We start from the raw sequence: 64,681 nt of genomic DNA, 5'->3' as shown, positions 1-64,681 counted from the left end.
TGGATGCATGCAAACTTTGTCCTGCTCTCCTCTTGCTCTCTGGTAACCCTGCAATAAAAGGCTTATTTTGGCCAGCATTGCTTTCACTTCAAAGGAGGGAAAATACTTAGCTGCCTTGTAACAAACTGGTTTAAATAAAACAAGGTTTTAAACCTGTTGGTCACTGCATAAATCATGTGTCACATGGAAGATGTTTCCTCCTCCTAGAAAGTAGTGGGCAGCAGCTGTTTCAGCCATGGGAAATGCTGAACTAATTGTAAAGGATAAGGTATCACTCTACCCAGGGCCAACAGAGAGCTCTGCATGAAACTGTTCTTATTTTCTGTTTTGTTTGAGTTTTTAGCTGATGTGTACTCAGCAGCATGCCAGCTCTGCCCAGGTGTGAGGTCTGGCTGTCAGCTGTTGCTTCAAGAGTGAGAACACTAATAAAAAATACAGCAGCTCTTGGGGGAGAGCAGAAGGTAGCTTTTCCTTGGGGCCACTGGTGGACAAGAAGCTCAACATTGTCTTGGCAATGTGCACTGCAGCCCAGAAAAGCAATGAAAGCCCATGTCCTGGGCTGCATCCAAAGCCCTGTGGGCAGCCCGTCAAGGGAGGGGGCTCTGTTCCTCTGCTCCCCTCTGGTGAGACCCACCCAGAGTGCTGCATCCAGCCCTGGGGTCCCCAGCATCAGAAGGATGTGGACCTGCTGGAGTGAATCCAGAGGAGGCCACGATGATCACCATGGAGCACTTCTCCCATGAACACAGACTGAAAGAGTCAGACCTGCTCAGCCTGGAGAAGAGAAGGCTCCAGGGAGACCCAGCAGCTTTCCAGTACCTAAAGGGAAAAGCTAGAGAGGGACTTTTCACAGGGTCAAGAGGGCTTTAAGCTGTAGGAGGACAGGTTTAGACTAGCTAGTAAGAAGAAATTTTTACTGTGAGGGTGGTGAGGCACTGGAATGGGTTTCTAGAGTTGTGGATGTCTCATCCCTGGAAGCATTCAAGGCCAGGCTGGATTTGAGCAACCTGGTCTTGTGGGTGACATCCCTGACCATGGAAGAGCTTGGAAGGAGATGGCCTGTGAGGTCCCTTCCAACCCAAACCATTCTATGGTTCTGTGATATGGTTCCAGTGCTTATCTGGACTAACTCCAGCTGGACTGAGAATGGAATCTGTCACAAAAATTACCTTGACTGAGCAGGTCAGGTTCTGCATAAGAAACATCCCTTTCCAGGACTGCCCCAGTCTGTGCAGCACCTCAGCTGCTGTGGCAGCATTCATACCACACACAGCAGCCTGAGGCTCAATCCCACTCCTACCCAAAGGGAGAGGAAATCTGTGTTTCTTGCTTGGCCAAAGATTAAATGCCAGGCTACAAACTTCCCTACCCTTGCTGAGCCTGTTCTTTTCTGGAATTCAGTAGGCCAAAAGAAGTGAGAACAAGCATAGCCAAGGAACCAGCCCAAGAGCTGGTGATGGAGGCAGAATGGGAAAGAGGAGATGGTCTCCAGCAGTTCTCACTGAGCATCAGGCTGTTGTATCTTCTCCTTGGTGGAGATGCAGTAACTTCACTGGTTAGTCTGTGAGCTACATTAACCCCATCTCATCTCCTGCATCTCATACCTGCTGCATCTCAGTCCTAGTGCAATATGTTTTGAAGTTATTTTAAGCTTGTGCTTCTGGCTCCATTTATCAGACCAGAAGGGGATTGGTAGTAGAATAGTTTAAGAGTGGTTTTATTTTGAAATTAACAGTTCATTAGATATCTAGGGCAGGCCTGCTTAAATCTCAGGCCCCAGACTTCTGGAGCACAATAAAGCTATCAAAGCTGCATGACTGAATGGAACCAGCTAACTAATTAGGCATCATAATTAGAAAAGTAAGCAGCTTAGTTAAATTTTCAATCAATTTTAAATTGTTTATCATATCTTGTTCGTTTCTAAATGAATTCTGATGGAATGGATTCTCAGGCAGTCACAGAAAACAAGTGAGGCAGTGCTAAATGAGAAGACCTTTTCTAGCCAGTAGGGATAAATTTAAACATTCACGTTGTGAAAGGAAATACAAGGACCAACCTTTCAGATATGACTTTTGCTGAGATCCTACTAAGAGGCAGAACCAGCAGAAGTATTCTCACAGTTTTGGTAAGAGTCTCCAACAGTGATGTGGTAATGCCGTGGGTCAACAACAGACCAATTTTAAATTCCCACAATAACTTTTCCTCAAGCTACGGGAGGACCAAAGTGCTTCTGGAACTACAACTGAGACATACAGCAGAGTGTTTTCTGTGGCTTTAGGTGCTGGAGAAACCTCACCTGGTGTGACTTTCCTCGGTTCCAGGACCACAACCACACCGCCAAGCTGAGAGCCACCCGTGGCGGGGGCTGAGCCACACCAGCTGGCTCTGAGCTGTCGCTGGTGTCCCAGCCGTGGCAGCAGAGGCACAGGGCTGCCGTGTGCCCTGCAGGGCGGGCAGCGCTGCGCTGCTCCCCGGCTGCAGCGAGCCTGCCTCGGGGAGAGTTAGGGAGCGAGCATAACCAGCGCTGATAACATCTCCGGGCAGCCGAGGCGCAGAGCTCCTCCTCGCTCTCCCTCTCAAACTCATGCCCCGGGAAGTTCTCCTCACGCTGAGCCAGCCAGCGGAACGTTTCGCAATGGCAGAGTTTCCACATTCCCATCGGGCGGGGACAGAAGGGCGGCCTTGGACAGACTTAGGGCCGGAGGATGCGTCAGGCCCGTGCCGAGGGAGCGCCGGGCTCGCCGCCCCCTCTCCGCTTGGCCTTTTCCTGTTCACAGGCTCCGGCACAATGATCCAGCCGTAGCCATAGCGACGACGTGGAAGGAGGCTTTTTTTTTTTTTGTCTACATAAGTTAAAACAAAATACATGTGAGAAAAACAACCCTTCCCCCTCCCCTCTTCTTGTAAATAGCATTCGATGTCGATGTAATTCAAAAAGCCAGTGCAAACTTTTCCTCCGAAAAATCAAATGGGGGTTTTACTGCATTCCTGCTCGGTGTCTTGGGAGAGCCTGGCCCGGGGGAGCCGAGGAGTCAGCTCAGGGCAAGCACCAGCTCCGTACGGAGCGGGACTCCGGAAAGCTCGGCCTAATTCCCCGCCAGGCAGCGCTGCCTCGGGCTGGAGGCCAGCCCAAGGGTGTGTGTCGTGCCTCCTTTTCTTTGAGTTGACCAGAAGCTTTCTTTCCTGCGGCTCGCTCAAGCTTCCTCCCCACAGCGCTCGCTCCCCGCGCTCTCCCTCATGAGCTCGGGCCCTCACACGGACGGACGGATGGCAGCGCCGAGGGGCCAAACCTGCGCCTTTAAATTATTCCCCTCACGCAACGGACTCGGCCGTGCCCGCTTGTTTTGCTTGCCTGGGCAGGATTGCTTAATTTTTTTTATTTTATTTCTCTGTCAGAGAAGTGGCTTCAGTTTAAAGGAAGGCCTCAGCTGCTGTCTGAAACCAAGCATCTAAGCAGCACCAAGCCTGCTGCTAGTATTTAATCTTGCTGCAAACTCAAAGCAGGCTCTAACTTCGCCATCCAGGCAAGATTCTTTCCCAGGACTCTTCTTTCTCTCACCAAGTCCTGGCTAAAAACTTTTTTTGCTGTCCAGATTTCTTTTTGGGAAATACAACCTCGGGAAATACAACCTTGATGGAGGGCTCCAGAGCCCATCAGGAGCTCAGACTTGGCCCCAGAGGGAGCTTGTGGAGGAGCAGGGTGTGAGGCTGAGGGCGGTGGATGCGGGCTCTGGGCAGGAGCACAGCCCAACACGGTTCAACACTCCCAGCACCGGGAGATGCCTCTCCCCACCCTCAGGCCTTGCCCTGCTGAGCTCTGACTTTTTTCTGCTATCAGAAACACTCTGTAACAGAATAAAGCGCAGGCAAACATCTCAACTGAAAATAGTAAGGTGGAAGAAATTTCATCTTCAAACCAATTTCGGTTTCGTTTCATAGAATTACTCCGGGCTAAAGCAAGAGACAAAAAGTCCCAGGGGATAATTAGCTTGTGAGGATGGAAAATAAACACCCTGTTCAGAAACTGCTCTTAGCTAAATAGTTCTGTTTATTTTGTTCTGAACTTTGCGTATTTCGATTGTTGATGTAGCAGCTGTCAGATGGTCACATCCACTCAAAGGAAAATCAAACCTCCGTTTTCTTGAACTATTTTCCTTCGCCACTAAAACAGACTAAAAATAACATGCTTTGGTAAGACAAAACCAGGCGCCCGTCCTCTCCTAAAAGTTTGTTGTACATTATGATAAGGTTTACATCTTCAGAATCACCTCCCAGGAACCCATGTTGCAGGGATGAGACATGAATCCCTGGAATTCCTACCAGAAACTTCTCCACACAGAAAAAAACGTGAGAGACACGGTAGCTTTCCACATGAAAGCCCATCAGTGTTTCCAAGTAACTGGATATTGCAGTGTTATTTTCAAAACACACTGATAAAACTGCAGGGTGAGACTTTGGAAAGCTGGTTACTATAATTGGACACCCAGATACCACTGTGGAGGTACCTTTGAACAGACTTTCTTTATTGCTTTCCTGGTGAGCAAACTCCAGTCGGGGCTCTCTGTGACCTCCCTGAACTTCCAGATTTGGCCCACTTGAGTCACCGACACACAAACAGCACCACACACCTTGTGCAGGAGGAAACAAGTTTTGGTCTGTAGTCTCATGCCTTTTGTAATCAGCTCACATGATAGGATTTGGGTTTCTCCCCCAGCCAGCTTCCTGCCACGGTCCAGCACAAATGTACCTGAACATTGCCAACCACTGCCTCAGTGTCTTTTAGCTACAGTTGCAGGTACATGGGCCTTTTCCAGAGTTAACATAGAGAGATGGGTCAAACTCTGCACTCACCAACTCCTAGAGGTCATAACCTCCATACAGAGGTTAGCTTTGCCACTGGGGCAGAAAGTGTAAATTAAAAAGGAGGCAGGGGAAGAGATCTGCAACACTGAAGGAGGCCAGGTGCCAGAGCTGACCACAGCCTGCCACAGGAAGTCACACACCCTGCAGAGGAAGCAGCATCAAGGGAAACAGTTTAGGCTTTTTTCTTTCCAGATAATGTAAGCAGAACAAACTGTAAGACTTATTTCACAAAATGTAAAGTCTGAGAGGCATATTCTTGGAATACATTAATAATGACTGGATTATTTTTACCTCCCATTGATGTCATTAGCCTTAACAATGGATTAGCAAGTACTAATTTCGGATTTGGTGGTATAGGAGCAGGAATTATGTGTTGCTGAAGAGCAACAGGCAGAACTGGCAGATGGAGGCAGCAACAAGTGCTAGGATCAAAGAAATAATACCTTATTAATCCAGTTTTAAACAAAACCAAAACTAGCTGAAATTTTGAGGAATGGTGGCTATTCTTTAGCTAGGCAAGAAAGCACACCCATTTTATGTAACTACATATCTCTGAAAGCTGTAAAGCTGCCAGACTGTAAAACAGGGTGATAAACTAAAGTCCACTGCATTACAAAGTACAGCTGGTCCAAATGACAATGAAGTCAGGACAAGGCTAAAGAATCCCAAAGGAAAACAAAAATAAATTACGTAAGCAAATACTCAGGATTTATAGGCATGCGTTGATTAACTTCTCAGCACAAAGTAATAAAATTATTCTGTATTTGCATGCTGGGTTTGCCATCACCACAATTTGAATTTGATTACAGGAGTCCTGCAGAGACTCAGAACCCCAGAGCTCCTTTACTTGCCATTTGGGCTTGGTGTCAGCAAGCTATTTTCTGCTGTTAAAAGCCAAAGCACTTTTCACCCCCACAGCTCAATATTATCAGGCATCCTTGCTTCACTCCCAGGCAGGGCCAGGTTTGCTTTGACAGCCATGTGCCTCTCCAGCAGTTTGGGCAGCTGGGGGTTTCCCTTACACTGGCTTGCATCTGGTTTCTCAGCTGGGGTATTTTCTGCAATAAGCACAGAACTGCAAAAGTGAAAGGTCCTTTTACACAGGTCTAAAAGCGAGTAGAGGTGTAGAGGAGGATCTGACATTATCTCCCGTTTGCTCTTAAGGAAACTGTTGAGCCTTTTGGATCCAAGCAGTGACAGTCCTTTCATTTAAGTTCTAAAGCATCAGATGCTCCTGTTTACAGAAGTAAAGAATATAAATAAAATAAAAATGCACCTCAGGCTCTTGCAGCTTGCAATGAAAGGTTTAGAAGCATCAGCATGCTGTGGGCTGTGCTGGGCCAGCCTTCTCCCCTTGCCAGAGTGCAGACACAGCCCCTCAGCTGGCTGGGCTGCCCTGCACGTGCAAAGCCCCAGCACCATGGGGACAGTGACACTTGCAGCTGGTCCTTTTCTTTCATTATCTTTTCCAAGCTCAGCCATGATGGCCTTACACAGCTCTAAATAGCACCAAGCTCATCACAGGTGCTGCAGGATGTTTCACAGGAGTTTCTGTGGGAGCTGGCACAGAACAGAGGGGCATGGAGCTGCTGGAAGCTCTCAACCCCCTGGTGCCCAAGCACTTGCTCTGCACTGAAGGTCGCACTGAGTACTCCACAGGAGATGCCTAGGGAAACAGCCACAGACAGCTCCAAGTGTCAAATCCTCCCAGTGCTGTTTCTGGTGAGACTGCAGCCAGCTAAACCTGCCTGGCTGCAGCGTGGGGGACACCTGCAGGCTCAGCACCTGCCAACACACACACACGGGCACACCATGCCAGCCAATGCCAAGACTGCGCCCTTTTCCAGGAAGGCTGAGCCCCAGCAGTCTCATGACATGGCAAACAGTGTTTGAGGAGAACCTGGCTTTGCCTGAGGCTGCTTCTCTGCAGCGGGGCTGAGCTGGGGCAGTCAGGATTTAGTGCCTGCTGGGACACCACAGCCAGAGTCACAGCTGTGTGGCCTCAGTGGCCACGATGGAGGAGAAACCTTCTGAGGCAAACGCAGGCAGACGTGGGGGCAAGTGTGGGTTTGTCCTTCCCCAGGCTTTTGGGCATGCCAAGGGCAGAGCAGGGCTGGCAATGGCTCTGCTCTGCTGCTGGGCCCCCTCAGCAGCTACTCTGCATCACAGGGAAAGGGAGCTCAAACTTCTCCTTCAGACAGGGAAGTGCCTTGTCTGAAGAGGCTTTCAGACTGGAACGTGAAGGCCGAGGGTGTGTTACAGTGCTGTGGATGGCAGCACACTTGGCTGCCTGTCTCACACTGAGTTTTGTAAGTGAAGAAATGCAGCACCCTGCAGTGAAGCAGCAAGTCTTCCCAAAAGCAGCTTTCTGCAATTCAGCTGGCACGGAACATCAATATTTTTTCCAGAGAGTCTCTTTTACCAAAACATTGCAAACTCAGCCACCACCCCAGGCCAGACAAGTACAGCCAGGATGTCCAGGGCCGACTTTAAATCAGCTCTCCCTGTGACACCTGAGAACAACCTCCATGGGCATCCAGCAGAGCTGACACCATTGACCAAATCCCCTTTTTTCAGGGTAGTTTATTTAATCACAGTCTCAGAGTTATGTGTGACTCACATCACGTGTGAGTGAGCACACATACGTGAGTTCCTCTTGTTCTGCCCCGTTAAAGCCATAGTTAAGACTTTTCCCACAGACATAGAGTGGAGTTTGACTTCATTCACAGCAAATACAGTTACTACCTGAGTGATAATGTGCATAAATAGTACATGAGTTGCACCTGATCATAAGTTTAGTTTTTTGAGTAGTTTCCATTAAGGGTGTAGCAGTGAACTTGTAATGCTCGGTTCAGCTGTGGGATGAGTGGGATTACAGTGGGCTGGGTGAAACCTGGCTGAAGGGCAGGGCTCAGAGGGTTGTAGTGAATGGGGCTACATGTAGTTGGTCATCAGTGGTGCTCCTCAGGGCTCAGTTCTAGGGCCAGTTCTGTTCAATGTTTGGACAAAAGGAGGCTGAGGGGCAATCTCATTGCTCTCTACAGCTTCCTGGAGAGGAGAAGTGGAGAGGGAGGTGATGATCCCTTCTCCCTGGGATCCAGTGATGGGATGTGTGGGAATGGTTCAAAGCTGCATCATCAGGGGAGGTTTAGACTGTACATTAGGAATCTCTTTGGCAGGAGTGTGATTAAACACTGGAACCAGCTTCCTAGAGAGGTGGTCAATGGCCTGAGACTGTCAGTGTTTAAGAGGCATTTGGACAATGCCCTTAACAATCTGCTTTGACTTTTCATCACCCTGAAGTGGTCAGGCTGTTGGACTAGATCTTTGTAGGTTCTTTCAACTGCAATAGTTCTGTTCTTTATCACAGGGAAGTCAACAGAAAGTGTGTTGAAGACACTAAACACTGCATTTTTATATAAAATAATTTATTGTGTTTTATTCTTGAGACAACTGTATTACTAGAGAATTAAAAAGGAGACTGTTACAACCACCAATAGGAAGTGTGTACTACACCCTCTCTTTTGGAAATTGCTGCCCATTGCAGCCAAGTGCCATGTTTTGTGTCCTTTGTCCAGCCAAAAAATACATGCTCCACTGGGACCCCAATGTGTCCCTGACTGTGTCCCAGCAGGGTGAGGACCTGGTCCCCACAGCAAGGACTGGCAGCCCAGATGGTACCTGCTGCTGCCTCCCTGGAGGTGTTACAGGGGGTTTGGCATGGCAGGAGAGCCCACATCCCACAGAGTCCTGAGGTGGGAATGACTAATGGCCGAGCCACATCTCCAGTGCAGTGAGCCTGTCTCCTCTCTTTTCCTGGAGGGCAGTGGCTGGGTGCCATTTGGGCTTTTTCCCATGCCTTTTATTTTGTGAAAAAGGCAGGAGGTCCTGTGGTCCTCTGGGCTGCCCATGTCACCTGATGTGTGGGTGTGGGGGTTCAGCATCATCTTGAGACCAGCCTGCTGACCTTGGGCCATCTCCTTCCAAGGCTTCCTGACCCTGTGAGCTCACACCAGCACTGCTGGCAGCACCTCCTGCAAATGAGCCCTGAAAATTCTGGTCAGGCACCCAACACCTGCCAGTTTCTTTTTAGTCAGAGGCTCTGCAACACTTGGTTTTATCTGTCCTTCCCTGCCCTGTGACAACCCCTCATCCCACTGACTCATCTGAAGGTAAACAGTGCCCAGGGAACTTGGCAGGAAAGCCTCACCTCTGCTGATTCTGATCAAAGGTAACCTTCAAGAATGCCCCAGGAGAAACATTGGGTGCACTTCTCCAGCAAAGTGTTTAATAATATTTGTCAATCCAAAACCATCACTGCAGTGGGATTATCATATAACATATTGGTTGTGTCTACTTATGTTTTCAGTAAGATAATGGTGGCTCAGGCTTCTTAATCTATAAAGAGAATTAGGGCACTGTAGTGGCACAGGCATGCTTGGAAAGGCACTGATAACGTCTTTCTTATAAATACATTTTTGCTTGTCTCTTTCCTTCCTTTTTTTTTAGGACAAATGAAATAGATCAAGTGAATAAATCAGTGCCTAAATCTCCATCCCAGAAGCAAGGACCCCTTTTGATTGCCTTGCTACAAGTTGTTCTCTATGAAATTTATTTAAAATCTCAGATTAATTTCGTTTTCCTGAAGTTTAAATGTTTAAACATCAAAATGTTTAAAGAATATATCACTAGTCAAAACAAAACTCATTATGAAATACAATAACAAGACTTTGGTGTTACTGTATCACCTTGAGTTAAATCAGGGCTTGGAGGGCGGCTGTGCTACTGGGTGTTTTCCCACCTCCAGATTTGTGTATCCTGGAGAAACAGATTTTCCTCTTACACAGCTGCAAGTTCTCCACAAAAATGTCCCTTAAGCTTTAACCTGGGGAGAAGTGAGTGGCCCCCTCCAACTGTACTGCTGAGCTGGGAGTAGGACAGGGGAGAAAGGAGAAAGGGATTGGTAAGAAACCAATCCTTTCCAGTACAGGGAGAAAATCAACAATGGAGAGGGTGCATAAAAAATCCACTGCACATTTTCACTGTGCCCTTTTCAAACCATAGTGAATATGTTTGCTCACTCTTGTTTTGATGTTTCTTTTCTTTTTTTCTTGTCCCCATCCCGCACTCACTGTGGAGGGAAGGTCAGGTTTGAGGAGCTCACCTGGCCAAGGGTACCACAGTGTTCCCCAGTCAGGACAGCTGTCTCCTGCAGCTGCCTTCACGTGAGCAGGAAACTGAATGTTAGAAAAACAAACACGGTGCCAACCTCTTCATAAATAAACACTGATAACCTTGAATGGGTCTCTGTTATGCAAGGCACACCAACACCCTTTCAGCGTGCAGGGTGCCAGAAGTGCTGCAAAGCTGCTGTTTCCAGGATTTTAGGGACAGACATCTGGATCTGCAGCCTCTCCCAGAAGTGGGGAGAGGCTGCTGCTGTGCCAGAGTGGGGAGACAACCTGCAGGCCCCTGTGCCAGCACTGGGTGATTTGGGACATCACCCATGGCCCCACACACCCTCTGTGTAGGAATAAGGGCTGCAGGAGCACCAGGAGTGCTCCAGACATGCTGGTGCAGAGCTCTGGTCCCCTGCACTGGGTCAGATGTGGCCACGGGGTCAGCACGGCCATCATCACTAAAAATTAACCTGGCTCACAACCTTGATGTTTAAAATAAATTACATTTTTTAAAAGAACTAGCCTATTGTTTTCCAGCTCTCAAAATATTAATTGACCAGGTTTTAAGGAAACACTGTTCCAAAATTCCACAGTGATAAAAGCTGCTAGTGATAGTCATATATGAGAAGCTTGGGCATCTGTATATGAGAAACCTTGAAAGCAGGGATGATGTGGTGCCAGAATTCCTCAGGAAAATTACTGAGGTGAGAGAAGAAATGTAAGAAAGACCTCAGTAGGACCCTCAGGCCAGGGAGGTGCTCTGGGCAAAGCCAGGAAAGTCTAGTGGAGACAGGAATCACAAACACAGCAACACAAAAAAACTGAGAGAAAACAAGTTGTTGCAGAGAATTAAGGCAACGATCAAGTATGAAAACATTACAGAATCTTCTGCCTTGGAACCCTGCCACTGAGATCCTGCTTGAATTAGAAAGAGTCCCACGTTTCCAGTCAGGAAGGATGCTGCAGACCTCTCCTGTTCTCCAGGAGCATCCCTCTGGAGCAGTCAGGTGAATCAGACGGGTCTCACAATGCTCCTGAGCCTTCCTGCAGGCAGAGCAGTCTTTCAGCTACAGGCAGAGAGTGGAGAATCCAGTGCAAATAAAACTGCTCCTTTTGTGCATTTCACTCAATAAGGAAAATACAAACATACAGGAAGTCCCACAGGACTACTGATTAAAATTACTGCCTCACACGTCCTTTGTGCTTGAGATTTTATTTATTGCAGTTTACTTACAAGTGGTGGCTATAGGTTTACTCGTGGTAGTAGCCTTCCAGGACAAAAATCAGGCTTTGATCACAGCACATCACAATCTTAGTTCAGAGACTTGTAGCCTGAGGTATGTAGAGTTATACCTGCACATCTGTGGTGCACTTTACTTCACCCACTGGGAGCCTAGAATAATTTAGGTTTTTTGCTCCCATAGTTCTGTTACTTTTGGGTGTGAGTCATCCTAGGCTGGCTAGCCCAGGGCAGAGAGTGCTTTTATACCACTGCTCCTCTAACATTCCTCAAACAAGAGACTCTCCTTAGCAGGCTAACCTCATTGCAAATAGGACAATACTGTAAAAGCAATAACGGTAAAAAGCGATTGGTGAATATCTGGCCTTTTTAATATTTCAAGAAGGGTTGTGGTAGTAAAAGAGGATGCACTCACATTTATGTTACCTCTTTTTTCCACAAGCTAAGCCTCCTTCCCCTTTACTGTTTTCTTCTTGGTCAAAACACAGTTGCTGATTTTAGCATCTGTGTATTTTGCTCTCTTGAACAGGGAGAGATCATACTGATCTTACTTCATCAAGGCAGAAGTACAGCCAAAGTTTGTTTGACCCCAGGGACGTGTCCTTGTACAGTTGGATGCTGTGCAAAAGCTGCTAAATGGCAGGAGACTCCAATATTATGTATGAATTGGCTCGCACTCCCTCTTGGCAGGGATAGAGAGAGGCGAGTGGTGCACATTTCTTTCTTCTTCCAGCCAGTAACAGCTCATCCCTTTCATTGTCAGATGAACCCGGAGGCGAGTACAGGAGAGATAAACACAACAGGCCGTGCCTCGCTGACCTCGCAGTGAACCACAGGCAGGAGAGCGAGTCCTTCTCTCTGGCAGAGCTTTTTCCCCAGCTCCTTCCCCGGGCTGGTGAGAGGCGCTGTGCCGAGCCCGCGCGGCGCCGCCGGGGCCGGCCTGACTCAGCGGCAGCTCCTGATGCCATTCCTCGTCTCTGGCAGGATATGAAAAATGTGTCAAGCCTGGCACACGACAGTAAACATAATCCTTTGGGCTGGCTTTGGTGCTTTCACCAGCCCGTTTTAGTGTGGGCAGTTTGTAAACGATGCTTTTTAGACAGAAGACCAAAACCCCCCTGGCGCGGCTCCTCAGTAAATGCAAAGATTACTTCAACGCGCGCTGCGCTGAATTACAAAACTCTTTTTTTTTTTCTTTTTTTTTTTTTTTTTTTTTCTTTTGGTCCCACGCCGAAGTATCAGTGCAGTGCTTTGAACTGAAGTTACCTTTATGATTCACAGCATGAATGAGCACTTAGTGTGCGCATACAAGAGCCCCGTACGAATCAGGAAATGGCTCTTTCAGGTCTCCTGACAAAAGGAAGTGAGTCTGAAGCTTGCTAAATTTACAAAGAGGAGGTTGGTGAATTTAATCTGGGGCAGGGGGTGGGGGGAAGGGAAGAATCTCTTTTCACTGAGGATTGATATACAAACTCCCCGTGTTTCTGTACACCGTTTTTAACAACAACATCAACAAAAAATAAATTAAAGGGGCTAAAACTGTGGTGGTGAGGGCCGTCTCCAGCTGGCTGCCTGCGATCGCTAGCTGGTACGTGCTTACAGCCACGGAGACATTTCTGGCTTCGTGCTTCAGCACTCCCCCTTTCGCTGGGGCACCGAGACCTTTCCTCCATCTCTGCGGTGAAGATGTGAGCTGGCAGAGGGGGCATCGCGGCGCACCCCGCTCGGGGCGTGCTTCCCTCCTCTGCCCGCGGAGCGGGGGCACAGCAGCGTCTGGGGCTCCTCCGGGGCTCCTCCGGGGCTCCTCCGCGCTCCCAGCCCAGCGCTCCATGTGCCTCGCTTTCCGTTCAAAGAAACCCACTGAACTTCCCCCAAGGCACGGGTGCTGCGCCCTGCAGCTGAACGAAGGTACTCCAGATCAAGACATGGAAGGTTCAGATGCAGTGGGACACAGAACAGCGGATTTTGGAAGATTTTCGTACGGGACGTGGTGGGTCCCGTGGCTTCACACTGTAAGGGCCAAAGCAGAGAGAATTAAGCTCTCCTTGCGAGGTTATTCTTTAATCTGGGCATGCAGGGGCTGAACTCACCACTCCCTTAAAATGCACATTGCACAAGCCCCTGGAAAAAGATGAGGTGCTCTCTGACAGCCCTCCAGTACTTGTCTACCCAGCCCCGGTGGGTAAAGGACTGCACCGACAGCCTTCCTGTCCCCTCAGCCAAAAAGCATGGAGCAAATGACCCATCCTGTTGCTTCATAGGCCATTTTACCAACTTCAGGTTAGCTTTGCTGAGGAAGAGCTGGACACACAGACTAAAGTGCATCCTTTAGCTTTAGTCTCAATCAAATTCTTGAGTCTTGTGAATGTTTATAATCACATAGAAACAAAAAGTTCCCTGACCAGGCTGTCCAGTTGTCCCCACTGCTCCTTCTACAGTGGGCACAAAGGCTCTGGGATCACGAGCACAGCTCAGGCTGTGCTGTGGCTATCTCCCAGGCACACTGTAAGCAAGTCAGCTGGGATCCTCCTCTCTCCAGAAGATCCAGCAAAGCTTATCCATTACAGGATCATGCCTCAGTAACTGAGGCTGGTGATGGAGCACTGCATTTTTACTTGCCACAGCAGGACATGGCACATGACTGACTGGCTTTGTGTGTTGGTTGGTAGTTTTAGACCTTTGAATGCACACACACAAAGAAAAAGAGTAAGGAGGAGTCAAGAAGCTCAGCCTAGTGCAGGCATTGTAGGTCCACTTCCAATGGAGCCGAGGGAGGGCGGAATCCTTTCAAGGGAGCAGACTTGTAACCAGCTGTGAGACATCCTCAGCCCACCTTTGATTTTGCCAGCTTTCAGCATCAGTGCAATGGCTACCAGAACACCAGCTTCAAAACGTGGCTGTGAGAGCAGCACTGGAGGAATCCATGAACTTCAAGTCCAGCTCAGACTTTCACCTTTAAGCAAAGATAGCCAGTTATGTATTTCACTGTCATGAAATAGGAGAAAACACTCCAACTGCATCGATACACCAATGAGAGGGACCCTAAGAAAGCTGCCAGCTCCAGTCAACTTAAGAACCATCTCCAGTCAAAAAACACCAGAATCAGCTAATGGTACAGACTTAAGAGGACAGAGGGTTGTTGCACAATTAGAAACATACTTTTTTCAACTAAAACAACTTCTGCTTTGTAGTTTAGATATTGTTATCAAATGTCTTCCTTGTAAACAAGAAGCTTTTGTACCTGTTAAAACCTCTCTGGAGGGGGGTTAACCTAGGCAGCTGCCAGGCCACCCAGGTGCAACAGCCAACAGTGCTGTGAGAGGCTGCAGCCAGGAAGGTCCAGTGGGAAGCCATGCAGGCCTTCCCAGCATGCCTGAACAGCCAAAATGCTCTCTGTCAACAGCAGTTTGTTGTGATGAAACTGGCTTTAGAAGTAGCTCAGAATTCAGAGGAAGGTACAGAAATAGTAATAACAAAACAAAACAAAGAAGGGAAAAAGAACCAAATGCAGCAGTCTGTATTTGTCCGGAAGCAAATGTGCTCACCCTGAGGTTTTTCTGCCAATAAACAGCAGTAACAAGTGCCTTCAACTCCCAGGGCACTGTTTCCTCAAGGGGTAAAATGCAATTCCCTCCACATCAATCTTGGTTTTAACTGCTCTCCTTGAAGGTGACAGATGCAATGACAAATGCTCCAAAACACTTTCATTATGACTGCTGTGAAGTCTGTTTCTGGGGTTTCCTGCAGAGGACTGAGTCTAAATAAGCCAGAGTTTTGCAATGAACACTTGTGGCAAAATCCTGTGTTTATTGAAGGCTGCAAGATTATGCACATTTACCTGGGCTAACTGGATTATTCCAGGCTGGTGATGTTCCTCCTAGCAAACAGAGAGGCTTTGCTGTCACTTTTAACACTTTTGAGACATGCTGCCTGCAAGAATCCCATCCCAACACAGAGCCATCCTGATGCCCTCCAGTTCTACAACCTTCACATGCTGCAGATTAAAGATGGTGTTTTAAAGAAAGAGCACTGCAACCTGGCCCCAACCTCTGCTGCAGCCAGTGCAGCCAGGGATGCTGAGATGAGAACACTCTTTCAGCCACACACAGTCCAGTTACCAAGCCAAAAAGCTTCAAGGGGAAGGATGACCAAACACACTTGGGTGGGGAATATGCCATTTTCAGCCTGCATTGTAATACCCACAGGCAAAGTCTGGCAGAAGATAACACAGACATGCACAATTTAGTTCCATGTGTGCACACATATATAGATCTGTATAGACATCAGCAGTGACCAGCATGACCAGCAGTGGTCAGCTCCTCTCCTGTTCCTCATTAGGATGTCTGGACCAATACAGCTGAATGTTTACAAACTCTTGGGCTCTTACCACATGACACTTTTATTTTATTTCCTGTAGTTATAAAAACCAGAAGACATAAGGAAAGGATTCCAGCTAAGGCTGTCTTGCTCACATTTTGGAACAATCTCCTTGTCATGTGTGTATGCAGGTGCTTGAAGGCAGTCATTTCCTGCTAGATAAAAGCGTTCCTGTTTGATGTCAATCACTTGGGACATTTTTAAAAAGCAGTGTAAATATGCTGAATTAAGACCTGATCAAGTGAATTTAAGTGATATTTATTTAACCCAGGCTATTAAACATGTATATGTGTATATGTAAACAAAAAACTGAATTACCAAGTAATCACGTCCTTAAACGCCAATGTGGCATATGCCAAATATTGAAATAATATGAAACTGAAAAAAACCCAGGCATCTAAAGCTGTATTCCTAATTCTCTGCTAGGATATGTAGATATTCTCTATGTGATATGAGAATGCATAAGTGAAGAACTATCTTAAGGGCAGAAACAAATCTATGCTTGTACCACAGGAGTGGTGTAACAGAACATTTACTGCTCTATTTCCTAAGTTTCCTTTCCACTACTGACAAAAACACTACTTTGATCCTCCCAAGCCTGCTTAAACTATCTTGGCAAGTTTAAAGTAAAAACAAAACCACACACACACACCTCCCAAACCCTATGCAAGAACTCTGCTCCCTATATCAACATACATCTTTACAGCCTAAAACAATCATAAAAACATGCACTGAACATGTTGGGAGATGTTGTTTTTCAGCCTAAGGCAACCACATGCCTTATTGCCTGTACCAAAAAAGAGCTGGCCTGTTTAACAGTGCCCACACAGACTGGCATTGGCACTGACAAGGTCTGTTTGTTTTCTCTAGAAGTCTGTGGAACATGCTCAGCTGGAATACCTGACCATGCAATAACAGGAATACCTAACCATGGAATAACAAAGATGTTTACAAGCATTTTGAATCTGGTTTACTTTGCATTTTCTTCCCTGCTCTTTTTAGAAAGTTAGCGTATCACACAAAGACGTATTTCATGTTATCCTTCCCCCATTCCTCATATTCACTGATTAATTAAGGAGCATTTACAGCTCACCAACACAGCTTTATATGCTCTGAGCTACTTGGATTACAGTAACTTGTAATGTATCAAGCCCCAAAAGAGAGACTCGTGGAAATTACAACAAATGATGAAAGGGTTTTATTGTGCAAAGATTTCAAAATGCTGGAAATCCTTTTGTATCTCCCTCTACATCACTTTTTCCTCCCCTCCCCTGGCTGGGAATAAGGAAACAGCCAAGTTATTCTATAGCTGGTTCCCACCAGGGTAACGTTCTGGTTCCCATTGTGCTGCGCATTCAAGAGGAACAAGGACAAGCATTAACAGCTCCATTCCCATCCATCCACCAGACAGGAACTCACAGATGCTTCATTACACACCTCCCGCTGGCACTGATGAGGCAGAGGGCTCGTATAGAAAGGAGGGGGGGACTCAGACAAAACACAAGAGTCATTGTAATTGTTCCCATTCCCAATTCTGTGAGCTCATGTTAGCCAAAACATCCTACTACTTTCAGCTTTCCTCTGGTAAAAAATACAGGCACTGTCAACACCACCTCAGAACCTCTCAGACTGTGCAAACATCACATCCGTGAGTTTAAAGAAGACAGGAGGAGGGGAAAAAATGGACCATTTTCTGTAACCGGAATTTTATTTTATATAAATAATAAAGAGACCGAGGGATTTTGAGACTTGCTACTTGCAATGTTGACCCTGCAATGGGACAAGCATGGGCAGCCTTGAGTCCCACTGCAGAAGAGAGGATGAAGTCTCAAGACTGTCCCAAAACACGTACTGTCCTTTCACAGGAGCCACGCCAGAAGCCCGAGCAGCAGATCATCAGACTGTCCTGAGGCAGAAGGCAGATTAGTCACATTCAGAATGGATTCAGATGGTTTTCATCTTTTTCTTGGGAAATTGTTGCTCATATCTATATTCTTATTCACCTATAACCAAAGAAAGGGGACAGAGGTTAAGGGGAGAGGAAAGGAGGGAGAAAGCAGGATTAAATTTATCACAGGCCTTTTCATTTTCATAGTGCAATCAAAACTTTTTTCTTTGAAGTGGCAAGTTGATCAAAATCTGTTTGAGGAACATTCTCAACACCAATATGCTTGCAGTAGAGATATTTAACTCTTCATATTAATGACATTAGAGCACTAATGATCATGTTTGTTCTAGAGGACTTGATTCCCACAGTTGAACTAAATGGAAAGACAAAAGACAACACTTCAAATCAAACACCAACTGGAATCTTGTATAATAAACCAAATTTCTCAAAAAGAATTCTTTTTAATCCCCATCAAATGCATGTTTTCTGAAACTTACTCTGGAGTAAGACTAGGGCAATTTAACTCAAAGAACTGGAATTACATAAATATAGATGTGGAACAGAATGAAAATGAGATAGGCCATCCTCATGAAAAAAACACAAAACCCTGTCACTTCCATGCAACTCCCAAATACAACAGCTGGATAAAATGAAAGCTTTTTTCGTCCACGGCGGGATGTGGTTTGAGCTGAAGTTTGCATATCATTTTTGATGACAAACTATAATAAAGGAGGTGCAATGCTGCTGGTTTTTGGAATAGAGAAATATGTTGTTGTCTTCAATCCAGTATGATTTTGTCCTTGGCTGACCATTCACAGTTCAGAGACCCATGCTGTGGCAAATCATTGAGGAAATGAGATTCTCTTTACTTTAGTAACCACATTCAACTAGGAATATTACCAACAGTTGAAAATGCAGTGAGGCTTTTGGGACTGATCTCATCCAGAATAAAAAAATGTGTCTTTTCAAAGATCACAGCAATGTTCTCCAACCTCTGGGATCACCCAAATCCAACAAAACATCTGGACTTGGGTATGGAGTTAAATGACAGGATTTGATTTCAAGCACAAGTAACAAACTGCCACCCCCGCAGAGCAGCTGAACTTGATACTGAATTGAACTTTCACCATCTGGTTGCCCTAGGTCAAAAATCCAGCAGTTCCCCTCATGTGCCTCCTCCAGAAACAACATGAGGTGAAGTATGTAGGTTTCAAAACCAGCAGCACTCAGGTACTTCAAGCTCCTAGGCAATTTATCTTCACTCTTTTAAAACCCTCCCCAAACAAAGAAAATGTGCCTGAAGCAAAAGGTTGACATTTCCAAAAGTGAATAAAGGCCTACGAGAAATTATTTTCATAGCAAGAAATTCTAAAAGAAAATAAAACCTATTTATGGATTTCTGTTTGAACCTTGATATTTGTCCAGTGTCACAAACAAAAGTTCCTTTTTCTTGGGTTTTTATCATCTAGTAGCTCTGTCCTAGTTGACAAGAAGCACAATATTTCAGTGAATTTTAGAGGGGCTTTTCTTCCTCTCAATTCTCTTGGGATTCTTTACACAAAAATTATTCAAAAATCCTCCTATTATTTTTTTAGTTTTTATTTTAAATGACTATCTTACAAACTACTTGGAAAACATGTATTCTTAAAGATTTCATATTCATAGCTCTAAAGGGAAAGCTGAAGTACTCAATACATCAGCCAGTCAACAAGCTCACATTGCTGTTGTGAGAATTAGCAATAGCAATTAAAAACACTTGAAGGGAGCCAACATTAAAGACTAGGCTTGCTTTTAAAGCTGCCCATGCAGCAGTGGAACCTGCTGCTCAGCAGATGGCTGATTCCACCACATCTGCAAACATATGTGACTGATGCTGCTGCATGGAAAAAAAAAAAGATGCAGTTTGTCAGAACTGGACTCTATTTACACAAGTTTGCAGCAAGGAAAAAAAAATTCTGGTAAATACAATACTGCATACAAAAATGATGAGGAGTCTCTATAATGCCAGCATCACTTTCTGATGAAAAGTAAGTTTTTAACACAATGCAAAAATAATACAGGGCAAAGAGAAGGAAGTAGAAAACATGTTCAGAAGAGGCATTCTTTATCAACTGATATACACAAGTTTGCAGCAAGGAAAAAAAAAAAATTCTGGTAAATACAATACTGCATACAAAAATGATGAGGAGTCTCTATAATGCCAGGATCACTTTCTGATGAAAAGTAAGTTTTTAACATGATGCAAAAATAATACAGGGCAAAGAGAAGCAAGTAGAAAACATGTTCAGAAGAGACAGGCAGACATCTGACATTTTGTGCTAAATTATGTCCAATTATGTTATAATTATTTGTAATAAGACTCAAATACAGAGCAATTGTTATCCTATGAAACCAAACCACCATAAAAGAAAGTGATGAGGATGTATCTGTTTTGCTTTTCTAGAAACTGTAACCATAGGACTTGCTTGAGTTTAGAACACAGCCCTGAGGCCAAGTCAGAGCTGGTATCTCAACAGCCTTGAGAGAGTTTCTGCCTTGGAGATCCTGGGAAATGCTGCCTTCATTTCCTCCATCTTTTGTTCCCAACAGGACTCATTTGGCATTAACATGAAAGGTCAGGCACATCATGGGCTTTTACAGGCTGTAAGGCAGTGCTGTACCCTGGCACTCACAAATCTTTAGAGAAAACTTATCAGCAGGGAAGAGGTTTCTTTCCCCACCCTAATACTTGCACAAGCATGACAAAAAAGGCAAAGAGGTTTTGGTATGGAAAGCAGAAATGGGAATAGGAAAAAGAAAATAAAAGGCAAAACCAATGCAGACCACAATCACAAGGCTTTCCTCAATTAATTCAGAACCCTTCAGACAGACATGTATTTACTTGCTCTAAAGATGAAGAACTAAGATTTCTTAACTTGAATAGTGTTAGGGAGTGCATATATTCTTGACAAATTTTAGGACAAATAAAATTATCTGTCTGCACTCTCCTAATCATTATGAAGAAAACTACAAGTTAAACTTGAAAATGTTCAGCTTTTCCCAATTACTCTGCTGCTTAGCCACAAACTATTACCAGCCTTTATCCTTTACCTGTTTGATGCCAGGTGATGTAGCATTCTACTTCTGGCTTTGCTCTTTATTTGAAGCAGCATGGACTTCCAGGGGCTTGTCACCCACTGCATCACCCTTGAGGAAGAAAAAAATGTGCACAACGTTTCAACTGAGGCAATCCATGATTATGTTTTTACCAGAACAGAGACCCTCTTCAAAAGCTGAAACAAAAATATCTCACAAAATCAAGTGCTTCATGGGACTAATTCAGTATAATACACTAAAATATGACCTTCTACCAAACACTTTCTAGATTTTAGTCTTCCTGTAGCTAGCCAAGCAATTAAAGGATTTGAAAGAACAAGTATTTTCAACAGAAGTGCTTTAATTGAATCATTTTGCCTGTATTAATAACAGAGGATGAATACCCATGGAGTAGTTGTTATTTTGCATTCTCTGAATTCTGTATGGATTTATACAATAGATCTCTTTTAGCACATTTCCTTTTAGAAGCTGTTCTCACACTTTCCCCAACATTAATGACAGAAACCAGAGAATGAAGAGAAGCTTGTTACAGGGTCTGGTCTATCTATTTGCCAAGATGCTATAACAAACACGCATTTGATTACAGCTTTAAATAGATATCCATTTAAAAATACTTAAAGGGCCACACACATGGCTTGGGGACTGAAGCACATAGAAGGATGAGCTGAAATGAGGATCTGTTCAGACTAGTGAGGACCAGACAAAGGGGGAACTTAATTCCTAGCCACAATTTCTTAATGGGTATTTACATATTTGGAAGAGCCATGTCCTTCTCAGAGGTTCACATCTAAAGGACAGGGAGAAAAGGTCAGAGGAGCATGGCAGATTTCTCTTAGATCAAAGGGCAAAAAATTATAAATGTATCACACCACTGATCATTGGAGCAGGTTTTCCTGACTACTTTCTAAAATTCCACCCCTGGAAATATTCAGCACATAACTACATAAGGCCTGAACCACCAAATCTAATTTTGAAATTGTCTCTGCTTTGAACAGGGGTTTGGGTGAAATAATCAGAGGTGCCAACCACCCCAAGTTGTGTAGTGGTCAAGATGCTGTGGGGAAGGGATGCCATCCAGAGGGACCATGGCAGGCTTGAGAGGAGGGCCCACGTGAACCTCATGAATTTCACCAAGGGCAAGTGCAAGATCCTGCACCTGGGTCAGGACAATCCCAAGCACAAACACAGGATGGGCAGAGAATGGCTCGAGAACAGCCTTGGGGAGAAGGACTTGGGGTTGTTGGTTGATGAAAAGCTCAGCATGACCCAGCAACGTGCCCTTGCAGCCCAGAAACCAACCATGTCCTGGGTTGCTCCAACAGTGTGGGCAGCAGGTCTGCCTTGCTCCTGGAAGCAACCCAGATGAAAAGCTCAGCATGACCCAGCAATGTGCCCTTGCAGCCCAGAAACCAAGCATGTCCTGGGCTGCTCCAACAGTGTGGGCAGGTCTGCTTTGCTCCTGGAAGCAACCCAGGAGTGCTGTGTCCACCTCTGGGGCCTGTGACATCAGAGGGATGTGGACTTGTTGGAGCAAGTCCACTGGAGGCCAGGGGATCACCAGAGGGCTGGAGCACCTCTTCTACAAAGGCTGAGAAAGTTGGGATTGTTCAGCCTGGAAAACAGCAGGCTTTGGGAAAACTTCTTGCAGCCTTCCAGTGCCTAAAGGAGGCTACACAAGAGCTGGAGAGGGACTTTTCAGAAGGGCCTGCAGTGACAGGACACGGGGGAATGGCTTCAAACTGGAAGAGGGCAGGTTTAGATTAGATATCAGGAGGAAATTCTTTGCTGTGAGCGTGGTGAGGCACTGGAACAGGTTGTCCAGAGAAGCTGCTGATGCCCCATCCCTGGAAGTGTTCAAGGCCAGGATGGATGGGGCTCTGAGCAACCTGATCTAGTGGAAGCTGCTCCTGCAGGGGGTTGGAACTAGATTATCTTTAAGATCCCTTCCACCCCAAATCATTCTGTGATTCTATAATACTAAATGTGATGGAAAATGTAACAAAAGAAGCTAGAAGAAACTGGAAAATGTTTCAAAGGATGGGTCAAATTTATATATTACCAGTTAAACATGACAAGGCACCAAGTCTGTGCAATCCTGCATATGCTGTGCTGGAGATATGGACTCAGTATATCAGGATTCAATTATGAAGATATTTCTTAAATGTTTTATTCAAAAAATGCCTAGCAAGACCTTTAAAAGGTAATTCTTTCTTTCAAAAATCCATTTTGTTTTGATTGCTACACTGGATATTTCATAGTAGAGGAAATCACATCCACAAACCACACCCATTTCAGAATAATAATCTACTCTGTAATTTGCCTGTGCAGGAACTTTTAAATTATGACATTTTACTAAAATTTACAATGAATAATCTGACTAACGACGCCTCATCTCAGAGTTTACTCAATCCTGAACAAATGAACTAAAAATAAGCTCCTCACAGAGAATCCTGTATTTTTCCAGTTTCTTGTTTTAACTTGTACAAAGTAATTATTGTCTATAATTACTGTCTAGGTAAGCTTTTTTTTTTAATATCCTGAAAGAGGAAAACAATCTAGAGCAACACACACATGTACAAGAGAATTGCCTTGCTAAATTCCTTTGTTTCTATGAGCTCAGGAGATCTCATCACAGGGCTTGCCTTCAGTATAACTATTAAGTCTGAGTTATTTAATTCAAGCCAATCCACTGCTGGACTATCACTCCTCACACAAAGTCATTTGCTGGATTAGTAATTAAGAAGTTTTTAACTCCATCCACTGTATATGCCCACAGTGTAAATAGTGAGCCTAAGTGAGACAGCTCAAGCAGTAATGTGAGCTAGCCAGAAAAGGACTTCCTGTGGCACAGGCACATCACTTTTTTCTAAAAGTGCCAAAGTCCTCTAGCACACTCAAAACCAGGTCAGAAGCAAAAAATGTGTTTAGATCAATGACTCAAAGACAGACTTCCTCTGTGCCAGGGTGCCCTCTCCTAATCAGAAGCAGGCACATATTCAAGACAATCCTTCTGCTTTCTGGCTCAACACAACCACTCCATAACAAATCTGGGTGGCCAGAAAAGTTCACACATCAGAGCTCTATTCCACAGCAGAAGAGGAAATATTTTGCATTCTTGGGTTTCTGACAGTTTCAAGGGAGAGGTGACTGATAAGAAATCTCCATAATACATTCATTATCAAATGTTCAATACATAGGGATTCCTTGGGATGAAAAAAAAATTTGAAACTAAAAATAAGACTGAAACAAAGAGGACTGTACAGTTTCACTACATGAGTGATTCAAAACCACCCCAACTTAGTTCACACAGTATCTAAGAGAGATACAAACTTTGCAAAAACCCCACCATAGGGTGAAAAATTTGATTCCCTGGGATGAAAAAAAAAAAAGAAATTATTTGAAACTAAAAATAACACTGGAACTAAGAGGACTGTACAGTTTCACTACATGAGTGATTCAAAACCCCCCCAACTTAGTTCACACAGTATCTAAGAGAGATACAAACTTTGCAAAAACCCCACCATAGGGTGAAAAATTTTCTGAAAATTTTCCTTCCATACAAACAAAACCCCCCAAAGCAAACCAGCTAAATGTCAAACCCCCAAACATGAGGTGCCTTTCCCTTACGTTACAGCTGAGCCAGGTGCAGAAGTTTCTGTTGCTACCTCAGAAGTCTTGCAGATGGCCAGACCCTTTTACACTAATCTTAGCAACTATAACTTCAAAAGTATGTAAGATAGGTGTGTATCTTTTATGCTTATGGAAACTCTTGAAAGGGAAAGTCTGGCCACCAGGAAAAAAAAAAAAAGAAAACACAGCTGCAAAAGAAAAATAAAGGCTCACCTGGGCTCAGAAATAATTTACCTTCTGTCCTCTTCTGCTTGCAATGTATTGCTTGGAATTAAGAGAACATCACTGTCTTAACTTATTGATCCTCCCTCAGTCAATCAGTAACTCCTTCTTCTTTTACTTAAGTTGACCTTGAACTTAATTCTCACAGAAGTATGAAGTACTTTCAAAAATGTTGCTCTAAGCTGCCCTTAGAGAGATCAGAGTCCATTCTTTCTGTCCATCCCACTTCCAGCACACCTAAATTCCCCACTGCCCATACTAAGGATCCACTCCAAAAGAAGTAATGTTTCTTACAAGTTTCAGACTGTTTTTATTCTTACTACCAACAATAAAAGGAGGACATGTGACAGGAAACAGCATTTTCTGCCAGAAGTAGATGTTTATCTTTTAGTTGAGATGACCAAACTTTTGCCTGCCTGTTCAGAACCTACCAAAGCCAAGCCTAACAAGCATTTTCTGAAGAAAGAAGCTCTCTCAGCTGCTTATGTTGTGTTTTAAAAGATGACCAAAATACATGTGACTTCAAAACTCTCTTAAAACACAATTCAAGGTTTGCTATGGTCTCAATCTGTGTCACTGACTGTGAGTCTCCCCAATCAAAACACTGGCACCACAATTTTCAACAGAGCTTTCAGGTGAGGAAGGTTCTGGTCCACAATTTCCTTGACACTTGCTCTAAGCAAGTACAGGAAATCAGCCAAAGCAGAGCCTGCTTTGTACCTGGAGACATTTTGTAACCATCTAGCACTTATACCCAGAGAAAAATACCCAGAGACTGCCATAGAGATAGATTTTAAATATATTTTTATATAAATATATATATTTTATATATTTTATATATATATTTAAATGTATAAAGCATAATATATAAAATATAAATAAATATTTAAATATAAATCTAATTTTTTACATGTGTAATAAAAACATATGGGTTTTAAAATTGTATGTATTGTATATTAGTATTGCTAAGTCACTGGTGGTGTTCATCAGCACACCAGACAGAAATTAAAACCAAATAATATGCCATAGAAGTTTCTCTTAGTCTCTGAAGCTGAGAGGGAAATTAGTTTTCTGTGAGATTACATTACTAGTTGGGTCAAAGTGGGAAAGAGCAAACACAAGAAGAAAGGAACAAGGGCTGAAAGAAGGGTGCACTCAGAGCTGTAGTGCTGTTCTGCTTTTACACAATTTGGCCACTTCACTAAAAACAGGGGGTGCCCAATTCAGTGCTGCTGGAAGAGAGAGAATCCAAAATTGTTACAAAATACAGCAAAAGTCTTTGAATGGTATAGAGACAAGACAAAGTGGAACTAAGAGAAGAAAATTATTTTTCTATGTGCTTCAGTTTTGGCAGAGATTTTATCCTGATATCCTGAAGAGCTCCAACCCTCAACAGCATATTAAAAACATTTATCTGACTGACTTGCTCTGTGGAGGGGCTGCAGCCACAGTGTTTTGAAATGTAGGCACAGAAGGTCCCAGAATTCATCTTTCTTGGCAGAACTCAGAATTCAGTTGATATGACCTCAATTTGGCACAGGATTTTGTTTCATAAAACCTTCAGAAAATTAACATACCACATTTATTTTAATGACATATGCTGCACAAACATGAAGTTGTGCACAGCTGTGGTACCTATGACTATCAAACAAATTATGAGCAACGTAACAAATTAACAGAAGCCAAGAAGAGCCACCCATATATTGCTTGACTATTTGCAAGAATCCTTTGTGTAGCAACAGGAAAACGCTGGAGTAAATGTCACAAAAACAAAAATAACGTCTTTTGCTCTGGCATAGTTTCATGAAATGGGTTACATCTGCTGCAACAACAACTCAAGAGTAACATTTAGACCTGTCTTCACTAGTTCAGGAATCTAGCTGCCTAGAACGACAACAAGAAATACATATACAAAAGCAACAAATTCTTCCACAAGGTTGTCAAATTAAGACAGAAATCACAGAATCTATCCTACAATGCTTTGCCCATTTTAGTATATGATAGTTAAAAGCATTTTCTTCCATGACACTTCTGTATGACTAAAAGCCTCCAAAAAAATGGAACTTAAACAGAAATTCTTCTGCTTGAAAAACTGATACTCATTGGGTGGTGCTAATAATCCAAATTATTATTTCCATCTGGAACAAACCTAAAACAAACCCATCCCTACCCACCCAGATTCTCAACTATCTATTTTGTAAGGTTTCACCAACCCAGGCCAAAGGAAGCTTCAGGGCAAAATTCTTCCATTAGAATCACTTCTCAGTCCCCATTCTAGACAGAAGCAGGTGACTCCTTACAGCTGCTGCTCAGCTCCTCTGCACAGCAGGGAGACAGGACCTCTCTTGAGGAACCTCAAGGACAAAGCGCCAGTCAGGCTGTGCCTCAGTGGTAAGAGATCTGAGAACCTGGGAAATGCCAGCAGCTTCATCAAGTGACCAGGTACTGTTTCCACATTTGAGTCACAGGGTTTTTGTACCTTGTCTAATCCATGAAGTTACACAGCAGCATTCACACTGACAGCATCTGAACAATAAGATGAACTTTTGGAGAACACTTGTCAATGAGCATTTTGCTCCTCTGTGCAAGTAACATGTTTTGGCAACTAAGGGGTGTGATTTAAAAATTCTGCAAGGAGGAAGAGAAGGAAGTGTGTTTACTTAGTGGTCTCTGCAATTCTGCAGGCTGTTTGTTTTTCTGCTGAGGTAGCAAGTGCTTGAATAGGCCTTATAGCAAAATGAAAGTGTCAAAAGTTTTTGCCTTCCAATAACAACCACGTGTTCCCTTTTGAAAGCCTGGGACAAAAGAAAAGAAAAACTTCAGCTATTTTTAACTAATGCTCCCAGTTTGCCTTTCTGAAATATTTTAACATTGCCTCTTTTTCTGAGTTTCTTTTTGACAGCCTAGGTTTTAGGAAAGGTACAGAACAATTAACCAACCTTTGTTTATTCAGGTTCCTTTACTCAAATGCCTTGGGCCAACACAGGATGAGTATCCACTGATGAAAGTCTTCACTCTCAGAAGACTCAGCAACTGCCAGGACATGTGAACACTTCCCCAGCCCAGCTTGTTGGGAACTACTCCAACACCCAGCCTCACCAAGGGAACTTGGTCCCATCCCCGAGGTCTATCCGAGTGCAATTTTGTCTCCAAAACACCTCTCTCCCAGTTACAGTGAGTTTAAAAGTGAATTTAAAACAACAGGAGATTTACATTACACACTTGAACTTTTCTTTCTTTAAGCAGCAGCTAAAAAAATCACCTAAAAACCTTACAGGGTTTCTCTGGCACACATTTAATAAACTTGCTCAGTTCTCCAGTCTCTCATACTATGCTTCACTAAGCCATGTACACATATTTCCTAGAATTCTGTTTGCTTATCTGTATCAGATTATACTAAAGGAAGCTTCCAAACAGGATTTCTGAAAGTTTAGCTTGAAGTAAGCCTAATGTTTTTCCACAGCTTAGAAAGAGAGAATGAAAAAATTATCTTCAGAAATGAAGGCCAAGTCACAGTGGAACACTGTTGCTCATTTTTTATTTTTTTTCTGAAAAGGCAGTGGTAAATTCAGAAATCAAGTTACTCAGACTTCTTACCTTATCACCTTTTTCCCCTGATTTCTTCTTCTTAGGATTATCCTTCCAAAGAGCTTCTACAGCAATATATCCTTGAAGACTCCAGTCATACAGCTGTGTGCCAGCAACCTTTGAAACAAAAATTTTTTGAAAGCATAAACTTAATAATCTGGGGAATATAGCCTTGCTTCTAATTTAAATGGAAAAAGTCTCATAACACAAGATGTTTAATTCTTCCTGCTCAAGCTTACAATGTACAGAATTAATAAACATCCTGGAAAACAATGTCCCATGAGGAATAAGACGAAATAATGTGCTAAAAACCTGTCTGAAGACTACCTGAATATATATTTGTACAAAGAGGAGTGGAATGGTTCTGTGTGGAAACAATTCCTGTTGTTTAGTATTTGACATTCAACATAATTAATATATGCGAAGTATTTCTTAATTTCTCATGAGGAATAAGACGAAATAATGTGCTAAAAACCTGTCTGAAGACTACCTGAATATATATTTGTACAAAGAGGAGTGGAATGGTTCTGTGTGGAAACAATTCCTGTTTTTTAGTATTTGACATTCAACATAATTAACATATGCGAAGTATTTCTTAATTTGACCATACCCATTTCAAAGACCCTACTAAGGGTTGTCACTCTTTTGCAATTTTAGATTGTCTTCTTACTTGTTTTTTAGAACTTACTGATAGATAAATGTTATGAATAGCCAGCTGTCAACTCCCAAAACAGTACATAGCTAGGAAAGACTGTTTGCTATATTACACCAACAAGTATTTTAAGGGAAAGGCCCTAAGTCTAATAAAACAGTACCCCTTGCCTCTTATGTGACATGGAATTGTAGTATTTATAGCACCCTTTAAAACTAAAGAGTGTTAGGTTTTTATTGCCAGGCTCAGGAGTTTCATATCACTGTCTGTTAGTATTTATAGCACCCTTTAAAACTAAAGAGTGTTAGGTTTTTTATTGCCAGGCTCAGGACTTTCATATCACTGTCTGTTTCTGTAAGAAGAACAGCAAAAAGGACAACTTGTCCAACTAAACAGCTATTAAACTAAAAAAGCTTATGAAATCAAGAACTAAGAAGGTATTTCCCTATCTTCTACAGCAGGCAAAGCCACAAAAGGCAAACTCTGAGAACAGGGCAAGTGTCAATGCTTCTGAAACAATTTTCTGATGATTCTGAAAAAGCTTCTGAACTACATTTTTCAAGTTTCTTCCCATCTCCATCAATTCACTGTTCAGAGATTTCCTGAGCCAGAGGTGATTTTTATGTGTGTAAAGAGGCCCAAGGAATTTCCCTTCTATGAACTTTTTGCATGGAGTTCAAGGGGAAGTGCAAATTTTTAGTATCCCTGTGCCAAGTGGTTCTGCTGGGTACACGTGGTGTGAAGAGCCACTTCCCCTTGTTTGTGTGATCTGCAATCAGCAAGACTGATTACAGCACTTACTGCACAATGGTACCAGGATGTGCTTCTGGGCAGACACCACGTGCTTGCTACCTTACAAAGGAGGCTATTGAATAACTAGAATTAAAGGAAAACAAACCCTAATCAGCCATCACACTTTCAAGTCACAACTAAATCCAAAATGTAGGCTGTCTTAAATACAAAGTATCCTTTTTGTCACCATATCTGAGCAATTATTTTGGTCTAAACAAGTCCATTGGATGCACTCCGTTTTCTCTACAGGAAAGTAGATAGTAGATACTTATCTCTGAAAGTGATAAGTATCACCAGAAAAAAGCACATCAAGAGAACAAGTTAAATCTCAAAAACTGCCCAATTTAAATATTACAGGTATAGACAGTTATTTTGTTTTTTAGCATTTTAAGTGTTCATTCTCTAGCATCCAGCACTTCAACAGACTAGCTGGATCATCTAAAAAGATGGTGGTCCCTTGTGCAAACAGCACAAACCTACCAGGACTGAAAAATAATCACAACAAACAAAGTGCTGGTCTTGTCTGCAATATCACTGAAGACACAGCTACCAACATAAAATGAGAAAATACAACTGTCCTGAAGCTATATTTTTGTTTCTGCTTAAAAATACTCCATTAAAATATTTAAAACCACTAAATGCCTAACAGTACAAACTTAAAAATATTCCTATAGTCATATAAGGTCATATGACCAAGTGCTTTATGAATTGCATTAGATGAGAAACTGGTCATTCACGTTGCTGGATTAAGTAGCTGCATCACAAGGTACAGCAACCCAGACAGTTTAGTGTGCCAAAACCAAGCAATGTTTCACCAGTGCACAAACCTCCCAAGAGCCAGGACTCACAGACACTTCCACAGCTGAAAAATACAGTTCTAGGCAGACTGGAAGGACAAGCTACAAGGTCAACATGCTAAAATACCATTGCTGTTGAATGCAGCACTGTAAGTGGGTTTGTATGCTAAAGTTTAAACACACAAATTCAAAAGTTAGATTAAATGGTTCTCAACAGGGATTCTGAAAGTTTGAGGTGCCCACACTGGGCACTACTGGGGTGGCACCAGTGGTCTCCAAGGTCCAATGTGCCACACAGCACCACGAGCATGCACCACTGACTACCCTGGATGTTACACTGAATCACACACATACAGAATACTGATTAGCAGTTCTTTATCCACATACTGAAACTATAAACTGAGAATCCACTGGTGTTCCTACATTTCCAAAGTGCCATTTCAGAGCATTCAGCAGCAAACAGGGATGAGGTGAGCCCAGGTCCTGCTTTCCAGCTCACAGTTCTGCACTCATGTCCTGCTCTCAGCTGTCCCAGCACAGCTGTTTATGCCTCATAGACTGAACCCAGCAAGGGACAAGGTACAGGTTCAAAAGACACAGAAATAATGTGGTTTGCTGTCAAAGAAACAAAACTCTATTGGGAAGCTTTTCTTTCTTTCAAGAAGAATGAAAGCATAACACAGAGCACTTTAGTAAATTTGAAAGGTTCTAATAACAAAGGACAAAATTTAATTCCAGTGACAGAGTTATTTAAATAACTGCATAATGGAAAGTTCTTTCCAGCTGGAATATAAGCCATAGTAAATACAAAGTATTTTGAGTATATTATGATTAGCTGGAAAGCAATACCACTGCAAAACACTAAGTAGAGTTCCACCAGAATAAAATAAGCTTTAGTATTAAATCCAGTTCCCCTACCACATACACAGTCTGACCTTTTGTTCAAAGTTATTAAAAGTATAGTAATACTGGCAGTGAGGAAATAAATCCTTTACAAATTTGTGATTTGTTAGAATTTATGATCTATTATCTATTAGATTATTTCCTAAAGCAGGGGGAAAATAATAGTCTATGAATTTCTTCCATCTTCAGTTAGATGATTAGTGTCTGAAAACTACCTGTTACCAATGATGAACTCTGTTGCTACAACTTTAATTAAGATGTATGAATTCCTAAGCAAAGAAAAATTTTTACTTAAGATGAATTAAGGGTTGGGCCTCAATTACAAATACATTTTGCTGTGTTTATTTCCAACTCTCCATTGGAAAGTCTTAAATAAAAGTGGGACAGAAACAAACCCCCACAAATTAAAAAAATAAAAACAACACAAAACCCAGTGAAGGGAATTATACAACTGTAAAAGAAAAAGCAGTGATGAAGTACTTAAGTGTGGAAGAAAAATTAAAAAAAAACACAATATAAAAAATAATTTAAATTTATGTTACAGAATATTTTCTATATTGTTTCATTAACTTGGCAAGTGAGCTTTGTCCTGCAGGCATTCCTTTGTAGGTTTACAGACATATTTTGAAAGGCTTATGAAACATTTAAAAATAATTAATAGACAGGAAAGTGCTTCCAATTTGAGATTAAAGCCTAAAAATTACGGATGGTAAGATACAATATGCTTAAAACTTTGCTTTTTTAAGAACAGAAAGCACAAGACAGATTAGAGGAACCAAAACAGTATCTAGGATATTACTCTCCCCACAGAAGTTTCTAAATTCATATGTCTACTGTCCTGACCAAGTCAACAAAGCTAAACCTATTCCAATCTCCTATCAGATTTTTCATTACAGTCAAACTAAGAACTGTGAATTAATCAAAGAGCAACCATGCACTTCAAAGTTCTCATAAAATAAACTAAGTATTGTGAAGCTGTTAGCACCAAATCCATAGTTAAGCCTGAACTGAGCTTCTTTAAAAACAGTAACATCAGTTTGAACAGCGTTCAATCGCTTCCCACTTCACTGTTCAGAAGGCAAGCAGAATTTTAATACACAGTTTCCAACAGAAATGTCTAAGCTTCTTAAATTTTGATGGGTCTTTTTCCTGCCACTTGCATAATTTTCACTCTCTGAGAATAAGCCAAGAGAATTATCTGTATTTAGAGCATCTGAAGCCTGGAAGCAGTAAAAAAAGATTCCATCAAAGATCAGAGTACCACCATGCTGGCAGAGTTCAAACTCAGCAGTTTGACTCTCCCTAAGTCAATGACCTTTCAGTTTTTAAAGAATATTGTATGTTCTTGAGAATATCATATTACCATTCTGACATCTCAGGGTTATTCACAACTGGCCAGTAACTAGACAGCAAATTTACCAAAGGCTGAAATATAAAGAATTTCTGAAAGATGCAAGTATGTGCACTGTGAGTGGTTAAAAGCTGGATATGAAACACGATGTGGTGGAGAACTAAGGAATCTGCCAGTACTAAGAGTGGACAGCAAGGCACATGGTCTAACATGGGGAAGGGCTGTAAGCAATTCTGTGGTCTCTTCAGTTCTTCCTCTCACAGGAAAATAATTTAAGCAACTGCAAGTTAACATGTTTCTTGAGTGCCTGAAACAACAAATCCATAAATAGGGAAGGCATCCGGTAAGTTTGCAGCAGAATCCTTACCCTGTTCCAGAATGTGCATGCTCTCTTTCTTAAAGCCCCAACAAAAAAACCCCAGAAAATGTCAATAACATTTATCTCAAAATGTTATGGTGACTTGTCTATAGAAACCCCTCTTTTTCCTTTCAAACACTGTTTTCATTTGCTCACAAGATATTTCATATTTCCTTAGTATTTTAAGTAAACACAAAAACTGTACTCACCTAGCATATTTATGTTAATTTAGTGTTACATGAGGTTAGAGATTTTAAAAGAAAATAACATTTCTGTAACTGAAGACACTACTGCAGATGTTAGAAAAAAAATATCACTAAAAGGAACATGTCAGATGATCTTTCAGCACAGACTGCATCTGCTTTGACAAAATAACTGTAATTTTGTTAATTGCCACTGACATGGCTTTTAAACATGGATGACCAGTAAATCTGAAGCTAGGCGGCAACAATCAAAGTAAGAGACTTCTGCAAAGAAAAGTATCACCACTGACCTTTGCAATAGCAACCGCCTGCTGAGGGTAATACATGGAGGTACCGATACCCATGAGAGCTGCAGGATACACCAGCTTCTTTATTTTTGAGCCTGTTTTGTAACAAAAAATCAAAAACCACAAACCATTGTTAGAGTATATGTTAGCCAAATCAGCTGAATGGCCCTAATATTTTATTTATAAACATTTTTCTTAAATACATTTTAGTGTATTTTCTCTTCCATCCTACCAGTTCCTTACGAAACAAAATCACTCTGATCAGTAGGGGCCCCCCTATTAGTTTGCTAAACTTTGTAAGCTTCACCAAGATCATATTTCAGATTGGTTGTGCACATAAAATCCTTTGGACATAAACTGCTGACCAAGTCTGGGACTAGGACTGGACACATCTAGGCTTCTCTGAGTAGGAATCTAGAAAGAAAGTCTCTGAATCCTGTGACTCAAGAGGAGGATCTCCCCAGACAGGTCTGTCTGACCCTGTCCTCTATGCAGTAACTGATCAAGTGTACCTTGCTTTGCATCAAATCCTTTCAAACCATTGCTTTATAGCAATAAACACATTACTGCTTCTCCCTTACAAGTGAACTGCATCACTCCATCTGCAACACGAGTTAAAATTAATTATCTCTAATGGCATTTTAAACCAAGCTGGATGACTACACAATATTCACATGATTAAACTTTGAATACCATATTCTCTACTTGGTGAACAGCTGTGCATATTCAAGTGTCATGATCAGACCTTGAGGATTTTATCTGTACCTTCCAAGAGGGCAATTTCTCCACAAAGACCAAGGGAGGGAAGAATAAAATAAAGAGGACTTGTGGTAGCATCAAAATAAAGGGGCACTTCCTTCTATGGTTTGAATACTTTCTGGAAATAACAGTCATATTTTAAACTACTACCAGAAAAAAAAAATGTTTTAAAATTATGTCTCTCATCCTAAAAGATTCACAAATTTAACATTTTTAGTATGAGGTATTTTAATTTTCATTAAACTTAGGATCCTCTAATCTTTCAATTCCAGTCCCAAGATTGCAGTCCCTCCTCTCCCCTCATAAATGATGGAAGCTGATCTCATTCAAGATCACACTACTTGAGAAGCAGGAATATGAAGAAAAAGAACTTCAAACAAGAAAATTACTTTGATTTCAATAGAAAAAAATAGACCAGCAAAAAAAGTGAAGTACTGCTTTCACCAGCATCACTGGAAAATTAAATATTTTGAGGTGCACTTCTAATTTCTACACAGCCAAGTACACACCTCCAGTTCAACACATTCAGGCCCCACAAAAGTTGATTTTTGTCCAACCATGTCCTCACTGGTACTAAAATTCTACAGCTTGAAAGTTCTGTTACCTACATTTCACTGCATTAAGAATATCTCAACGTTAGCACAAAATATTTCTTCACATTTAACATTTCTTAGACTAATGCTTCTATTTATGAAAGCATGAACATTTTTTCAGTAAGTGTGATGAGATAAATGGTATCATTTTTCTGTAGTGCAAAATGTGCAGGCATTTACAGTACTATCTGCAGCATCTCTGCACGTCAACACACAATACTTTGAAAAAGCTCAAATATACCCCTAATTTGACACATATAATAATTCAGGAACATCTGTATTTGACCAAAATTCACTCCTCTGTTGTTTTCTACAGTAACATATGTGATCAAGAACTTCAATAATTAAAAATATTTTTAGGCTAAAAGATACCAAACCAATCCTTTGCCATTTTTGTTATACTGAAATACTACTGGGAAATATGGAAGACTAGATTTTAGTAACAAATACAGCAATGATACAACAGTAAGTGTTGGTTATTAAACACCTTTTCCATCACAATACTTTGAAAAAGCTCAAATATACCCCTAATTTGACACATATAATAATTCAGGAACATCTGTATTTGACCAAAATTCACTCCTCTGTTGTTTTCTACAGTAACATATGTGATCAAGAACTTCAATAATTAAAAATATTTTTAGGCTAAAAGATACCAAACCAATCCTTTGCCATTTTTGTTATACTGAAATACTACTGGGAAATATGGAAGACTAGATTTTAGTAACAAATACAGCAATGATAAAACAGTAAGTGTTGGTTATTAAGCACCTTTTATAAGTTTCTTTATAAGGAAATTTCTTATAAGGAAGTTTCTTTATAAGGAACAGTGTAGAAATATGCTTGTAACAGTTAATTCAGATCTCCTTGTCACAACTAAAAATTAGTACCCTAAAACCCACAAAAAATTACTTATAAACGGTTCAAATGGTTCTCACTTACCTCTAGCAAGAAACAATCCAATAATTCCAGCAAAACTTATCACACCAAGCCTTGGATAAAATCCAGCAGGTGGTTTTTGGAGAAATTCATAGCCCTCTGAAAAGAAGCCAGAACAAAGTGCTTTAATGTAATGTGAAAGTGGTTTTGTGATAAGGAATCACCAATACACGCTGGCAATTGTTACAAAACACAAAGAGTTATCAAAACACATTTAACTATCATGTGCATTTTAGACATGCTGGCAAAAAATTCAAAGCCTTTGAATCTTCTCTAGTGACACATGAATGAAACTGAATGTTGTATTGTATTCACCAATTTTCATAGGAGCTTTGCCTTTGCTCCTGGGCCATCTATTTTGTTTTGCTCTTTGCATCTCAACTATATCTTTTTCAAATTAGTGATTAAAAACCTTTGCAAAATGGAATTTTACAGTTACATGTTAACAATAACTAGTTTCAGTAAAATATTGTAAAAAACCAAATCACAGAACAATGGAAAGACACAGCAAAAACAAAGTGCACTCTAAGATGGGAGTCTGGTGGAGGAATGGAAAATTATGGAAAATCTTCCATGCTAACAAGTTCAGAAGACTGAAACTGCTAAGTTTAAAGAAAAGAGGTGCAGTATCTGAAATGAACTCTACAAAGAATCCATGCTCAGCTCTGGAAAGCCCAAGTATGAAAGGATGCTCCCAAAACCAAAAACAAATTAAAATTCTTTTGGATTAATTCAAAATTCTTAGGAGATCCATGGAAGCAAACCAAAATGAAAAGGCTAAACATTACAAACAAAAGACCTAATGCTTGCAACAAGTAATAAACTTTACAGGAAGTTTCAGTTACTAAGCTGGGTCAAGTAAATACTGCTGGAGGCTGGGTCAAGGAAATACTGCTGGCTGGGAATAAATTGTGAGGGGCTTTCCCCTTCTCTTCCTGCATAACTAATTTTTAGTGACATTGATAAACATAAATCTGGGTCTCAGATTTTAATTGCTTAGAAATGTAGTGTCATAAGTGACCCACAAAGAAAATTCAAACAGATGTGCAGTGGAAATAAATTAGCCTTAAATGCATTAGAAATTATACATATAATGATGCTTAATGTAATTCCTTGTAAACTGAAGATATTGTACAGTCCTGCATTTTAAATTGCTAGTTAAGAAAACTAAGCTGATTTACCTCTACCATGCTCAACAGCTTTTTCTAACTGAGGCATAGCTTTGGCATAAAGATCCTAAAAAAAAAAAAAGAGAACAAGGGTAAATAGATACCAAGTAAGTAAAATATTAACTATAGACTGTAACTGAGCTGACAAAGAAAGGAGGAAAAAAAACCAAGAAAGAAAAAAGTGATGTCCCTACAATAATTTATTTTTATTCCCACTTCCACCCTTCACTTATAGGGCTGTGCTTGCTCAATGTTACATTTAGTATAACTTACAGATTTTTCTCAAAGGACTCTTTGGATAGAGACAAAATACAGTACTTTGAAACACAGATGTCAATCTCAGTATTTTATTGAGATCAGGCAACTGAAACTCAGAATTATCTTGGGTTTCTCAGTGTATGCAGGTATTGCAAAAATACTTGAGGTGATACAAAGAAAAGAAGTAAAACACTGCAATAAATTCCTTCCTCACACTTCAAAGAGGTATGTGACTCATTCTGCAAGGAGATAAACTCCACTTTCCAGGAGACTGTCTTAGGCTAACAAGACTGCATTTTGAAGTGAGTTGGAAAATTAGATTTTCACAGATGTCCGAAGCAAATCAAAGACACTGCATCAACCCCACAGACCAGTTCTACATTTTTTTCAGTCCGAGAATATTGAGGAAATAAAATAATGCAGGCTGGCTTTTATCAAAATAGAAAAAAAAAATCTCAATAAAAAGAACGTGCTAATTGTTATTTACACTAATAATGCTGCAGAGGAGCAGTGTAAGGCTGTATATAAATAAACATAAACATATATGCCCAAAGCTAAAGCAGAGAATAATCTTGCAATTCCACCTGAGCTGCATCTGTGCAGAAGTGAATGCATTTGTTTAGGATACTGTATGGGGACATCTTTAGAACTTTCATCTCCTCACTGCCAAGAGTGATGTAAAAAAGCCCACCTGGCATGAAAATAAAAAAGCATTAGCACGTGACACACAACATAACTTTAAATGGATGTTGGTCTTATTAAAAGTCAATTTAAGAAGAACTTGCTCTAAAGACCCCAGAGATGAAGCCTTATCTTCTGTTATAACTGAAATATAATTGGATTATTTATATATCTGAGTTTTGAGCTGCATTTCCACTACAGTTAAGTAATTTGGAAAATAAAATGGATATACAAACATACCCAATTTCGTTTGGATTATCCTGGGTTATCTGTTTGATTTTAAAGACAGCTGAGACACACCTAAATACTATTTTCTTCAACATAGCAGGAATGTGCAGGGGATGTAAAACCAAAGCTACCTCTGACTACAGTTAAGCAATATTGTCCCAAACCCATAAAGTTTACATGCCCACTTCATAAAATGAGTCAGTAAACCACTACCAGGAAATGGCTTCTTGTGTGTGAGCAGAAGAGCACAGCTTATGTCAATGATCACCAGACAGACAAAAAAAAACCAAAACAAATAGGATGACAACAGGTCAGCAAGACATCAAGCAAGGTTAAAGGATAAACTCCTCTCCAATTTCACTCCCCTGTTAGGGTCACCACAGGCACCAAGCAAAACCCATGTGTTCAGGAGGCCTGTGGAAAACTCCCCTTCCCCTGCCAAGCTGCAGCCAGTGCTCCTGTTGGGAGCACCTGAAACACCAGACTGAGGAACTCTGAGAAAATGTTTCAGTCAGTCCTGTTAAAGGCAGCAGCACACAGAACTTCCAGGCAGAAAGGACACCCCAATCTGAACAGCTTGGCTTTCAGTGGAGAGCTGGGCACACAGCTAGCAGCTCAAGGGGATTCACAACAGGCAGAGGGCAAAGCAGAGGATCACCTACAGCTGCCAAGAGACAACCACAGGGCAAGGATTCTCCCACCTCAAAAATAAACCTCAACATTTCCTGGGCAGGAAAGAGCAAGAAAGCTGTCCTGGGGCTTTGCAATCTAACACCAACAATTAAAGCCTTGATCACAAAAATATTGGTTTTCCTCTCTGCAACAGAGCCTATTTTTGTATTTAATGACTATTTACGCTAAACATACTACCTAATAAAATATATAAGAGAAAGGTCTGGGGATTAGGTTTACCAGTACTTAGTGGCCTGGGATTTTCTCTCTTCCAGAGAGCTGCATTCCTTCCCTCAACATTCCAGTTCAACAAATACTGATTTATTTTTTGCTAAGTTGTGTTTTGTCACAGTTGCAGCAAGGGCAACTTGGTTTTGCTGCTCCAAAACACACTGCTTGATAATTTAAGGCCTCCTCGAGCATGAAAACTGCAAATACCACACTCCAATCTCCCTCAGCCACAGAACCAGTGCCAAATCCAGATATCCCTAGGTATATTTAAGCCTAAAGTTCACTTCAGAAAACAATTCTATGCCTTAGTTAATTTTAATTCTTTAGAAGGAGAACTCCTAAACCCAGGGTTTAGTTCAGCAAATTAGTATAAAGACACAAATGGTTCTGTGTGACAAAGGGGTAAACATTACGACCTGAACTGTGGAAAATTTTAATCAATGCAGAAAACTTTCAGTGATGCCATATTTTTGAAAAATGCTGTTGCAGCTATCAGCTTTTACTTTGCTGCTACCTGTTAATTCCAACTCAGAAAAAACAAACCACAATCCCAGCTGGAACTTTATCCACAGCAGCTGCAATACAAACCATTATACCTGACACCAGGATGTATATGGCTCCATAACATGCCGTAAACGGGAAACCCCCTCCTCCAATTCAGTTCTGGGATTCTCCACATATTTAGTCTCACGAGCTGGGGAGGAGTACAGTGACAGCTGTGAATATTAGCAAACAAGATGTTAAAAACAAAGGTGCAATTGTGTAAGTAGGTCTTCAGGGCATGAACAGTCTAAGCAGAGAACACCTAACACCGTGCTTACTACATAAACAATGCATAATAAAAATTCACACAGCTCTGAGACAACCATTATGAGCAAAGTTTAATTATACAGCACGTAATTATGATGAAGATGACTTCTAACTGCTATACAATTCATTCATAGCTGCTATATGATCCAAGTCACAAGTTATAAATGAATATTAAACTAGTTTAATAAGAACACACAACATAATTGTGAAAAATGTTTCCCACCTTAATCAGCACTTCTGGTTCCCAGTTAACATACTGAATGTACTAGAAATCACAACTAATCATTTTCTATATATGCACAAGGCATCATTAAAGAGCCTAAGCAGCTTCTAACAAAGGTAACATCCAATACACATGTGCCTGTTTGTTACTGAGCAGGAAAAAGGTACAACATCCCAACCTTTGGTCATGACCCACATCAGCAATTGACAGCATTAATGGCACCCTGGCACTGAGCAAAGAGGAACTGCAGGGAGCAATGGGCACCTTCACATAATAAATGCTAAAACAGCCTGTTTAGGGTTTAGAATCACCACAACATTTACTACAATTATCTAAGCATATCTGAAACTGTATTCCATTAAAAACACCCTTGAGTTTGTACTCAGGGTACAAACAAGAAGATGAACAGCAAAGCTCAGAACAAAACAAAACCTATTAAAATTTCTAGCAGTTTATATACTACACAGATGTTTAGTATAAAGAGCTTATATTTTACATCATATTTATACTCCATTTAGTAGTTTATTATAATCTGATGATTACAAGTATTGCTGCATTAAAATGCAGCTAGCTCTCTTTTCAAGATCAGCTGGAAAAGAACTGCCTCTCTGTCATAATTTTAAAAGCTGCTAACCATAACATAAATTACAGCAAATTTATCCAATAATTGTGCAGCTGGATTTCCCATGACACTTTGAAAGACAAGGATTTTCAGCCTCACTTCCCTAGGAAACCTGGTCATCCCTGGCAATCACAGTCACAAGCTGAACTTTGATCCTGTTGGACAACCTAACAGCAATGCCTGGCACAAGGACAGAAGCCTCAGAGATAAGGAAATTCCCATATATTTTATGAAACTAGACAGCTGACACAGTAGAGATCCAAACTAGCAGCCTGTGAATGGCAAGAAAGGCAGCCAAAACTCCATGGCTTGCACATTCTGCTGTGCTGGAGCTGATGGCAAGCCCATTACTCAGCTCACATGAACTGCAGGCTGCTGCCTCACCAGTGACTCAGGCCAGCAGAGGCCGGGCACGCCATGGCCCAGGCTGAGGCTCCCAGCCAGGAGCCCCCTGCAACTGCAGCTCCTCTCCCTCTGTACAGGGAGCTGCCAGCCACACCAGTGTGCACAAACACCAGCCTGATCTACTCCCAGTGCTCAGGGTACAACACTTCAGCTTGCATGCTCTCAAGCATGCTCTCAAGCAGTTGTTTAAAAATAAAATATATAAAACTGGATTTAGTTATGAACTAATTATTTTGATTTTTTTAGTGTTCGAGGTTTTAAAAGCCTGTGCAACAATGCTGGTGAGTCTACAGTCTGACAGGATATTTTAAGGCTCTACTTATAACCAAAGCATGCTCTCAAGCAGTTGTTTAAAAATAAAATATATAAAACTGGATTTATTTATGAACCAATTATTTTGGTTTTTTTAGTGTTCGAGGTTTTAAAATGCTGGTGAGTCTACAGTTTGACAGGGTATTTTAAGGCTCTACTTATAACCATGACATTTGTAACATCTTAAAGAAATGAAAACATAATAGGTTATACCACTACTTATTGTATTTGTTGTTGATTAGGTCTAAATACTGTGGAGAAAGGAAAATTGATAAAATTCTGCAGGCTACTATGGTGGATTCAAAGTATTGCCAGACAAGAATTTTGATAATAAAAAAGAGAGTATTTTTAGAAATAAAACATTCTGATTCACTGTTTTAGTGGAGAACATAAATGAATTTTTATTAGAATTTACCAACACTACTTACAATAAAAAGTAAGTGATATTATCTGGATAAAAAGCAAAGAAAATATTCCTGTGGATTTGAAATATAACCATAAGTAAATCTACAAACATGAAAATGTAATTTCTGAATGAAGAATAACAGGCTTTAATGTAGGAAAAAGATCTTACACACAAACAAGCCTGACCCTATCAAGTGAAGGTCATCAAATGCCATGCCCAAGTAAAAGTAAAATTGTACATACATCTTTGTTGAGGAAAATTGAGAAGCAAATTTAAAGGCATGACTACAAAAGGTGACAAAGATGTACCTAAATGTTCTCATACATCAAAACACAATGTTTTCAGAATTCTTTAGATAGAAGAGCACTAAGACTCTAACCACACTTACCTCCTCAGTTTTCAGCAACTCCTTTTTGGAAGTCTTCTCTGAAGAAGCAGCATAGACCTGGACAGAGAGCAAGCTCAGGCTGACAGGGGCGGCCCCCAGCCGAATGACCTGCAAACATGACCGGAGGACAAGGACATCACGATGTGCAAACAAAACTGCAGCGTGTCTGAACATCCCAGGTGGACAATGTTTATGTCCCTCTACATGGTCAAATGTGATCTCAATAGATGCTTGGAAATTAGGAGAAAGGAGGGTCAGCAGTACACAATCTAATGCTCTCAGGCACTGATATGGTAACATCTAAATCACTCAGGTGGTGATTGGAAAAGCCTAACACTAAAGGAGGCAGTAGAAATAAATGTTAATCTCATCAGTTTTCATCTCACAAAAAAGATCTTGTTTTCTCTTGTTTAAAATAATTTTTGTATTAACTTTCTCAGTTTAAATAGAAAGATTATATTAATATTTTAAACAATTTTGTGAATGCCCATAGTACCTCCATTTTTCCATAGTTAGTACCAAGAAGTTCAGTGTTTTACTTCTACTTAATATCTGCGTATAGATTTAGGAAAACAAAGAGACAGCTATAAATACTAGAACAAAATCAATACTTTCTAAGAATTTTAGGAATGTCTCCTACTTTCTGTAAGAAACATGAATTACTTGACCGTTTTTTGAATACTTTAAATTCAATCCAATCACACAACACAACCACCACGAGTAAGGTGGATGTAGTTCTTCCAATATTCAGGACCTATGCTAAACTCAATTTCTTAATGGGAAAGTCTACTTCAACTTAAAAACAGAAGAAAAAAAATCTTAGCTGCACAGTAAATCAAGAATGCCCAGAGAGCATTTTCAGCAAGTGCACATCTTTGTCAATGGCAAAGTATAACTCCAGAAATGTCAGCTGAAATGGGAAAGCTTTCAGTGTCTCATACTCCTGCTACTGCTCAGGGAAAAGTGCAGAGTTACACCAGGCTGTGTGTTGCTGGATCAGGTTACAGCACAGTGGATCTAACACCAAACTGGAGGCGTCTGGCTCCTCTCCAGAAGTCCTGCTGCTCACCTTGCCCTAGCTTTGGTGGCCGGATGCTTCCACCGTGAGGCAATTCACCTCTCGCCAATTTGGCAAAAGATTAACCCTGAAAGAGAAGCGGAGAGCTTTGTGCGGGCTTAGCAAACGGAACCCTTCCACGAGCCAGCCTGACAAGCACCACAGGAACTGCGTGGGACAGGGGAGGAGAAAGGAGAAGGCAGCAAGGCCTCTTCCTTTCCACACACTGACCCAGCTGCTGTGACACTGGAGCCGTGGTGCAGCCATCCCCCTTCACGCTGTGACGGTGGCAACCAGCCCAGCCACAGCACAATTGCTCTGTCTGTTGCAGAACTGCTACAAAATAGCTTTAAAATTATCCACACCACATCAGCTTACTGCAGGCAGTCGAGCATTTGCAGCTTAAATTTCTTCCACTGCCTTGCAGGTGGAATGTTTATTAAATGTAACCAATAGACCTCCCACTATACAGCTGTCAAACTTCCTGAAAATGTTCACTTAAGTGTAGAGAAACAGCACACAAGAACTAGGTCACAGGATTGCTCTTCTGGAAGACATAAGGGATCTGATGGGTCAAAAGGTATGGAAAAAACTTGCTTAAAATGCAAGTTTTTCCTTGTCTGAATTTATGGACTCATTACTACATCACTATAAATGAAACACCACAATGACTGGTTCAGCTGTTTCACAGCCAAGGAAAGACAAGGATAATCTTTAATAGTGTTTGCTTAAACACTTTTCACATACTTCCCTTAGCCAGGACAAAAACAAATGCTACTAACCATCAATAGCTGTAGAGTTTATTTCCTCAATCTGTCCTTTTTTCACTGCAAAACTGTTCTGTCACTGAAAAGGCAAAAATCTAAATGCATTTTCTTTCTGAAATATGTTTTCAAACAGTGTAAAAGGTGCTAAGTGCCACCAGAAGAAACAGTAATACCAAATATTTGATATTTGAGATTTTTATATAAAGACACAAACAGCAGAGCAGAAGACTGGAAGCACCTGGGTTTCACAAAACAGTATCAGTGACCACAGAACTACTCAGACTGTTGTGTTAACATAACAGACTGAAATGTTAACTGTTTATATTATCAAGTACAGACATTTTCCATTGGTTTTAATTTTTAACAAAATGAAACTAACCTCTGAAAGTGCAAGTTGAATCTCTTCTTAAATGTGCTGTTCAAGTCATACTGCAATGGTCTCCTTATGGGACAGACAGAACTGCTGCTGAAATACTGCAAATTTGCATACACAGAAGTATTTGGGAGTATGAAAGATCAACTGCTGTACTTTTTGCTTCCAGAACTCCCTTTAGGATCTCATTTTTGAATTCCCTACTAACCACATATTACTAAACCAATTGCTTTAGTAAAACATTTGGACTGATTGAGCTGTGCCTTCACTCTGCCAGTCTTGCAGCCACTCAGTATCAGAAAAGCAGAGCCAACATTCTTTTCTATTGGCAATGCTCTGCAGTTATTTTAAGCAAAAATAGACACATTTACTCCTCTCTAGCTAAGAATTCAACTTTATCTTTAGACACCAGATAGGAAAAGCTTGAGCATACTTTTGAGAAGGCTGATACTGGTCCTGAAGAATGAAAACACTTCATTTTTCTCAGATTTTTCAAATCTTCCTCCTATTTCTCAACTCAAACTATAAAAACATAAAACCAAAATCCAAATTCTTGAACACTCCTGTCCCTGAAGCACAAATATCCTGGACAAAAGCCACCTTCCCTTTGGCTCTCAGAGGCACAACATCAGGTTGGCCTGAAGCACCTAAATCCTCACTGCTGTACAAAAGTACTAATACACTAATATACATAGTGCCCAAATGCACGTGCTCACATATAAACCCTCTAATGACAATTATGGAATTCCCAATGATTCTGAGCAAGAATTCCAACATTAAAGCGCAAAAAGAACAAGGAATCTGTGACAAGAGCAGAGCAAGCAAAGGCTCAGCACATCAGTACCACAGACTCACAGAACTGTCAGGGTTGGGTGGGACCTCTGGAGACCATCCAGTGCCACCCCCTGCCAAGGCAGGGTCACCTGGAGCAGGTGACACAGGAACATGTCCAGGTGGGTGGGCTTTGGATGCCACCAGAGACACTGCACGACCTGGGCAGCTGTTCCTGGGCTCTGCCACCCTCAACGTAAAGAAGTTCTCCCTCATGTTGAGATGGAACTTCTCGTGTTTCAATTACATATTAGTATTTGGTATACTCAGTATACTGAGATCTAGATATATTATCAGTATTTCACACAGAAAATGGTACCAAGGTTAAAGGAATAGCACGAATCGAGCATCACCAGGTTTTGGTGGGGTTTTTTTTAAGCAAGCAGCCGTAACCAGGTCCAGGCTGTCTCAGAGCTGGAGCGGTCCCCTCTGACGGGACCCGGGGCCGCTCCAGTCGGAGGCAAAGACCTTGGAGGCGGCGAGAGCGCAAAGATCTTCCCGCGGCTTCCACCGCCAGCCTTCACGCACCAGGAGGGAGCCTTTCCAAGACCGGACTGACACTTGGAAGCGACAGGAGCACAAAGCCGAGCTCCGCGGTGCCGCAGCCCCGCGCCGCCGGCAGCCGCTGCAGACAGCCGCGCTCCGGGCAGCTCCCCGCCAGCAATGCGCCTCTTTTCCTGCAGCGCCGGGGGCACGCGGCTCTGCAGCGCTACAGGGAGCGGCGAAGCGGCTGCAAGGAGAGCACTGCGAGCCTGCGGAGGGTTAAGAGGCAGAAAAGCGCGGGGAGCGCCGCGGGCCCGGCCCGGGACCCTTCCTCACCTTGAACATGGCGGCGCCGGGCGCGCGGCGACGGGGCGATGGCGTCACCGCGGCGTGACGTCAGGCGGGCGGCCCCGCCCGGGAAGCGGCGGGGCTGGAGCCGCCCTTGGGAATGGAGCGGCCCTTCGGGAACGGCGCCTCGGGGCTCGTGTGGGGCGAAAGTGGAGCCGGGGCGCCGAAAGCGCTTACACAGCAGCCCTCAGCCCCGCGGCATGGCTCGGGGTGTTGCCCCGCAGCCTTTATAGAGAAGGTCCGGCCGCTCAGGGGTCACAGAATGAGTCAGGTTGGAAAAGAGCTCTGAGGGCGTCGAGTCCAACCCGCTACCGAACACCAGCCCGCCAGCTAAGCGTGGCACTGAGCGCCACAGCCAGCCTTTGCCTGACCCCTCCAGGGACGGAGGCTCCAGCAGCAGTCCATTCCAATGCCAACTCGCCCTTTCTGCGAAGGAATTCTCGCTCAAGTCCCACCTAACCCTTCCCCGGCACAGCTGGAGCCCGCTGGTGCCGCGCAGGCTCCTGCGAAGGGCCCGAGCCGCAGCTGCCGCCCTCCTCGGGGGCTGCAGGGAGCGGTGAGGGCGCCCCGGGCCCCCTCAGCCCGCTGGGCACCCCGGCTCCCTCAGGCTGCCCGCAGCGCTCCTGCCCCGGCCCTGCAGCAGCGGCAGCGCTCTGCTGGCTCTGCACAGCAGCCTGCTGCTGCTTCTGCTTGGGGTACAGTTAATTCCCTTCACAGTGGCCGTGTATTGGATTAGTGCTGAACACAGGGCTGGTAATACAGAGATGTCTTTGTTACTCATGTTATAAATGAGAAGCTTGACTAGGCCAATATTCAAGCAGCAGCCAATTTATTAATTAATATGGTAAAGTATGAGCAATACAGCGCTGGGTACAGTGGGGGAAATTTTCCCTCCAACTGCACACCGATAGTTGGGGCTTACAGATATTTATAGGGGTACTCATAAGCTTTCTCAGCAGTTTCTATTCCCAATTTTTACATCACAATTCCATACACTATTGTGATTTAGTTTTTCTCAGGTTGTATCTCAGAAAGGAATATCCCCAGATGGTGGGGTCCAGCTTCCAAAAGAAGAAAGAAGTCTCCCAGCTGGTGAGGTCCAGATTCCAGATGCAGGTTCACTTTTAATTGCAAGGACTATAAATCTCATAACAGTGATGTCCAGCTTCCCTTGGTCAAAACTATCAATCCTTGAGTTGAAGTTCATCTTTCTCAAGCTGCTTTTCACTGTTTTGTTAAGGCGTTGAGATAAGCATGTTTCCTTTTTATATATTCTAAAGCTATAGTGTCAAAGATCCTTACTACAAGCAATATTCTAAAATTGTACTTCAAAAGGTTATTATTGCAAAACTCTTTTTAGCTAGAAGCAGAAAGAACCCGTCAAACAGCAACATCCTTAAAACTTTAATTTGAATGCTCCTAAATCAACTTAAGATTTATAAAGGTTAATTGCAAACAAAGGATAGGTTCTAAGGCCTTCAAATAAACTCAACTGAAGACCAAAAAGCAAGAGTCCAGACTCCTTCTTCAAAGCGCGGCCTGCCCAGAACCACCTTTTCTGGTGCTGGGGCAAAGACAAGTAACAGCCGTCCCCGGCAAGTTTCCACACATATCACAATCACAGACAGACACATTGCCTGTATGTACCTGGCACAAAACACAGCTTTGTATTTCACACTCATGTGTTGAGGACAGAACACCCCTTTCCTCAGCTGGGGTTACCTGTCCCAGATGTGTCCCAGCCCCTCACCAGCGTGGCCGTAGGAAAAGCAGAGAAAGCCTTGGCTCTGTGTAAGCTCTGCTCAGCAATAACAAAAACATCTCTGTATTATCAGCCCTGTGTTCAGCACTAATCCAACACACAGCCTCATTCCAGACACTGTGAAGAAAATTAACCCTACCCCAGCCAAAAGCAGCACAATGGGGCTAGTGTATGGATAAGGTTCTGTGCCTTTCTGTCTCATATTAGAAATAAAATAAAAATCAAGCACTCCTTTCTCAGTCTTTTTACTCTTTTGGTCTCTGCATCCCCTGGGGCATCTCCCAGCTCACCTGAGAGTTGGACAGGTGCAAGTTTTTTCTGCTCACATCTGCAGTGAGGGAGTGTCTTGTGTACATCCCAGTGACTGATTTATAACTCGGTGGGAGATGAATATCCGAAATGAGGAGTGATCAATTTCTGTCAGAAAATGGACTTGGAACAGGCTGCCCAGGGAGGTGGTGGAGTCACCATCCCTGGAGATGTTCAAGCAACATAGTTTCTTAAAAAAAGCTAATATTGATTTAGAATATGAATAGCACCATGTTAGTCCTAGAAAACGTTAGAATTTTAATGCAAAAGGTGAATCACCTGAAGAATATGGTAGCAAACACTTCATCAGGAACAGCACTGTGGAAAGACAGACAAGGTAGGCACCCTTGCACGATTTTCTTTGTGATGATAATTTTTGTTGTTCCCTCTTAAAATTCCTACATTTCTTTACTGCACATTCTTTACAGACCTAACAGAAGCAGCTACAGCAGGAAGAAGTTTAACCACTGCATTGCAGAACTGGGCAATGCTCCTTAACAGGCAAATTAATGGGACAGCAGAAATACCATGGACAAATGGTAGTAGATGACCTCCAGTACCCACAGAAAATACTGGTAGTTTATTGGGTTTAGTTAAAGATTTTAGCATGGAAAAGTTAAACCTAAAATGCACCCAAGTGACCAATGAACTTAGTGCTTATGTACCAAAGTTTGGTACATGAACAGTAAAGAAAATTCCAATTCTTTCTGGACATAAAATGGTGTAAATGTTACAAATATGTATTTTTGTCATCAATTTATATGTAGTGGCTACACAGCAATTATTAATACAATTATGTTACACAGATATAAATATCTGAAGAACAGATGGTTGTTTAAAAAAAAAAAATCTAATCCAAATAATTTTATTAGCTCCGGCATCTTCATTTCATTAATGTGGATATTAATCTTTAAAACTACTGATAGACTGATTAAAATAAATGGGAAAATATATTTGCTTTCATGTAGGTGTGTTCTTCTCTTCTACTGGAGGATGTTGTCCCTGCCAATTTCCCTGGGACAAGGACAATATATGCCATAATGGATTATGCACAGTCCGAACCAGGACAGGCTTACAAAGGAGCTGCAGTTTGTGCTGCTGAGGCCACAGAATAAAGAGGTTTGGCATGACTGACTCCTGGCTGTTTCTAATGTAAGGACCTCTAGTGAATTTCAGTTTGATTTTGCATGCTGGTATTTTTAGAAAATTGGCTTTTCTAAACACTTGTGAAAGACACATTTCCTTCAGAAAACTGCAGCTCAGAGAAGCTTGAAAATGTCGCCACAGTTATCAACTGTGTCATCACAGGCAGAAATACAATTTAAGAAACTTGATCTCTAATCCAATGCCTTAGCCATTATGGTCTGAGCTTTCATGATGTATTAGATTGCTTGTTTACAGTTTATTTTTTGGTCAGGAAAATAAGATCAGTCCTTTACTTACAGTTCTGTGCCACAGATGTATAATTGTAGGAAAAAATGGATTTGTTGCACATTAATGTTAAAGTATGAGTGTGTAACATCTGTCCATCAAATACCAGTGCAGTTACCTACTCACACTGATTACTGGAAAACATTATAATTCTGGAAGGCTGGTTTAATTTGATGTTCTCCTTAATGATAAATCTTCTTGTGTATTAAAACAAACAAACAGACAATCTCCCTCCCCATGTTTTTCCATGCACCTTTTCTCATTAAAACAAACTATTAAAAAAAATACTATGACTTGTCACTACAGTTTTGCCAGCCTGTTCAGAATTGGGTTTTAATGTCTTTATAAAATAAACTGCTATTCTGCCTTTTAGAGGTTTATTTGTGTTGTGTTTTAAGTGGAAAGAATGCTGTTTGGCAGGTCTCTCTTCAAGTTCATTGAAAACATGTAGTTAATAGGAAATACACAACCACAAGGGCTCCAGTAAATTCAGCCTTCGTTGTCAAGCAGCTTCACCCATGGCTGTGAGCCTGGTGCTCTCAGTGCCCACACAGGCACAGGGCGAGGGGGCACAGCAGGCAGTGATCAGTTCTGCAGGTTCCTGTCACTTTTAGCACCTATTTGTTAGGCAGCTAACTGAACCGGCTTTTATGGGTGCATGATGACAGACTTTTCACAATGCCTTTGTGAAGGGGGAGTAGTTTGCATGTCCGTAAGAATACACCCTCATCCTTTCTACTTCATTCACTTCCTAAATAAAAACAAAACCAAACCGAAATTGAACAGGTTTTTTATTTAATGATACCGTCTTATTTAGAGTGAAACTTACCCTGTGCTTTTTCTTTTCATAGCTAAGATGGGTCGTTTTTCAACGTTTGTCAAAGGCACTTTATTGGCAGCTATGAGGTCTGAAGTCACACATTCAGAAGGTAAATTGGGTGTTGAGAACAGATGCCATTGCAGAGCTATTTGTGCATTCCCACTGACCTACCTTTAATTGCAGCAAAGTCTTTCCTGCATTCACATCTGAGGTAAACCAGGACAAATCTCAGCACCTGTTGTCTCACCAGCTTTGTCACATTTTGACAGCATCCAAAATACACTCTGTGCTTTCCAAATAAAGATTCTATAAAATAAGACAAGAGGCAGGTAGAAGAGAGACATACATAATGCAAAATCCCACTATAATCCAACTGCATCTATTTCACTTTGGATATACCATGGTTAAAAATCCAAATGCTCCTTCCCTAATTCAAATCCTTGGGTTCTTGCTGCAGCCACCAGCAGCTCTGGTTCCACATTTTTCACCTACTCCTTTCAGCCACAATGAATAATTCTGCATTCTATCAACAGGTTTTGATACCACCAACAGAGATGTGTGGATTGCCTAGCCAAGCACAGGTAACAGGCTACCAGTACCAGTGAGAACACAAACAGCTTTTTGATGCCCTTAAATACTCATCAGAACAAAATTCAACTCCTCAAAATTCAAATGCACCTGAGATTTCAGTTGAACAGGATAAATTCTGGAAATCGCCTGAGGTTAGAAGATGAAAGGTCCTGCATCTGTTGCCAGTCTGTATATATTTTGTGCATGCCATTTTTTTTTACCTTAAAAAATTATTTTCACAGTAATCCCTAATTTCTTAGCAAGGTGATGTGAATAGCTTTACCTCATTTGCCTGTAAATGTATTGATTTACATATATTCATAAATATGCATACATATTAAATGTAGAACATTATTTACCTAAACGAGTTTTAGGTCTACCAAATAATTTTCAGTTAAAGGTACACATTCCTTCTGGAAGCAAAATGCCCTTTTTGGGACATAATCTGATTTCTGTGCAGAGCACTCATTAGTCAGGAAGTCCTGCAGTTCCTTGCTCTGTGGTACCATGGCATTTGTCCAGGCTGGGTTTGCACCTCTGCATTCCTTTGCCTCCTATTCATTAAACCCCATCATATCTGGTACCTCCCACTATTGCTTCCTTTCTGGGAGCATTTGCCACAGAGGAGCAACACCAACCTTACACAAACTTAGTCCTGAAGTGCATTTAGGAGACTCTAGGACAGGTCTCTCACAATCGCTAATGAAAACAGTCATTTAGACGGTGTCCCCTAACGATCCCTTATCTGTACAACACACATTATCCCCTACTTCTCCTCATGTGACACCACTGATGCCCCCACTCCTCTGGAGAAGGGCCATGGCTGGCATGATTGCAGCTCAAGGTGCAGGAACCGAGGGGGCACGGCCTGACAGAGTTTACTCTTAACTGCTTCTCTCAAGTACAGCATTTGAAACTACCTCAGAAATGAGTACAAAATGGTGCCTTAGCTTGCTTTGGCTCTTGTATAGATGAGAAAAATGTTCCATTGTGAAGTGTGATCAAATAGGTTCTCGCTCCTCTCTGCATGTAACAATGCAGGGTACACAGAGGCCCAGGAAGTGGGTGTTACAAATAGGAGCAACTTCACTGAACATTGCCAAGAGTGGCAATGTCATGAACTGGAAAGCCTGAGGGATCAATCCATTGTTACAGAAAATGGGAATATGAAACAGGTAAATTGTATGTCTGGTTCCAGACATTATCTCTGGAGGATACTGGATTATTTCCATCCACAGCAGATGCATAAATCATCAAAAGTTAAAGTATTGGAAAATTGCTAACCCATCCAGTCACTTTAATGTGTTCTGCCCTGCTTTGAACAAGGCTGCAGATCTGAAAGCAGATCTCTCTGTGGCTTTCTGCTCCGGTTTAACAAGTTTAGCAAAAAATACATTCTTGTAATTGATTTTTACCATGGGAAAAATAAAAATCTCTGCACAGCAAAGCTAGGACAAAACTAAAATTGAGAAATTCTGATCACTTTTAAAGGAGCATAAATTCTGCAGAGCACAGTTGGTTATTATTTGGGTGTTAACAATTTTGTACTGAGATTTCCTTGGCTAAGGTATTTACTTTATTTAACTTGCAGAGAGGTCAATCTCACTCCCCTTGTCAGAAAACAGCACTAAGCCAAAATCCACCTCTTTCAGAAAATAGCTAAAACACTTCCAAGAAGGTTGTTAATTGGATCCGTTCCCAACTTTAAGACCATGAAAAGTCATTCAACTAAAAGCTACGGTTCAGTTAATTATCATCACCTTTTTTTTTCCTTCTGACTACATAAGGCTTTGCAGTGCTTTGGATAATCTGCCAGAAGAAAGATTAGGAAAAGTTATTACTTGAAAGTAACTTCTTGATGGCAATTAAATGAACTCCAAATTCACAAGAGAAGAAATATACAGATTTTAAAAATAGTGTTTGCCATCTTAAGTATCTTCTTCTGAAACTTTGTATTTTGGATTTAATTATATTAAGTTAAAATTCAGTTCTTGGTATCAAACTGCCACCTGTGTTAGATGAAAAAATCCTTGCAGAACTACCTGTAAGAGCCAGAGGAAGAAGTGAGAGCAGTGTGACACAAGGCAAATCCTATGGAACATCCTCAGCTGCCCAAGGACACCTAAGTAACTTGGACTCTTCCTGGGCATTATTTGCCAGGAGGGCTTTGTGAGAGGTGAATGATAGCAGAGTAGCTCCCTGCTTTCCAAGAGTGAAAATAAAGGTCAGCTCTATACCACCATAGGGGAAGCACTAAAGCCATGCCTTCATTGGCACCAGAAGCACAATCCCATGCATTTTGTATGACTTTGGCAATCTGGGAAGGTAAACACGACAGGAACCCACTGACCACATTAGAATTCTTACCCTGAAGTGACAGAACTTGAACACAGAGGAAATACTTGGTTTCTGTTGGCATGATGTAATTCCTTTGACAAAGAAAGGATGGTAAAGTCAGAAAGTCTCATCAACAGCACTCAAGTACATATAAACAAACCCATACCATGCACAATTCACCACAGGAAAAAAAAGATTCTCACACAGAAAAAATAATTACATGGTGTATCTCAAATCTGTGGGATGAAACACATGACAAAGTCCAAACAAACCAATGTTTAGAACATGCCTGAGGACATATGGAAAAGGCTGTGGGAAAGGAGGCTGCCAGTTTAAGCCAAAGACAGACATAGCTGTCTGGTAAAATTAAATACTGCAATAGAAGGGTTAACCATTAGAGCCTTCTACCTCATTAGAAAACAGATATTTTATTCAGCACATTATTGAACAAATTCTTGTGTAATACAGGAGAAATGCTACCAAGGGTGACACCACCAGGAGACATTTGAAGACATCAGATACACAGCAAAGAGTATTCTTTTAGTTCCTTTACATACCACATACCATCAATCCAGAATGTCTGGTGCCCAGCATATGATGTTAATGTTGGCATTCATTCCAGTGGAGAGATGACTGACCAGTCACTGCAGGCTCAGACAGACATCATGATGAGGTTTATTTTTACCTGTACACATTGCCCACAGCAACGTCAGCACAACTATAGAACAATGTAGAAGTGGAAAGTGTTCATGAAAACAAGAAATTGAAGCTGCCTTTACACGTATTCCCTACCCTCTTCCTTGAAGGAAGGTTTTGCACATGCCAAAAAAGTTGCCTTGGACCAGGTGGCACTTCAGTTCAAGGATGACACTGAACCACCAGCAAGATTTGACAGGCTAGAGGCTGGGTAGGGGATCATGTATCCTCAAGAGTATTATGAGCTCAAAAGGTACAGAACTGATCCAGAATCTGTGCAACACCCAAAGCAACACTCTGCCTTTCTGCATTATGAGTGGATTCCAAAAAAGAAACAAATAAAAAACCCCAAACACAAAAAGCAGAACCCAAAAACCCCGACCTATAACAAAGGGGGAACAGCTGTTGAAATTAAGAGTTTCATGCCAACAAGAATAATTTACAGAAAAGAATATAGAAATCATTCACCAAATAAGCCCTTTGCCAAAATAACATTAACTTGATATCATACAAAACAAATGAACACAGATTACTAACTACTGCCAAAATTAAGGCCACATATTAAAAAAGTGAAGAATTTGCTCTGAACCAGTTAAAATGTGAGAGCTCTTAGTGAAATAAGGGAACTTCATTGGAGATGCCTGATGAACTACAGAGGTGCTAACAAGTAAAGTCAGGCATTGTGATATCTTGGAAAAAAGGTATTGCCAAAAATTCTACCTGGCTCACTGAGAAAGGAAATTAAAAAGGCAAATAAAAAGAACTGTAAGTAATATTTACAATGTGAAAAGATTGTCATCTTCTCTTCGACTGTATCAGTCTAATGCATTTAGTCTCCTTTTGAACTCAAAATGAGGACATATCACAGTTAAAAGTGGCTCTTCCTCCCTTTAATTCATCCACAGCATTCTCCTATTAAACAGTACACTGTGTAGGATGAAGGAAACTTACTGAGAAAGGAGAGGAAGGAGGAGGGGGTGGGGAAAGTTACTTTATGCAAATGAAGTTTAAAGTATTTTGAATTATTAAAATGAAATTAAAATGCTATTTTAGAACTCAATATTGAAAAAAAATAAAGACACCGCAGTTATTTTCAAACATTCTTGGCAGCAGACTTTTAAACCAGGGGCTTTGATCTGAGAGAGACTTGACAAAATAGTGACAGAGAAAGTAAAAGTGGGGCAGTGGACTGACAAGGAAGGCTTTCATGGGACTGCTTGAGAAAATAGGATTATAACCTGTTCTACCTGCCCTCCTCCCTGGTACTGAACGCTGATCTGACACTTTAATCCTGAAATGAAGTTTCCCCTTCCTGTTACAGGAAATGCTATGGAGTACAACCTGGCCTTCTGGCACTGGGAGGTGCAGGTGTGCAGGGCCCAGGGTCTGGGAGCCCCTCAGCAGGGAATGCTCTCTGCTGGCTGCTGCCCAACACCAAGGGCTGCCCTGGCTGCCCTGCCCTGGCAGCCTGATTCATAACTCCACACCAGGGGACAAATGTAACAGCCAAGTCAACTCCACACATTCCTTCAAGCCTGAAATGCAGAGTAAACAGATAAACACACTATAGCAATTAAGAGTGGGATGACTGTAAAATACAGCTAAAGAGAAGAGCTTGAAGTTGCTTATGTAAGCACATCCAACTTGATGGGATAACTTGAACAAAATCTTACCTAGACATTGCAGCAAGACAGCTTTGAAGAGCTCTTTAACTGAGTCATCTCTGAAGTCCCAGAGAAGATAATCCAGAAGATAATGCATTTTTGAGTACTACAAAGTTTACACAAGAGTGTTTAAAGATTAAAAATATTTTATTTACACTTTTCTTTATACACATTTTATACATTTTTTTCAGCTTGAAACCCAAACAGAGCACATATGCAAGTCTGAGCATACTGCATCCATAGCAAGGGAAAATTACTTTCTGCCAAAAAAAAAAAAAGGACAAGAAAAAACACTTTAAAACAGTTAAAAAGAGGCAATTCTTAAATTATTTAGATAAGTTTATAGCAGTCCTAGGGTAATCATTAGACAGGTAATCCAAATGTATATATGAAGACACAGACATATAATTTTGATTTTCTATAGGAAAAGTATTTCCAATAGCTAGACACAAACACAGTACAGTTTGAAAATAACTTTTCCTGTTAACTTATCGAATACATTCTTTTCAATACAAACAATCTGATATTGTACACTGGAATTGTGGGATATTATAATGGAATTGCAATCTCCAGCATATAATAATTTATTTTAGAAAGATCTACAAAAATAACAATATATAGGGAAAAATATTTAACATAAAAACATAATTCACTCTTCCCTTCACCTGCTCCAACATGACATAAAAGTTAGGTGGGTCCCACTGAGGTAATAAAAGCCCCCATAGATATAGCTAACTTTACAGTCCTACAGAGCACTTCATTTCCTAGACTTACAGTAAGATTTTTCTACCAGAGCCATAAATAAAAACTATCTGCAAATAGAAATTATTTCCCCTAGCTACCAACTTAATATTAATCCAAATGTACTTGAAATTGATTTTTGAAAGCTATTTTTTAAAGATTACATAAATTGAACTTAGAGAAGTGTAAAAAAATTAGTAGAGGGACACACAGGAAAGCTGTGCTCAAAACAAATTAGTTTTTCTGCCACCTGCCACATACAACTATTTTATGAAGTTTACCCACACAAAATGGAAATTTTCAAGTTACTCACCAACTTTCAAAAATAGAATACAGATGCAAAAGTAGTCATTAGCATTTATTTTAAGCAGCTTTTTGTTGTTTAACAAACACAAAAATCTCAGAATGTCAGCTACAGGACACCAGCAAGCTCTGTTTAAATAGATGATGTATTTTCCAGTTATGTTCTTTCCCACTCTCCTTCAGGAAACCCGCCATGTGTGACAGATGCTTATTCAAGTAACTTCACCACCTATATATATATATATTTATTAGCAGGAGAGATGTTTTCTTTGATGGCCCCAACCCTATAAACCCTTAAGCACAGGCTTAGTAACACATGTGCTTACATGTTTTCCTTTAAGTACCTTAGAGATTCTGAGTCTTTGCATTGGACTATCACATACGTGAAGTCCACATCTGAGTGTTAAAAGAATCTGGGGCTCAATTCACTATTTATTTTTTTAAGAAAAAATATATTAAAAAGGCAAAATACCTCTACAAATGTGACTACTTCTAAAAAGACTCCGACATATGCAGGCTGACACAAACTACAAGTTTATTTTAAAGAACTGTTAGTGTCTCCCCACAATGCCTACCCTCCCTTTGCTAAAGAATGGACATAATGACTTAAGCAATGGGGTTTTTCATATCAGTTTGAATTTGCACCTGTTGAATTTTATCTTTGTTTCCTGAGTGTCAAGTGAAGTTTCATCCCTGACACAAGTAGTTACCCTATTATCAGCATGAGGAAATGCAGCACTTGGGATTCTAAGGCAGGAGGGCCTCAAGAATCAATAGCTGCAAAGCTCAGGAACCAGGGAAATATTACAGACAAACCCTCAGAGCTAGTTCTAACAGGACTGCTATCACACTGCAGGAAGTAGGGCATCCACATTTTTCAAAAGAAAGTAACATAAAAGCAGGTTGCCAGGTAGCTCCTATGCTGCCACTTGCCAGCAGTGCTTTCTGAAACAGCAGGACCTCTATAAAACCAAGGTCTGCCTTCTTCCAGCTGAATTTATGGAGAAAAAAATACCTAACATTTCTTTTTGCCAGCTGATTGGTGATTCCACTGCCTCTCACAATGAAACTACCAACACTCTGTGGCAGAAAGTGAGCTATTTTTTCCTTATGCATTACTTATAAAAAAAAAATCTGCCCCCTAAAACCAGACCTAGGAGCATGTGGAATGGGAACTGGAGTATCCAGTCCCTTTACAGGAACACTGTGCTTTTTGTCCATTGTCTCATTTGAAAAGAAAATTTCTTCCTGAAGTTGGTTGCTAAATTAAGAAATGAAGCTGATACATTTTTTCTATAGATGTGAAAAAAAACCCCACAACCTAGATTGCAGCTCACTATGTCCACCTTTCTAAAAAAGGCAAGTACATTTGCTTTTCAAAGCAAGTCATATGTTGAATTTTAAATATGTGGGTGACATTAGATTTGCTGGTATTCCATTATAGGATGGGAATAAGAGAACCTCTCCAAATCTAATAATCAAAGATCATAACTTAGCTACTCCTTGACAAATGAGAGGCATTAAACTATTTTTAAAAACCCATCTTAATCTGACCATAATGCTCAAAATTTGATAGTAATAGGCAATTCTTATAGCCACCTTAGGTTTGTTCCTATTAAGGTACTAAATTATCTGGAGCTAAATACTAAGAGCAAACATAAAAAACATTTCAATTTTAAAAATCCCTCCAAGTAACCAAAATAACTGTCTCAAAAGTTCCATTATAGTATAAAGGAGAAGACAAGCTAATTTTTATATTTCGGGTCTGAAACAATGAAAGCACAGTAGATATGTAAATTGACAAAACAGTCTCACATATCCTCACCATTCTAATCCCAAGCAAATTCCAACCATCCCTAATGCTGGAAAATGTCTCCAGCTTCTCAATGGAGACATAGCTTCAGGGAAGCTGAAACCAACAGTTCAATTACAATTTCACAGAACAATTACTACTACAATCCTGAACAAGATCTTTCAGAACCGGGCACCTGGAGATAAACATGAGCTTAAAAGCAGAGCACCAAAACCAACCTGGCTCTTCATTTTTCAAGTGTCAGCACTCACCAATGACTTTAGTGGCAGTTGCTGAGTGCACAGAGCTTCAGAAGGTGCTTAAATGCAGACTCAAAAAGGTAACTTGAGACACCCCTATCCTTATCATTAGTTTTAATAAAGCCTTGGCCATGTCCCTAAGACATCTGACTCCTGAACAGCAGATACCCAGAGCCAGGACTGCTCCCCACACTGGCACTGGCCCCACAGAAAGCGAAGTACTCTGCTCTATGTAACGTGCCCTTTACAGCTGCCTCACATTGGAATAGCTTGCTGCCCCATCAAGAAATGAGCTGGTGACAAAAAAAAAAAAAAAAAAAAAAAAAAAAAAAAAAAAACAAAACCCCAGAAAAAACCAACAAAACTCCCCCAACCTGTTTTTTTTTTCTCTCTTGTGCCCCAATATTCCATGAACTATGTACAGTAGCACACAGCCAGCACCCAGCAGAGTCAGTTTATCTCTCCCCATGTAGGGTGATGTACACACATCTCACAGTGAAACTGAGGTTTTAGTGTAAGCCACATTTTTTTTTAAGTTAGGCTGTCAAGAAAGTAAATTATATTTCTAATTCAGTAAACTGAATTCTTATTAAAAAAAGACAAATCTAGCCTCAAACTAGTCTGCATCAGAAGGCTGAATATCAATATTTGGTCCAGTCCCTTCTGGTGTAAATAACTTATCACTACAGCTATGATGGCAAACATTCCCTCTTTCTTTTAAAACATATGAAGATACCCGATTAATAAATCATTTCTAACAATAAACAAACCCTAAAAAATCTGCTGACTTGCCATATAGCTCTAAATACCCACATTTCAACCCAGAACATAATTCCTACAAAGATATAGGAACACAATATGAGAAGTTTTACTCATTGTTTTAACTTCTGTTATTTGAAATTTCATTTACACAAGTAGATGTTATTTTTAACATAAAAAATTTAGGGTGATTTTGGTCCCTTTGTAAGTGCATTCTTTTGAACTCCCTGAGTACTGTACATTCCTTTTCTACAGTGAATTCTGACTGGAAGATGCTGAATAAAGTGGTTTTGCATTGCTGCATATAAAGTAAAGTCTATTGCTTAAAATGAAACACAGCAGCGTAAGATTTTACAAAATATGCAGCTCATGTTTCAGCATCTGAGCTATGTGTGAGCCTTCAGCTTCACCAGATCTCTCCTTTGGGTTCTAGAAGTGGATAACTTACATCCACAAAGATAGTCCAAATGCAGTTACTGTTATTATTTATGTCTTGGCAGATAATTCTTATCAATCTACTGTCATTTCCACCTGCAAGTTAACACAATGGAATAGTCAAAGCCCTCTGGGACCAGCCATCTCTATCAGGCACTCCAAGGTCAGTAGCCATAGTTGTGTAGGTTCTTATAAAACAAACAGAAATTATACTAACAAACCAATCACCTAACTCCACATTCTCCAAACACAGTAGTTCTTAACAGTTAATAATTAAATAATAACAATAATAAAAAGATCATACCACTTCAATATGAGTACTCATACTGAAGTGTGAGTATAATAAAGTATTGACAATAAACTGTGGCATATCCAGTATCTAGTTCCAAAAATAACTGTGGGTCACAGCAGTGCTGAGCATTTGCTTATTGAAGTTTTCAATTTCAACGAAAAAAGAAAACCGGGCAGCACACTGAAACCAAAAAGAAACTCAGGTAAAATGAGTTTACTTTTTAAAAAATAATTTATAAAATAACAAATAACCAACAGTTCATTATGTAGCAACAATATAAAGAGTTGAAGTTTACTGGATCAATCAGTATATACTAAAGATACTTTGATACCAAATGAGGCTTCCAGTTTCACTTAAGAACTTTGAACTATTTAGCTCATGAAAGAATACCCTAAATTCAACAGATATGGCTGAATCTGTGCACTAGTTAAAATAGAATATTGTAACTGCACATAAAAAGATGCATTTATATACAGTTTTTACAGTGTATGCACATGTGTGTATACATTTTTTTACTCACCAACAAACACAACACAGACAATAGAAGGCAGCATAGAAATAGTGTTTTGAATATAAAAATGCTTTGTTTTCAATTTAGTAGAAAATGTGTAATTTGCATTTTGGCAGACTTACTCGTACAACTATACAAAACCAGGAAAACAGTCATGCAAAAGGGTTAAAATTCTTTTCCAAAGTAAATAAGGGAAAACAAAAACACTTAGTAGATTTGACAGTACTTTGCAGTTAATAGGAAAAGCATCTAAAAGACAACATAAAATACAGAAATGGTTAGCTTGTTCCTTTATACCTGGTTGTACCCAAGTACAGGTGATGAGCTGTATTTTGATGCTCAGTAAAAAATGAAAATAACATCTTTCTTCTCTTCCTTTCACAAGTATTTTGTCAAATTCAACTTATTTCAAAAGCATAGTGGAATAATGGCCATTAAAAAAACCAGAACACATTGTGGACATAAAACGTTACCAAAAAAAGCAGACTCAAAAATATATATTTTTTCTCATACTTACAATTACATTTATTAAAAAAAAAAAACAACAGAGCTTTCACAAGGTCAGACCAACTATCACCTTTTCTAATGAACTTGTAAGTACACTCCCTGTACATCCTGTTTCTCTTGAGCAGTTAACCATTGTTCTTACACACAAGGAAATGTCTCTGCAGGAATTTAACTGGTTTGTAATTTTTTTCAACAAATTAGTATAGCTCTTTTGTATTTGACTGCGTTGTTCATTCTCTTTTAGCTGCAACGTCTAACATGCTCCAAAACATACTCAGGGAAGTGCAGGCTGCAGACCTGCAAGCCATCCAGCTTGCACGGCATCCTTGGATATTCATCTTCTTTCCATTTGTTTTCCTCTGGATCAAAAGTGAGAATGGAATCACTGTAATGACCATTGTAACAAAGGCCTCCAAGAACCATTATCTGTTTGTCCAGAACAGCTACGCCATGACCACTCCTACCTATTGGCATAGAAGCCAATATAGTCCATTGATCGGTATCGGGGTCATAAACCTCTGTAGATGGACATCCTTGAGATTCAAAGGAAGCTCTCAGGATCACACAGACACCACCAAAGACATAAAGCTTACCATTGTAAGAAATCATTTTGTGAAAGCATCTGGCATAATTCATTTTGCATTTGTTCTCCCAACAGTTAGTGACTACTTGAGTTCTCCGTGTTCGCTGCTCTACTGTCCCTTCTTTACTGGGATCAAACACACACACTTGCTTAGAAGTTGAAGATGATGTAATTCCACCAGTGATATACAACTTGTTACCAAGCACAGTCCCTTCATGTCCGTACTTATTGACTGGATAGGGATCCACAAATTCCCATTTATCTTCAGTAATATCATACCGCTCGGTGGAGTAAAACGTTTCATCCCTGGTTCTCCCAGCCACTGCATAAACATACCTGCCAATCACTCCAACAGCAAACTCAGAACGTGGCACAGACATGTCTGCCATTCGTAACCAAGTGTTCTGTCTTGGGTCATATCTAAACACTTTGGATGAAGCATGGAACTCACCATCTGGCCCCAGTTCTTCCCCACCTAATAAGAACACGAAGTTATTCACAATGGCAAGGCAGTCTGGTCGTAAAGGTACTTGAGGACCCTCTAGTTCCCACCAGACCCTCGGTTTGTGCAACAGAAGAATTTTACTGTTTACCATACTGTGTCCTATCATTCCTCTAAATACTGCAGTCTGGGGTTTGGCAGAACGAATTTTGTTCGATTTCATTTCCATCAAAGGCTGTTGGTGAACGCTATGAAAGTAATTCATGGCTTGGTCAACCTCATGTCGCAGCTGCCGGGAGTATCGGTAAAACTCTGATGTTTTTACCTATGAATACATTTAAAAGATATTAAAATTTTGACTGAGAGAAACAATCCAGAAAACCTAAATCGCTATATGTCATTAGAAGATTATTTTACTTTGTCTCATTCAGGCAATCTTGAGAGCAATTGCATTTATGCATGAAGGTTTAAACGGATGTGTCGTTATCCAAAATCCAGAAGGCAATTTAGTGATTAAGAGCAGTGACTAACATTTTCAGCAGAATAATCACATGCAGAATTTATGCTGGAATTAGGCACAACTGAAATCCCCAAGTCTAAGAATCATTATTCCTTCTCCTGAAAACAGCTTCTGTTCATCTTATGCTTAATCAATAAAGTACCCAAATTAAAAATTCCATCTTTTCCTGGGTTTCAAAGACACTCTACACATCCATTCTGTGATTACCAAGGTCTACTCTTATCTGTTTTTTTTATGAATTCTCACAAACGAAGCCTGAGCTCCCAATGCTAGGCTCTGCTCACAGGGCTATTTCATTTCCATGGGGTGGGAAGGGAAGGTACCTAACCACCTTCCTGCAGAATGTGCTTGCACCAACCACTCATCCTGAAGATGGCCTTATGGCTTCCCCTCCGTGAGTCTCCACGTTAACACATGCCTTCAAGAAGGAAACATCTCCACCTATAATCCTTTGGTTGTGCATTTCTTTGGCAAATTGCAGAGGTAGGTTTGAACTTCCACTTCCCAGGTGAGAGTTACAACCTAAAAGCCATCCCTGTTCAGTTTTATTGGAGTTGCTGGCACAGGGGAAAATAAGAATTCCTTCTGGGACCCTTCCTACTATCCAAGCCAATTCAAGTGCCTGAGGCTGGTCCTGAGACCATTCCAAAACCCATTCCTGTCTTGAACATTTTAATTAATCTAGCTCAAGGCAGTCCTCAGCTCACCATGGGAATCTCTTCAGAGGCTCACCCTTCCTGTACACTCTGGTGTAACACAGCATTCTGAATCACACTTCTAAAACAAATCAAACCTGCTAGATGTTGCCAAATCCAAAAACCCTCCATCAGATTTGACCCTAAATCCCAATTTCTTTTGCATAAAATTGGATTGCTTTCAAACAGTCTAAAAGCCTTTAGTATCCAGCAGCTCCAAATAAGAAGCAATGCTCTGAAAAAAAATATTAAGAGGCCACTCTGAAATTTGAAGTGATCACAAGGTAACACCAGGAGCTACATCTTTTTTTACCCCACCTCTTCCTATCCTCTGTCCCAAAGAATAAACGCCTCAGGGGTGGTGGTATGAACTTTGACAGAGATGGAAAGCAATTTGGACATTAATGTTCTTTATCCCTTGTGAATAAAGTAGCTGCTTGTTCCATAAACATATACCATTAAAATTTTGTTAGCCATCTGGTAATCATATCTTCCTTGTGTAGTAATTAAGACGTTCTGCTGTCAAAGGATTGTTTAAAAAAAATCTTTTGAACTGCTATTATTGAACACAATTTGCACACTTTTTGAGACAGTTTGAAACACCAGATTTCAAAAAGAAAACTGAATATTAACCTACTATTGCAAAGCAATGTATTGCTCAAGAGTTACAGTGACTCGATGCTTTTATTTACACTTTTTCTTTCCTCCACTTTAATTCTGACAAGTTCAACTTATCTTTGAAAAAAAGGATGGTCACATGCAGATCATATATATTATTCTTGAAGCAATGTCCAGCCTCTTTCTACTGTTTTTACCAGAGGTGATTTTGGAGCAAAAAGGTCTATTCAGGTATGGTACTTACAGAAAACCCACAGTAAGCCCAACTCTTCTGGGAACAACACCTGTACTTTCTTGTTGCAAATCAATAATATATCAGGCAAAGACAGATTTGCTCATATGGTATTTGTTAGAATAAACCATATACCTTGCCTGACTGAAAAGCCTGAACATAAATTACAGAAAATATGCTGGCAGGGAGAATAACAGCACAGAAAAATGGTAACAGATAAAAGTTAAAAAAAAATGAAAAAGTTAGTTAAAATAACAAAGAATTGTGGCTGGGCTACTTTATCCTTAAAAGGAACTTTCAAATTCCAAACAAGCAGGACGACTTCAGGTATTCCCAAACTGGAGCTATCCTCTTTGGAGTTAAATAAAAACATAAATTATCTCTTTTTTTGCCTATATGCAGTTCAGGTTTTCTTGGATA

At 41.1% G+C, this 64,681-nt stretch overlaps 2 protein-coding genes across 7 annotated transcripts in view; both read right to left on the bottom strand.

Moving 5' to 3' along the window:
- Positions 1-17,344: 17,344 nt before the first annotated feature.
- APOO (apolipoprotein O) lies at positions 17,345-46,024 on the bottom strand. Its single transcript, XM_039714312.1, has 9 exons — positions 45,971-46,024; positions 42,124-42,231; positions 39,554-39,673; positions 36,900-36,954; positions 35,722-35,817; positions 33,431-33,522; positions 28,094-28,201; positions 20,639-20,734; positions 17,345-17,663 (listed from the first exon to the last, which is right to left on the bottom strand). Exons 1-8 carry the CDS (start codon positions 45,977-45,979, stop codon positions 20,666-20,668), a joined length of 657 nt encoding a protein of 218 aa, XP_039570246.1. The 5' UTR covers positions 45,980-46,024; the 3' UTR covers positions 17,345-17,663; positions 20,639-20,665.
- A 14,393-nt stretch (positions 46,025-60,417) lies between these two features.
- The window catches only part of KLHL15 (kelch like family member 15), a 23,622-nt gene continuing 19,358 nt past the window's right edge, over positions 60,418-64,681 (bottom strand). For 5 of the 6 annotated variants that reach the window (XM_039714235.1, XM_039714237.1, XM_039714236.1 and 2 more), the window contains one exon: positions 60,418-62,521. In XM_039714235.1, coding sequence (XP_039570169.1) covers positions 61,412-62,521 — 1,110 coding nt within the window. In that variant the 3' untranslated portion in view covers positions 60,418-61,411. The remainder of the gene's footprint in view (positions 62,522-64,681) is intronic. The other variant, XM_039714239.1, reaches the window with a different exon arrangement.

The sequence above is a fragment of the Passer montanus genome, unplaced genomic scaffold (genome assembly GCF_014805655.1).
Source record: "Passer montanus isolate IOZ18808 unplaced genomic scaffold, ASM1480565v1 scaffold3, whole genome shotgun sequence".
NCBI classification, from domain to species: Eukaryota; Metazoa; Chordata; class Aves; order Passeriformes; family Passeridae; genus Passer; species Passer montanus.
Note: the sequence above shows the minus strand (reverse complement) of the source record. Positions and strands in the feature narration are given on the sequence as shown.

Excerpts from the sequence above, each read along its gene's own strand:
- APOO (XM_039714312.1), bottom strand. Across the intron at positions 33,523-35,721 it reads TGGATTGTTTCTTGCTAGAG|GCTCAAAAATAAAGAAGCTG; the intron begins GTAAGTGAGAAC and ends GTTACAAAACAG. Across the intron at positions 28,202-33,430 it reads AGGCGGTTGCTATTGCAAAG|GTTGCTGGCACACAGCTGTA; the intron begins GTCAGTGGTGAT and ends TTTGTTTCAAAG.